This window comes from Gorilla gorilla, chromosome 15 (assembly GCF_029281585.2).
Source record: "Gorilla gorilla gorilla isolate KB3781 chromosome 15, NHGRI_mGorGor1-v2.1_pri, whole genome shotgun sequence".
NCBI lineage: Eukaryota > Metazoa > Chordata > Mammalia > Primates > Hominidae > Gorilla > Gorilla gorilla.
The window spans coordinates 101,965,881-102,037,969 of record NC_073239.2 but is presented as its reverse complement, the minus strand read 5'-3'; positions in this window follow the sequence as shown (position 1 = coordinate 102,037,969).

The window sequence follows — 72,089 nt, the reverse complement described above, 5'->3', positions numbered from 1 at the left end:
ATATTCTCAATAGTCTTTCATATTGAAGGTGGATTCTTGCCAGAATGAACAACTGGAAAACTGTGAAAGTGGCTAAAAATATTGTACTGAATAGGATCTCACAGTGTCTTTTGTGAGTTTGTTGGACTAGCAAGTTTCTATACTTACTGACCTTTAAATTTGTGCTGGCTCCTGTCTACTCACTATCTGGAATAAAATGAATTCTGATAAAACGATTCTGTGGATGTGAAAAGTAAAGCAGAGGCACTAAAGAACTTTGCGTGGTTTAACGTAACTTTTCTTACCTTATTAATTGTGACTTCAAAGTAAAGATATTTAGGAAGAGAATATAAACAAATACTATTCATAATGTTGGAAAGGGAGAAAATTTTTATAAGCAGGACAGGAAAAACAGAAATCTAATAGAAAATATTGACAGGTTAATATACCTGAAGATGAAACTTCAAATTATATATATAATTATTCTATGTAATATATAAATAGTTCCTATACATATATTTATCATATATAATTACATATAAAATATATAATATATAGTAAAGATGAATTATATATATATAATTATATATATATTATTAAAGGAAGAAAAGACTAGTTTTACCTTACCTTGATCAAAATCTAAACCTAGTGTTTATGAAGATTCAGTTTGTGAAGGTTGCTGACTCTTATGCATGGGTATTTTGCTTTAATTATATTGATTATTTTTAGGTCACTCAGCCTGGAAAAGGAATCTCCAGGAACATGTTTATTATATGATATGTAATTATATAATTATAAATTATGTAATTTAAATGTAAATCATATATTATACAACAAATATAAATATATAAATATATTTATAGGAATTATTTATTTATTACATGAAATAACCCTGGCTTTGAGATATATATATATATATGTATCTCAATACAGATATATGTGTGTATATATATATATATATATACATATATCTATGTTACACAAAAGAATCCTGGTTTTGAGATACATATATTTTATATGTCAGGATTATTTTATGTAAGTATAGTTTATAGTTTCTGTAAATGGGTAAAAAATACAAAAATGAACTATAGGTAATTCATAGAAAAAATTCGAAATGATTAATCAGCATAAGAAAAGATATTTAATGTTACTAATAACAAAAACTCAAAATATTATGAGATACATTGCTTTTTAAATTTGTAAGACTTAAAAAGAATAACACAATCCAGTACTATAGGAAATGGCCTTTGGCAATCTTGTCTGTTTTCCTCTATTCTTTCCTGGGCTAAAGGTCTTGCATTTGCTACAGTGTAAAGGTAGGAATGGCACAATATAAAATAAACAAATTGTGTTATTTTTTAAAAGTAATATCTTATTGAGGATTTTTTTAAGCCTGAAAAAGATGTTACCTCACAATGCTCTGAAGTCATAGACTGAGTAAAGGGATAATGGAAGTTACTAAAAAATCTTTCTAATAAAAATTCTAAAAAAGCATACTTTTTTTTTTGCAAATTGAACATTATTTTTTTCTCATTAAAAGTTTTTTTTTTTTTTTAGATAGAGTCTCCCTCTGTCACCCAGGCTATTGTTTAACAAACAAAAATCAAACACTACAGAAAAATTTGGAGAAAAAAATCATCGTCACTCCCAACATCCAGAGATAAACTTCAATCTTTCTCACATTTTATCTTTTCAAATATAATGTACTTATATCTCTAAATAAATAAAACTAACTTGGCCGGGTGCAGTGGTTCCCACCTGTAATCCCAGCGCTTTGGGAGGCCGAGGTGGGAGGATCAAGAGGTTAGGAGATCGAGACCATCTTGGCCAACATGGTGAAACCCAGTCACTACTAAAATACAAAAAATTAGCTGGGCATGGTGGCACATGCCTGTAATCCCAGCTACTTGGGAGGCTGAGGCAAGGGAATCACTTGAACCCAGGAGGCAGAGGTTGTGGTGAGCTGAGATCGTGCCACTGCACTCCAGCCTGGCAACAGAGCACGACTCTGTCTCAAAAAAATAAATAAATAAAAATAAAAAATAAAATTAACTTGTTTCATATTATTATTACCAGTCTCTTATTTAACAATTCATTGTGATAGTTTTATATGTCAATATCTATGGGTCTTCATAATTTTTGATAGTTGAATATTATCCCATTATATGATCATAGCTCAAATTATTTACCTAAACTCCTATTGATGGATATTTGAGTATATTCTCTAAAAATTGGACCTGACACCCTTTCAAGGAAGTGAGCACTCCTTTAATGAAAGATATTCAAGAGAGAACAAATGAAAGTAATGGTATGATAGCAGTGTCACTTGTTCAACTCTGAGATTATTTTTGACCACAAGATTCTATATTCTAAGTGTACCGGGTTAAAATAGTGTCCCACCCACCACCACCACCACAAAAAAAAAAAAGAAAAAAAGAAAAAAATCATGCCCTAGAATCTGAGAATGTAACTATATTTGGAAATAGGAGCTTTGCAAAAGTAAATAGTTAAGATTTGATCATACTGGCATAGGGGGAGTTCTTAATGCATTATGACAGGTGTCCTTACAAGAAGAAGATAATATACTCCCACACACAGACACCTGAGGGCAGAACACCATGTAAGAACAGAGGCAAACGGTAGAGAAATTCATCTGCAATCCACGGAAAATCGTATTACCAGGAACACCAGAAATCAGGAGAAAGGCTTGGGACTGATTCTACCCCAGAGCCTTTGGAGAGAGCGCGGCCTTGCCAAAACCTGGATTCAGGTGTCTATCCTCCAGAACTGAGTGAACAGATTCCTGTCGTCTTAAGTCGTCTGGTTTGTGGTAAGCTATTACAGCAGCCTTAAGAAACCAGAACACTAGGTAAATTTTTTGTAGATTGACTATGAAATGTGTGTGTACAGATATCTCCCAGAATGATAAGCTTGAGAAATTCATGTCCAGGTGGCAACTGAATTCTAAGCAGAAAGGAATAAAATAAGGTTTTAGCTATACAATTCTTTTTTTTTTTTAGACGGAGTCTCACTCTGTCGCCACCCAGGCTGGAGTGCAGTGGTGCTATCTCAGCTCACCACAACCTCCGCCTCCTGGGTTCAAGCGATTCTCCTACTTCAGCCTCCCAAGTAGCTGAGACTACAGGCACCTGCCACCACGCCCGGCTAATTTTTTGTATTTTTAGTAGAGATGGGGTTTCACCGTGTTAGGCAGGATGGTCTCGATCTCCTGACCTCGTGATCCGCCCACCTAGGCCTCCTAAAGTGCTGCGATTACAGGCGTGAGCCACCGTGCCTGGCCTTAGCTATGAAATTCTATTTGTTTGCGGACATTGAAAATCTGGAGAAGAGTGGGTGATGGAAAAGAGAAGTGCAAAACCGGGATAAGAAATACAGCATAGTCAATTCATGGGCATCCTTGACTTGAAGCATCTTGGGAGGTATTTCATAAACCTTTCCTTCAGGTGGAACACTGAACCAGGTAAACACAATGTGGGATTACTCTTGTTTAAACTCTTAAAAAGTTATATTTTTCTCTTCTTTAAGTTAATTAGGTTGGACCTCAATTAGGTTATCATTCTAGTCGCTAGTTTCTTGGAACTGCTTGCTGTAGGGCGGTGGAACTATAAAAGCCAATAAGCCATGCCATTAGATGAAGTAGGGTCAAGTAAAACACTTTAATCTAATCACACTAACTCTTAAAAAGATATACTTTATTGAAATATGATTGTCATGTAAAAAGTTGTACATATTTAATGTATACAGCTCGAATTTGGGGATAAGTATGCACCTGTGAAACCATCACCCTCATTAAGGCCATAGACCTATCCATCACCTCCCAAAGTTTTCCTTTACTCCGTTAATTACAATTATTATTATTATCATTGGTAAGAACGCTTAACATAAGATCTACCTTCTTGGCAAATTTTAAGTATACAATACATTATTGCCTTCCATAATTGAAACTTTGTACTCCTTGACAACCATCTCTCCATTTCCTCATGTCCCTGGAGCCTGGTTACCGCCATTCTACTCTCTGCTTCTAAGAGTTAGAATATCTTAGATTTCATATATAAGTGAGATTATACAGTATTTGTCTTTCTGTATCTGATTTATTTCATTTAGAGTAATATCCTTCAAGTACATCTATGTAGTTGCAAATGGAAAGACTTCCTTCTTTTAGAGACAGAATAATATTTCATTGTGTGTATATACTACATTTCCTTTACCCATTCATCCACTGATAAACATTTAGGTTTTTTTCATATCTTGACTATTTGTATCGTGCTGCAATGAACATGGGAGTACAGGTATCTCTTTGAGATTCTGACTTCAATTCCTGTGGATAAATACCTAGAAGTGGGGTCACTGGATTGTAGTTCTGATGGTAGTTCTATTTTTTACTCTTTTTCTTTTAAAAAAAAAAGCTTAAAAAAATCTTTCCACACTTCCACACTATTTTTAATTTTTTGAGAAGCCTTTGTACTGCTTTTCATAAAGACTATGCCAATTAAAATTATCACTAACAGTGTGCCAGGGTTTCCTTTTCTCCACATTGTCACCAACACTTGTTATCTTTTGTTTTTTCAATCTTAGCCATCCCAACAGATGTTAGGTGATAGGGCATAGTGGCTTTGATTTGCATTTTACTGATGATTAATGTTGTTGAGCACCTGTTTATAAATGTATTGTCCATTTGTATGTCTTCTATGCATTAACATCTATTCTGGTACTTGGTCCATTTTTTATTTAGATTTTTTTTTTTTTTTTTTTGCTATTGAGATATAGGATTTCTTCATATATTTTTGGATATATTAAAACTTTATCAGATACATAATTTGGAAATCTTTTCTCTCAGTATGTAGGTTGCCTTTTGATTTTGTTGATTGTTTCATTTTATGTTTAGAAGATTTTTATTTTAATATAATCCCACTTATTTATTTTTATTTTTATTGCCTGTGCTTTTGACATCATGTCCAAAAAACTCACTGGCAAAATCAAAGTCAAGGAGCTTTTTCTCTATGTTTTCTCCTAGGAGTTTTGTGGTTTCAGGTTTTACATTTAAGTCTTTAATCCATTTTAGGTTAATTTCTGTATTTGATGTAAGATAAGGGTCCATTTTCATTTTTTTACATGTAGATATCCAGTTCTCCCAGCATCATTTATTGTGGACTATATGAATCCATTTAGTATTTTTGGTGCTCTTGTTGAAGACTAATTGACTGTTTATGTGTAGGTTTATTTCTGGATAGGCCTTTCTATTCCATTGGTCTATGTGTCTGTTTTTATGTCAATACCACACAATTTTGATTATTACAGCTTTGTAATAAAATTTGAAATATAGAAGTGTGATGTCTCTAGCTAGCTTTGTTCCTTTTTCTCAAGATTGCTTTGACTATTTTGGTGCTTTTGTGGTCTCACACAAATTTTTTGTTTTCGTTTTCTATTTCTGTGGAAAATGCCATTGGACTTTTGATAGAGATTGTACTGACTGTGTAGATTACTTTGGTTAGTATGGCTATTTTAATAATATTAATCCTTTTAATTCATTATTGTAGGATATCTTTTAATATATTTATATTTTCAACTTCTTTAGTCAATGTTTTATAATTTTCAGTGAACAGATCTTAAATCTCATTGGTTAAATTTATTCCTAAGCATTTTATTCTTCTGGATGCATTATCAATGGAATTGCTTTCTTCTTTTTTTTTAGATACTTTGTTGTTTGTTAGTGTATAGAAAGGCAGCTGATTCTTCTGTGTTGATTTTGTATCTTACAACTTCCCTGAATTCATTTTTTAGTTCTAACGAGTTTTGTTCATGTGGAGTTTTTAGGGTTTTCTATATATAAGATGATGCCACCTGCAAACAGATATAATTTTACTTATTTTTTATTTTAATTTTGATGTTTTAATTTAAAATTTTTTTTTTCCTGACTAATTGACCTAAGTCTTTCAGTACTATGTTGAATAGAAGTGGCAAGGGTTGACATTCTTATCTTCTTCTTCTTCGTTTTTTTTTTTGTTGTTGTTGTTAGATGAAGTCTCCCTCTATCACCCTGGCTGGAGTGCAATGACAAAACCTCGGCTCACTGCAACCTCTGCCTCCTGGATTCAAGAGATTTTCCTGCCTCAGCCTCTCAAATAGCTGGAATTACAGGCACTTGCCACCTTGCCTGGCTAATTTTTTGTACTTTTAGTAGAGACTGGGTTTCTCTATGTTGGCCAGGCTGGTCTCAAACTCCTGACCTCAGGTGATCTGCCTGCCTCGGCCTCCAAAAGTGCTGGGTTTACAGGGGTGACCCACTGTGTCTGGCCTTATTCCTCATGTTAGAGGAAGAGCTTTCAGTTTTTTACCATTGAGTAAGATGTTAGCTGTAGGCCTTTGATATATGGTTTTTACTATATTGAGGTACATTTTCTCTATAAATACTTTGGTGAAAATTTTCATTAAGAATGTATGTTGACTTTTCCCACCTATTGGGATCATTATATAATTTTTATCCTTCATTCTGTTAATGGGGTACATCATAATGATTATGTATGTTGAACCATCCTTGAATTACAGGGATATGTCTCACTGATTATGTTGTGAGATCCTTTTATTGTGCTATTGAGTTCAGTTTACTAGAACAGTTGGCCATCCATATCCATGGGTTCGTCATCCATGGATTCAACCAACCACAGATGAAGAAAATTGGAAAAAAATTGCATTTGTGCTAAACATGTTCAGACTTTCATTTCTTATCATTATTACCTAAACAATATAGTATAACAACTACTTACATGACATTTACATTGTATTAGATATTATAAACAAGCTTCAGAGGACAAAACATACAGGCAGGTATATATATGCTTATATGCAAATGCTATGCAATTTTATATCAGGGACTTTAGCATCTGTGGATTATGATATTTGTGGAAGATCCTGGGAACAGTACCCCATGGATATTGATGAATGGCTGCATTTTGTTGAGGATTTTTGCATCTATGTTCATCAGGGACATTGGCCTGCAATATTCTTTCCTTATGGTGTCCTGTCCTGGCTTGTTATTAGGATAATGCTGGCTTCATGAAATTAGTTTGGAAGTATCCCCTCATCTTCAATTTTTTGGAATAGGTTAAGAAGAATTGACATTTATTCTTTTTAAAATGGTAGAATTCACCAGTGAAGCCATCTGACCTTGAGCTTTTCTTTGTTGGGAAATTTTTGGTGATTGATTAAATCTCCTTATTCATTATTAATTTGTTCATATATTTTATTATTTCATGGTTCAGTCTTGGTAGCTTGTATGTTTCTAGGACTGCATCCATTTCTTCTAGGTTATCCACGTTTGTGGCATACGATTGTTATAGTAGTTTCTGATAGTCCTTTGATCTACTGTGGTGTCACTTGTAATGTCCCCCTCTTTCATTTACAATTTTATTCATTTGAGTCTTCACTCTTTTTTTTCTTAATTAGTCTAACTAAGGTATTATTAATTTTATCTTTACAAAAACAATTCTCAGTTTTTTGGATCTTGTCTGTTTTTTTAAGTTTTTATTTCATTTATTTCTGTTTTAATTTTCATTATTTTTTTCTTCTAGTAACTTTGGGCTTTCTTTGCCTATTTCTCATTCTTTGTGATGTAATGTTAGGTTGTTTATTTGAGATCTTTCTTCTTTTTTAATGTAAGCTTTTATTGCTTTAAACTTTCCTCTTAAAACTGCTTTTGCTATATTCCAAAAGTTTTGGTATGATGTGTTTCCATTTTCATTTGTTTCAAAATTTTAAAAAACTATTTTTAAAATTTTTTCATTGACCCATAGGTTGTTTAGGACTATTTTATTTAATTTTCATATATTTGTAAATTACCTAAAATTCCTTCTGTTATTTATTTCTACATTGATATTATTTTTGGAGGAAAAATACTTGATATAATTTTAATCTTAAATTTGTTAAGGCTTGTTTTGTGCCCTAACACATGATCTATTCTATAGGATGTTTTGCACACACTAGAAAATAATGTGTATTCTATTGAGATTGTATGGAATGTTCCATATTTGTCCATTAGATCCATTTGGTCTAAAGTGTCCAAGTCCAATGTTTTCTTAATTTTCTGTATGAAATGATCTATTCATTTTTAAAAGTGAAGGACCAAATTCCTCTATTATTATTTTATTGCAATCTATCTCTCCTTGCAGATCTTTTAACATTTATTTTATATATGTAGATGCTCCAATATTGGGCACACATATATTTACAATTGTTATATCCTTTGATGAATTGGCCCCTTTATCATTACGTAATGTTCCTCTTAGTCTTTTTTATGGTTTTTGACTTAAAGTCTATTTTGTCTAATGTAAGTCTAGCCACGTCTGCTCCCTTTTGATCTCCATTTGCATAAAATATCTTTTTTCATCCCTTCATATTTCATGTATATGTGTATATGTATACACTTCTAGTGTAAAACTGAGGTTAGTCTCTTTTAGGCGCTTATAGTTGGGTCTTTTTTTTATCTGTTTAATTACTTTACTTCTTTTTTTATTGGACAATTTAATCCATTTATGTTCAAGGTAACTGTTGATATGTTATAACTTATTGCCATTTTGTTAGTTTTTTGCTAGTAGTTATGTAGAAACTTTGTTTCCTTCCTCTGCTCTTGCTGTCTTCTTTTGTGCTTTGATGGTTTTCTGCAGTCGTATGCTTTGAATCCTTTCTATTTTCATTTTGGTGATTCTACTAAAGATTTTTGCTTTGTGGTTATCATGAGGCTTACATAGACCATCTTGTAACAGCATATTTCAAGCTGATAACAATTTAACTTTGATTTCATTCAACAACTCTACACTTTTATTTCCTCCAACACACACTTTATGTTTTCGATGGCAGAATTACATCATTTTAAAAATATAATCCCTTAACAATTTATTTTAGCTATAGTTGTTATTAATAGTTTTGTCTTTTAACCCTTATACACCATCATTACAGTCCTAGAATCTTCTAAATATGGCTGTGTTTTACTTATACCACTGAGTTTTGTGCATTTGTATGTTTCATATTATTAATTAGGGACACATTTGAAGAAGTAGTCACCTCTTCCCAGTCTTCCCAAACTGGTTTTGCAGAGAAAGCCCTTTACCAATCAGCCCATCCGGAGATTCTGTATGGGCCAGCAGGTGGCAAGCATGACCAAGTCTGCGGCCAGGTTTCCCAGGTAGGCTAGCCAGGTGCATGGGTTCATAGTGGCTGTCTTGTCACTGGAGTCCCATGGGGCAAGACTTGACTTGGCTCACAGATTCTGGCCTAACCTGGGTCTGCAAGGACAGCCTTGTACTCTTGACTACTGTTGGCAGCTTGAAACCCCAATATGTGGGGCCTGGCATTATAACTGAGTCCACTGGATGGGCCTGAAACCTGCATATATAGTGAAATCAGATGCTGACTTTATTATCTTTTCCCCATGGGAGAACACTGAGTCAGAAGGAATTTTTCTTGACACTGTGCTGAAGACTTGAGGGAGGGGTGACTTGGGTAAATTGTCAGGGTTCTTCCTATTCTCTTCAATGCATATTTTTTCATTATTTGCTTTACCTAATGTGCTATAATCTCCTACAATGATTCTGGAATTGTAGTGAAGGTATTTTTGTGTGTGTATGGTTGTTAAATTAGTGTGCCTGTGAGAAGACCTGGACTGGAAGCTCCTATTTTGCTATTTGCTGACATCACTCTTGGATGAACCCTTCTGAGAAGCTGTGACTGACAGAGACAGGGAGTTGGGAGCTGAGACATATTAGTGTCCTTATAGAGAAAGCCCATTGACTTATCTGATCTAGTTAAGGTTGTGGCCTTGATACTTCCCTAGGTTCATTAATTCTCAGATTCTGTGACCCACTTTCTTATTCTTCCAATAAACATTCATTTTTGCTGAAGCTACCTTGAATTGGCCTCTTATCTATTATTATATCATAACTACAATGTCTCAGGAGTGAATCAGCATTTAATTACCTCGGAGTATGCAAGTTAGCCAAAGATGAGATAATCTAAGTTGGACTTGACTATGGGGAGTTCACGTGTTTTCTTGTTTCTTGGTCTCCTCCTGGGCTGAGCAAGCTAGCTGGGGCATATTCTTCTCATGAAAAGTGCAGAGGAACAAGAGAACAAATGGAATAAGCAAGGCTTCCCAAAGTTTAGGCTGTGAGCCTGCATGCTGGCACTTCCTAGTTTTATCAGCCAATGGAAGTCTCCGTGAGCAATGCAGAGGTAGGAAAGTACACCCCGTACATAGTAAGAGGGTGCTACATTATTATATGGCAGAGAACAGAGATACTGTGAAGAATGAAGAATTGTGGTCAGTAGCACAACTAATACAGTTAACTTCCTATTACTCCAATTAAAGGGTTTCTTAATTAATACAGACACAGGTCACATTCCATTGTAACTTTGGCCTATTTTATAGTTCTAGCTATCTGATATCTAAATAAATCTTGAAAAATTTGAGAAAAACTATGGTTTTTTTTACACCAGTATATCTGGGCTGAGTGATGATTTGCCTTTCTCTCTTCTCCACTGAAATGAGGAGCTGAATCTTGTTTTTCTACAAAATGTTTATTTTAATAAAAGAAAAAAGATTCTATTGCCAGTTAATCTTAGTTCTTCCCATAATTTCTTTTGAAACATTTGGAATTGGTTTGGCTAAAAGGAAAAATGAAGTTTTAAAATGTTAGCTGGCAGTGTTCTAACATATTGTAAAACAAACAAAACTAAAGTCCATGGCCACCCATGCTGGGAGTTACTGCTTTGGCCTACGTGATTAGTCAAAAGCCTCTCCCAGGCATTCTGTATATTTCATTGGAAAATCTGAGCAGGGGACAGTAAAGAAGCTGCATGTTGATATTTGGGCTTTGGACACAATCTGTATGGTCACTTCTTCTATCTACACAAGCTTTAACTTTAGGATACTTATTATTATTATTATTATTTATTATCATTATTATTTTGAGATGGAGTCTTGCTCTGTTGACCAGGCTGGAGTGCAGCAGCATGATCTTAGCTCACTGCAAACCTTCACCTCCTAGGTTCAAGCCTCCCAAGTAGCTGGGACAACAGGCATGTGCCACCTTGCCTGGCTGAGTTTTTCGTATTTTTTAGCAGAGACGGGGTTTCACCATGTTGTCCAGGCTGCTCTTGAACTCCTGACCTCAGGTGATCTGCCCTCCTAGGCCTCCCAAAGTGCTGGTATTACAGGCATGAGCCACTGTACCCAGCCAAGATACTTATTATTTTTTTAAAAATTAACATTAAATGTTAGGGGAAAAGACTAAGTGCTTATGTCTGAGAGTCAGATAACATTTGGATCAAATTTTGGTTCTGTAATTTTCTGGCTGTGTAGCTTTAGAAAACTTGACCTCCCTGAACTGAAGTTTCCTGGGAAATATAATTTATCATATCTACTTTATAGAGTTGTTGTGAAAATCAAGAAAATATTGTGAGCCCAACTCCTGGCACATGGGAAGCACTCAAGAAATGAACTTATTAGTAGGAAGTTTTATGTAGTCTATTAGTCAACTTTTGCTGACAACTATAAAGGTTTATTTCTTACTCACATTTCATGTTGTTCAAAGGCTAACATGGGCTGTGTTCCACACCTCTTTCATGCTGGCATCTAGGGACAAAGGAGAAGTACGCATATTTTTGCACATTGGCATTACTGTAGCCAGGGAAAAATGAGAGATGGTGAAACCACATCATAACCTTTAAAACTTGTGCTTGGAAATGACAAGAGTGACTTTCATCACTTCCATTCACATTACATTGTCCAAAGCTAGTCACGTGCCTGAACCTACCTCCAGTTAAATAGGAAGTACAAGAATCTACCATAGGGACAGACTCAGTAGGGAGAAACTGGATGTGAATATTTTATAAATATGCAACATGCATTTGTGGGTTTGTCTATTGGTGAGATATCCAACATTTATATGTGAGTGGGAAACTGCACAAGAAATGGAGATTGGAAATCTGCCTTCTGATTGTGCCACTGAACTAACATTGTGTTCTTTGGAAATTAGTGTCTTCATCTCAAACATCAAGTTGTTTACTGCTCTCAAATGCAAATGTTAATGTGAATTTATTTATTTTTGTGGATGGAGGATAGAATTAAGTTTAATATATGAATATAGGGCATAAATTTCATTTAAAACTACGTGTTATGGCAAGGCATTATCACTGAACGAGTTTGTGCATAAGGAGCAAACATAAAGAGTGTCTGCAATTGTTTACTTACTGAGCATACACTGGGTACTACTCTCTGCTCCCTTGATGCATCAAATAATAAAACTGGCCCAAATCCCTACCCTCCTAGAACTAACATTCTTGTTGGAAACATAGACAATAAACTCTAATAAGTAAATAGAGAGAATAACAAGCTTAGTGGTCTGGAGAAAAGAATTAGGGGCTCAGGAGTATAAGAATGGAGAGGCGAAGACAAAGAGCTTTCTATTTAACTAGAATGATCAGTCAGAGTGAAATTGTATTGTAAAAATAACTTTTGAGCAAAGATTTTAAGGAGATGAGGAGGGAGTATATTCCACATAACAGGAATAGACAAGAGAAAACACTGTGTGCCTATTGTATTTGAAGAACACCAAGAAGGCCAATATGGATTAAAGTAAATGCCCAACAGGACAAATATAGCCATGAACTACATAATACTATTTGATCAATGACAAACCAGTCTACCATGGTGGTCCCATGAGATATAATGAAGCTGAAAAATCCATATCTCCTGGTGACCTAGTAGCTGTTGTAACATCGTGGTGCAATTATGATTTTGTAAAACAAATTTAGTGTAGCTTACATATACAGTGTTTATAAAGTCTACAGTAGTGTACAATGATTTCCTAGGCATGCAAATTTACTCACTACTCTACTGACTGACTCACCCAGAGCAACTTCTTGTCTAGCAAACTCCATTCATGGAAAGGGCCCTATACAGGTGTACCATATACAATATTTTTACCATATCTTTTCTATACTTAGATACAAAAATACTTACCATTGTGTTACAATTGCCTACAGTATTCAGTACAATAACATGGTGTACAGGTTTTTACAGGTTTGTAGCCTTGGAGCAATAGGCTATAGCATATGGCCTGGGTGCATAGCAGGCTATGACATCTAGGATTGTGTAAGCAAAATGGCTCCTCAGTATTTGTGGGGGATTGGTTCCAGGACTTCCCATGTGTACCAAAATCCACAGAAGTTGAAGTTCCTGATATAAAATGGTGTAATATTTGCATATAATTGCATGTAACCTATGCACATTGTCCTGTACACTTTAAATCATCTCTAGATTACTTATAATGCCTAATACAATGTCAATGCTATGCAAATAGTTATACTGTATTGCTTAGAGAATAATTACAAGAAAAAAGTTAGTACATGTTCAGTACAGAGACAACGCTCTTTAAAAAAATTATGATACATGGTTTTTTGAATCCATGGGTGTGGAATCCATGTATACAGAGGGCTGACTGTATACACTGTGATGTTCGCACAAAGACAAAAACTCCTAAAGACACATTTCTCAGAATTATTCCCCCTTTGTTAAGCAATGCATGACTGTAGGAGGAGATGAGTTTTGATAGATAAGGGGAGGAGGTGGTGTAGGCAAAAGGCCCAAAGGACCATTAAAGACTTTTACTCTCAGTGAAGAAGTACCTTATTCTATGGAAGATTTTTGAAGAGACCAGTGATGTGATTTCACTTGCTGTTTAGATGGTCAGTTTAACTACTGTGATGGGAATATACTATAGGCGTGACAAGTGGGAGTAGAAATACCATTTATGACACTATTGTGTGTTCCATACAGTGGATAATGGGGGCTTGGACCAGGGTGCTAGCAGGGAAGGTGGTAAGAAATGGATGGAATCTGGAGGCATTTTCATGGTAAAGCCAACAGTATTTGCTTCCCAATTACTCTAGTAGGGTTGCTAGAAGACCAAAATTGGGGAGAAAGATGAAGAGTGAAATTATGGTCACCTAATATTTGAACTATTTATTGCACATGCAACTAGAAATTCTGAGTAGGCAGTTGGATTTCAGAAGAGAGTTCTGCCCTAAAGATACACATTTGGGAGTCACTGAAACAGCTTAAAATGATGAGACTGGTTATGTTACCAAGGGAGTGACTGATAGAAAAGAAGAACAGAGTCTTAGTCCTGGGGCCTGTACAGATGGTTTCCAACTTACGGTAGTTCAACTCATAATTTCTTGACTATATGAGTGTGTGAAAGCAATATACATTCAATAAAAACCACACATCGAGTACCTATACAATCATTCTTTATTCTTTACCTTCAGTACAGTATTCAATAAATTACATGAGATATTCAACATTTTATTATAAAATAGGCTTTGTATTAGATGATGTCCCTCAACCCTAGGCCAATATAAGTGCTCTGAGTGCATTTAAGATAGGCTAGGCTAAGCTATGTTGTTTTGTAGGTTAGGTGGATAAAACGCATTTTTTGTCTTAAGATACTTTCAACTTATAAGAGTTGTAGTGAGTGGTAATCCCATTGTCAGTCAAGACACATCTGCATTGATTTTTCAGGCTGCCATAACAATGTGCCACAAACTGGGTGACTTAAAACAACAGAAATTTGTTGCCACAGTTGTAGAAGCTGGAAATCTAAAATCAAGGTGTTGGCAGGGCCACACTCCCTCTAAAACCTGTAGTGGTCCGCATGGCATTCCTCCCTCTTGTGTCCCTCTGTGTCTTTTCTTTGCTTTAAGAGCACCAGTCATATTGGATTAAGGGACCTCCCTACCCCAGTATGACCTTATCTTAACTAATTACCTCTGCAGTGACCCTGTTTGCAAACGAGGTCACTTCACCATATCTTTTTAAAGGACATAATTTAACCTATAACAGGACTTTACATTTTAAGACAAATGAGGTGTGCACTATTTTAAAATTATAAAGATACAGACACCTTTACATAGTTCTTTATCAACATTTATTTTCTTTATTATTTTGACCAATACTAGAGTTTCATTGTGCTATACCTGGTATCATATGCATAGTCGGCACTCAGTACATATTTGTCATTTGACCTTTTAATATTTGTTTCATCTTCCAAAGGACTCCATAAATAGACCTTTGAATAGGAAGGGGAAAACAAAGTCCAAGTTTGTAATACTTGCAAGAAAAAAAAAAAGAGAGACAGAAAAGCCACATTTGAAGAACTGTTAGCCTGTGATTAGAAAACCACTGAACTCTCAAATAAGCCTTTAAACTGAAAAGATAAAGAAATGTCATCTTAACAATGGATGAGCAGCTTAAGGATATTACACATGGCCTCCATGCTCCTCCAGGAAGATAAAAGAAGCAATTGCTCAAGTTGCCTCAGATAACTTTTCTGCATCTAATGAGCATCCCTCCTCCTCTTGAGTCAGTCTAGACAGCTGATGTGGAGTAATAAGGTCAGTGCCGGGCCTTAGGGGGCACATGTTGTAGTAGATGCTACTTGCAGACCTGGCATGATCTGCCCCTTGACTGGGAGCCCAACACATGGCTGTTCTCACATTTACATATCCACTAGTCCCTACTGTCACTTCACCCTGTCAGGATGAAGAAAAAAAGGCATTATGCTTTTTTTTTTTCTGTTGCCTATGCTTGAATCAGGATTTTTCTTTTTAATAGAGAAAAAGAAAATTCTTAGAACATGAATATTTCTAGGTAGAGGTCACTTTTATTAACAGGCTTTATCTGTGATCTGTACTTTTCTTTTTCCCTCCTCCTCTGCCTAGCTGGCCACATTGCTCTTTGTAAGAAAGGAGAATAGCTGTGGTTTGGGCTCTGGTGTCATGGCTCTAGTCTACATGTTCAGCAATATAGGCATGAACCGGACTCTTTCTGCCTGAATTGGGATTTGTTGCCTTCTTTTTATTCCTCTTCCTCTGTGTGTGTGTGTGTGTGTGTGTGTGTGTGTGTGTGTGAATGTGTGTGGGCTTGTGTGTGTGTGTGTGCACGTTTGTATGTGTGCTTGCATGTGTGTGTGCACTGTTTAATGAGGTTTTGTCACCAAGGGAGGCATGTGATGTTTCCGTTCTGCAACGCTGGCAGTTCTAATATCTGGAGCTTCTCATTTAGAAGCCTTAATAAGTGATTTCAATTACCTTGTAAAGCTTAAGTCTGCAGCAAAGAGGGGAATTTTTTTTTTTCTTCTAAGGTGAGATTACATTTAAATGATAATAGTAAGTGCCAAAGTAATGTGAATGCACATGCCAAAAGGGGTGATGCCCTTCTTGGCTCACTGGGTTTCCAGTGGGTGCTTGTCATAATTTATCAGCTGTAATCCCCTTTGTGGATTAGAGCAAAAGGACTCCCAAGTTGATAAGAGAACTCAGGAGGCCTTCCTGAAGTAGGCTCTGGGTAATGAGCTGACCCACATGTATAGTTTGGGGGGTTTCGTTCTGTTAGTTACTACTGAGGTCCAGCTCAGGCCCATCAGGTTTTTTTGTAAATGGCATTAACTTCTGTCTATTTTTACCTTTCTTCTCTCTATGACCTCCCTTGTTTTCATTGTTTAAAGACTATTACCTCTTCAGGGCGGCTCCAAAGATGCTGAGATTCCTTTCCCTAAAAACAGGACGTCTGTTTTATATGAAATCCCTTTCCACGTAGCCTCACCCACGTTTGCTTGTTTTCTTTAGCAAAGGCCAGATCTTAAAATAATTAGTCTTGGATGAGAAAAAAGGGATGGCCAGGAATGTCAGGGAGACATTGTAGAAAAAAGAATCTTACCACTTGATGTTAATATTTCTTATGCTTTTAAATTATAAAATGAGCTAAGAGGCAAGGGTACTATACACATGATTCACTCCAATCTTATCTGCCTGCTATCTGCACATGCAGATACGTTTTTGAAATTCTTAGGTTATTTCATGTATGTACACATACTGAGATATATATCTGGATGTTTAAAATGATTGATGTGGAACGTCAGTTGTAAACACATTTTCTCCATTTCTGCGTATTGAAAAGGAACAGTGGAGATGTGTCTTGTGTATACTAGCTTTTAAAGAAGGTCAAAGGGTATTTATTATTTTACATGGCCAATGTGTTTACATTTTATTTTTAAAAACACTTTCCATTTACATCTTTATGAGCTTTAAAATTTTATTTTTTAATTGATCACTCTTAGTGAGTTCTAAAATTTCTCTCTTACATGAGGGTTCATCTTGATATATGATATTAGATACACCTCTTTGAATTGGACATCGAGGCAGCCTACAAACGGCAACATAGGGCTTCTCAAAAAAGGATGGGGCTGGGTGTGGTGGCTCATGCCTGTTTTTCCAACACTTTGGGAGGTTGAGGCAAGAGGGTTGCTTGATCCCAAGAGTTCAAGGCTGCAGTCAGCTATGATCATGGCATTGTATTCCAGCCTTGGCAGCAGAGCCAGACGCTGTCTCTAAAAAGAAAAAAAAGCAACTGGCAATAGGTAAGGGTCATGAAATGTGGGTACTTCATCTTCTTTGTTTTTGAATTTAAAAGTATCTTACTTTTAGAAAGGTTGTATATCTATATGATTCCAATAATGTCAGAGGAGTCAAATTTCTATTGGTCTAATTTGCAAGAGAAAATACAAAAATTAGTATTTTAGGTCATCTTTAAAATCCAATTTGAAACAAGACTGTCTATCATACAAAGTGATACAATGACTGCAAACTTCTCTGTGGTACAATTGTTTACGTTTTGTATCTTGAAGTGAAAAAAAAAAGCCTGTACAAAATTAGTTGAAACCTCATGATGAAAGCAATCAAAGTTCAAGATATATCTTTGGGAGTAATTTAAGACTATGGTATTTGAGTTCAGCAAACAAGATGAATCAGTCCACACTAGGAGTGTTTGCTTCCACCTTACTGATAAATAAACTCAGTCATAGAGCAAATAGATTCAATACTGGTTTTATGGAAATTGGATTAGTGATGAGCAAGCATTAAAATTGTTTATACTTCAAACTTGCTTCAGATCATCTGGCTTGTTTCCAGACCACATTTGAAACAAATGAGCAGGGTTATCCTATAAAATCACATAACTTCTGGAGGTTTTTCTTTTCAAAAGCAAATGATACTTCTCATTCAGACCACCAATTTTTTTTTTGTGGCATTTGATCTCTGTGGTTTTTGCCTTCAGAACCACATGAAAACCAGAAACTTTAGAGATAGTTCCAAATCCTCAAAGTTTCTGATCTTGTTGGCCAGGGAACAGGCTCAGAGCAAGAAATTTGTGTGTGGAAGATTTACTGGATACTGCTCTTAGGAAAAGCATCTGTGAAAGGAAGAGAGGAGAGGAGGATTGGACAGCAGACCTGAGGTGATCCTTCAAAATTGTCTAGAATTGAGGTAAGGAGTTTGGGTGTTTGTATTCCGACAAAGGGGATCCCCAGTCATTAGAAGCTGGTTGGTCCCCAAGGAAGAGTTCCCTTGGAATGAGACAAGTCCCAGGGAAAAAGGAAGGGTTCACCAGGTGAGCCATTAACAGCTTAAGGAATAAGTGACTCAGTCGTAATGGGTGATGTAAGGCATGTCGCATCATCCATTTCAGCCCTCTTTTCCAAAAAGAGTGAGGTTTCCTGAGATGTGAGATATTTAATTTAGAAAAGCCTAATATTAGAAATTGAGGTGAGGAGAAGTCAGGCAAAAAGGAAAACTTTAGGAGAAATTAAATTCTATTTTCACATTTTAGAAATAATATCTTCTTGCAAAAGCAAGAATCTCGGCTTGATAGAACTGGTATTCATAGGTAAGATAAGGCCTAGCCTAAAGAATATAGACCAAGGAATCCTAATGGCCAAACTGGAATTAAATTAGCCATCCTCTTCCCAAAATGCATCCATCCAAGTTGGCATCAATACAGGAAAAGTAAAATAGGTTTAAGGAAAAAGAGAAATAGTAGACACCAAGCCAAAGTAAGAGGAAGGAAATGAAGTGGAAAATTTTATTTGGAGAGATCTCCAAAGTCAAAAGAGATAATCATAATAATGATACTGACCTCTTATCTTATTTCCTTTCTTTTTCCTAAGGGCTTTTGTTTGTTGCTTAGTTTGGTTTTTAACTTTCTCCCTTCTACACTCAAATTCAGAAATAAGATAAAGTAGGGAGCACAGAGAGTTTTTGGATGATTAATGATATTGTGGACGCTGTATACACTGGGATTGAATCAAGAGACACAGGAATGTATTTTTTTAATGATCCTAATTTATAATCTTACAATCAGTTCACAAATGATAAAAAATTTTAGCTGAATAGGAAGTAAGAGGTGATCTAATTTAATTCTATCATTTTCAGATGAAGAAACACATTCTAGAGGGTTCACATAAATCAACCAATATTGAGGTGATAATTAGTAATGGGCTAGATTGAGCTAACACAGCTATAGTGCATTGTCTACTCTGTCAGCTGCTACACAAGGGCTTATGCCAGTTACAATCCTTGCGACTTTAAGCAGCTTTCATAAGTTAAGTTTCCCTCCCTGAGAAGTGAAGATTATAACAATATCTAACTCATAGGGTTGTTGTGAAGATTAGCTGAGTCCAGTGCAATTAATACACAGGAAAAAGCACATAGTGAGCACACAACAACCATCTTTTACCCTCATCCAGTGTCTACCTTTTAATTAACAGATACCTAGACTTTCCTTCCAAGAACAACTCTAAGTATTCTATGACATTTTCTGATCACTTATATAAAGTGAAAGCAACAAATTGACCATCTCATTCTCCCAGAGCTTTTTGGGTAACTAACTTTCTCCATCACATAACAATTGTAGGTTGGTGGCTACCACCTTTCTTCTCTCTTCACATTTTACACATTGTTCTCAGATGAATTTCTCTAACTTAAAGTGCTAATTATGAAATTTCCCTGCTAAGAAAACTTTCAGGGACACCTGTACTATCTATGGATAAAATCCGTACTCTGTAGTGTGGCATTCAGAGCTTTTTACAACTTGGTCCAATCTATTTTTCCCGTCTTATTATTCATATATTCTTCCTTCCTTCATTAAATGAATTATTCATAAGATACTAGATGGCCAGGCACAAAGATACAATGAAAACCAGAGTCTACTTTTCTAAAACTTTTCAAACTAGTGAAAGACCTAATCCTTCCCCAGAAACATATAATAATTGCTTACCTACCTTCTTTAAATGATGTGACTTTCTCTGTCTAGAATGCCCTGCCTTCTATATACACATGACTGAATCTTGTAATCTTGTCTACATTATCTCTTTCAATTGCGATTCTGTGATTCCTTGCAGCTAGTGGGCTACCTTTTTACTTTTTTGTATAGCATGTAAACATTATTTTTTAAAATTATAGTTAACCATGTGCATTTATTAGTCTTTGCTAAACCTTTGCTAAAGGTGTGTGTTTGAATGATCTTTATGTATTCCATGCCTGCCATCATTGCTCTGCAAATAGAAGAACAAAAAAAGAGAAAAAGAAAGAAAAGACTGTCGAATGAGTATTTGCATGAATTGCCTCCATCACTGGTACTACCATTCAAAGATATCTTACCAGAGAATTAACTTAATGGCATAAAGATAAAACAGGCCTGGGAAGTATTGGTGAGTGGGGAATGAAGTGAGAATTTTGAGAGTTTGTATAGGAGTACTTTGTATTGACAAAAATTCTCTCCTTGACCAAACTCTAGTCAGTCTTTCCTGATCTCTCTTCGCAACTAAACCCTGACTTGGACTTCTGTGTTCATCACTACATTATTCTGTTTTTGCAAGAATCCTGCAGAGACAGTTTAGTGAAAATCCCCCCCACCTTTGGTCAGACCACTCTTGATATCTGATCGCTCAGGCCTGCCTTCAGCAAAAGTTTTACTAAGTCAGTTTAACAAAGAATGACTCTACCTTTTAGTAATTTTCCATCTACTAACTCCTTGCCTTGCTCCTTGGCTATAAACTCTCTTTTCCTTACTGTACTTGGTGTTGAGCTCAACCTCTCTCCCTTACTATAAGACTCCATTGCAGCAGCTCTCTTTGAATAAACTCTTCCTTACCATTTTTGACAAGTGAGGTGAACAATTTTTCCTTTAACAGTAAATTAAACTTTGTATTTGATCTGATAAATGTTCTATTGCAGGAATCTGCATAAAATTTGATATCACCATTGACATACTAAATGTACTATTTATACATTTTATAAATATTATTTAATATTATCTGTTCTCTCATTCATTAACATCTCAAAAAATGACTTCCCATGCCTTTGCATTAGGGTAATATCTAGGAAGAATGACATGATTATGAGGTCAGAAAAAGAAAGTCTACATCATAAATATAGTGTAGCCACCACATCTTGGAAATTAAAGCTAAATCATAAATCCAAAAGCACAAGCGATAAAAACGTAAAGGCAGCTGAAAATTCAGCCTTGTCAACTCCTTATGAGATTATTTATGTCACCACATACAATAGCCAAAGCCCTTAGTTGGCAAATAATTAGTGAGAAAATCTTTTAGTTCAATAACAATCATGACCATAGACTTAAAAAGAATCAAGAGAAAAACCATGTTTATCTGATTTAACTGTAAACTCAATACCGTAAAATGGAATTTAGATAAAAACGTACGACTGAATGTGTAACCATAACTTTAGGTGCTGTATATGTAGATTTAAGATTGAAATGAGTTGTTTTGGTTTTTAATAGATCTTAATTATTTTGAAGTTATTTTCTTTAAGTCATTTCAAATAATTTTATTTTTAAATTCTGTACCTATTCTACCTTGTGTAGTTCCTGGGAACCATGTGAGACGCTCTTATAAGTTAATGGGAAAAACATTTGAGTTGCTTGAGTCTTTACTGTTTTTTTTTTTTCTTATCACTATTTAAGAATTCTGTAGTAAGTGCTTTTGCTTATCTTTAAAGCAAGAGACTTGTTGGTAGTACTACACAGCTGCAAAGGCAAACACTATCCGATACTTGTCAAAGCATCTCAGTCTTAAACACAGTAAGAAAATTGTAAAGACAAGCCATTCCAAACACTAAAAAATCAAACTTTTCCTTAAGAGTGGGGAAAAAAGAAACTCTACAGTGTTTATAATTAATTAGCTGATTGCTTAAAAGATAATTGGATTTTTTAACGCTAGGAAATAGTTGGGTTACATTTTAAATTCCTCCAATGTGCAACTTCACTAAAGGTAACTAGAAAAAAAAAGATGAGTTCGCCTAAATTCCAAGAACTATCTGAATTTGTGCAAAGAGAAGACTTGGCCATTTTTTTTTCTTTTTGTAAGGCCATGTGGTAATAACATTACAGCTTGCAAAGGCAGAGGTTGGGATGCTTGCAGAAAAAGAAAACATTTGCTGTATCATGACAGGAAACCATGCAATCTGCTGAGGACAGGAATGAGGCTAAGGGTCAAAAGGCTTCTCCAGAATTGTTTGACCTTTAGAACGTCAGTAAACTCCTCAGGATAAAAGGTGTACATAAACATAAGACTTAGTATCGTGACTTTCAATTCCCAGTCTTCTATAGCTCAGAAGATTATTTGTGAAAAGTGAAAGAACCAAGTGAAGGACAAAGCCTCTCCAAATTTCAAGACTCTGGAGAAGGGGTGAATTTATTGTCAGAGATTTCAACATAACAAAGATTGTGTCTAGCTACATTGAGGAAATTACACGAGAAAACAGTAAGGTGAACACAGAAGGGTCTCCTTTAGTAGACTTTTGTATTAAGTGAGTCTGTTGGATGTGCATTTTTTGACCCTCTAAACTTGGAGAAGTATGGTTTAGTTCCACACTGTGCAAGTTCCTTTTTTTTCAATCCATTAATGTAGAAATTGAACTAAGAGAATCAAGTGACATTATTTGAACACTGACTGTTTTTCCCCAACACCATAAGAGAGCTTAGTTCAATTTAGAGAAGATGAAATTGAAGAGCACTTAAGGAAACCGCTAATAAATGGAGGTAGCAGAATTCAAACCAAGTTCACTTGACTTCCGACAGGGTACTTTTCAAAGAGCATGCTGGAGAGTGGATCTAGAAAAATACACTTCACTATAGATAAACAACTGGCTGTGATAGAATATTTGTTGAAGTGTCAGAAACTCAACACAAACAAAGAAAAAATGGGAATGTGTAAGAATTTCAGGGGTAAATTTGGCTTTAGGTAAGTCTGGATCCAGGGGCTTCTATGATATTATTAAGGTGTTGCTTCTGTCTTTCTCACAGGGTCTGTAATTGTGCTGTTATTTTTTCAAGGAAGCTTTTACTGTATGGCAAGGAATATGTCATCTGGCATCCTAGATTCACATCCCCTAGTTACAGTACCATAAAGAAAAAAGAAATTTCTCTCCCCCAATGTCTATACATCAATACAATACATGATGCTTCAATTCCACCAGCTCACTGCTTTGGCTCTGGAAGGAATGTATAAGAAAATATCATGGACGGCCAGGCCAGTTATCAATTTATCCAAATCCAACATATTTCGTTACCTGCTCTTTGAAAATGGAGGTGGGCCCTTTCAATACATTTCCTTTGCCAGCTGGCTTTGTCAGTAGAGAGCATGGAATAAACAGTGCAGGTGAAGGAGGCTACCCTTTCTTGTTCTGTTTGCTAGCTCAGCAGGCTTCTGCAGTGTGCAGCTTTTCTGGCACCCAGATCTTGCAACACATGCAGTTCCACCAGTCCTCAGCTCTTTCAGCACAGATAACTTTTCCAGCACCCAGCTCTGCAGTGCTCAGTGGCTGGGCATTTCCATGAGTATTTTTCTTGGTAAATTTCACTTTATTTCTTTAGGCTTCAGATTCACTGTTTGTAAAATGGTATAATGCTATGACTCATCTTGTAGCTTTGAGAGGATCAACTTAATTTACACAGGCAAAGGGCTTAGGACACATGGAAACCCTATTTGTGTTTGCTACTTTTAGAAAGTATTTCTAATAGAAAAGAAAGGCTTGAACTAAAATAAGGATCAAAGTCATATTAATTTGATTATTAGAAGAGGTAACATTTTTGTCGTTCCTCAAAGTGGTAAAATGAAATATATCAGTTACCACTTTATCCAAGTAAAACATACTTCATTACCTGCTTATGTGTAAAAGAATTTAGCCACATGCTGACCCACACTGAGAGCCTCCATTTGACTAAGGAAACACAGCCAAGAATTCAAAATAAAAGCTAGAGGTAGTGGGAAATAAGTGAGAAAGGTGTCATTTCGCTCTTCTTCTGCCTATTGTGTCTAAGGTGATATTTGCTTGCTTTTTCTTTTGTGTGAAAAATGAATTCCAATATTTAAAACGAAAAGTCAATCAATATTTTATCATGTGTTTTACCAGAGAATATCTCTGTCTAAGTGTGTTTTAAATTTTGTCAGTGTTTGGTGTTTAGTTCAACTTCGAAGTAAATTTGTCATTCAACTTGTCATCTTGGAAAGAAGTAGCTCATTTATTTTCTGTAACTTAAGTCTTTTTTTATTTTAATATGAGAAATTACTGCTGCCTAAAGACAAAAATGACAGGCTAGAACGATGAAAACTTAACGCTATTTGAAAGAAATAACTTCTGTTTTCTGAAGGCAGGATAAGTTTTCTTCCACAGCTTTGGCTGGAGAAAGTATAAGAAGATTAAATCACCCTTTATGGACAGAAGGAAGCCTTGCTAGATACATAGCTGTACAGTAATGTAACTTCATACCTCATAAATCATAATCTAAAACATCCACTATTTTAAATTGCCCCATTAAATAATTAAGTTTGACTTAAGGAGCAAGTCACACCTCATTCTGGAGGAACTCCAGCACAGACAGGCTGAATGTTTGTTTAGTGAATACCTATCTTTACTGAGCTAATAGCTTTCAACAGTTAAGACTGTGTGCTAGTGAGTATTTTTATTCACTTGAAGTAGTTCAGACAACTATGATTTAAATAAAATTAATAAGGGGCTTATAATTTCCCTTCATTAATTATGACTTAAGAAAGCATTTTTCCATAGAACTGAAAATTTACAGAAAGATTGGTCAAATGTTTTGCTGCTTCTGTTTGCAGGTTCATCATCAAAATAACAGACTTAGATGATGATGAAAACTTAGAATCATCTAGGTTTGCAGACTTCATTTTTTTAAACTATAGAGATGTTTGTTTTTGCAAATGAAATCTTATTCACAGAAGATATTTGTATATGACATAAAACTGTGGCCCTGTTGCAGACTGCTGAGAAGTCCATTGTGGAAACCACTGACATACCACTACCTTATTCATTTTTAGTTCTGGACATCAGGGCTTGATGAGTTCCAGAGTTTTTCCCATTAATTTTCTTAAATATTTCATTTCATTTCATTTCATCCATCTTGACTGCTGATGTTGAAGCAAGGTAACTGCTTATCCACTGAGCTCTCTAAGAGCTAACAAAAGCGTGTTGAGAACAGGCTCTTCTTGCAATTGAGGTTCATTGTTGATGTTCATGACAAACATATATGTTACTCACTGAATCCTAAAATGTGCAAAAGCTCTTGACCTTTCTTAGTCAACCTTTGCATTATCCTTCAAGGGAGGGCCTGGATTTACCTTGGATGCACTTCCATGGGAATCACCACACCAATATTGATATCACCAAGTGAAGCAACCACTTCAAATAATGGAGAGCTTAATGCCTCCCTCTCTATTCCATTATTAGGAGGAGGACATTCCAGAGGGAGTGATTAAAATGACATAACTTTTTCACTCTTTCAGTACTTTAATTAGTATTTGTTTCACCACTTATTTTTCATTGATCCAGCAGGCATTTATAACATATCTTATTTGGTAGAGAATATTAAGCCAGCAGTTCTATGGATAAACTTTTATGCAAACTCCACAAGAAAGAGACCAGATCTATTTCTAACAACACTATTTTCTCAGGCACAGAGTCTGAAATGTGCTAAGCACTTAATAACTATTTATTGAACAAAGAAATGCATGTTTGAAGGAGGTAGAGCCTAGGGGAGCAGTAGCAGACACACACAAAAGTTTACATTTTTTTTTTTTGTCCCAAAGGAAAGTTTGTGCATTCAAATCTTATGTAATCACCCAGGAACCCTGAGAATTTGGAATTATTACCACTTTACCCATGAAGGAACTAAAGTTCTTTATGTTTATGTGACTTATCCACATTCACATACGAGGACAAGAACCCAAGTGGGTCTGAACAGCGAGATATGGTCCATCTTGCTTTAGCATAGTTGTTCCTCAAATACTTGGAAGGAAATATACCATTTATAATTGAAACAAACCAATATGTAATAGGACACAAATTAACTTACCATTTTTAGAATACAACAGAAGACCTTAAATATATTTGGTATGTGTTAGTTTCCTCCAGGCTATATTCATAGATCTCCACCACTTAGTTTCTTTCTGTGGAACAACCTGAGGAGCACTGACTATACTTCATTGTCTCTTGCTAAGGTAAAATGTGAAAACGTACCCTCTCAGGATTAAATCCAAGATATTCAGATCCTGGAGCCGAAGTGCTGCATAAATGCACAATTTGCACTTCCATCAATAGCTAGTCCTTCAGAGTCTGTTTAGGGAACACTTGGGGAAGACTAGCCAGAGATTGTGCTTTCTACTCTCCAGGATCTCACATATTCAGGTCAGGGCATGAAGAAAGACACTGAAATTAGATTATCCCAATTCCTTCCTTCTCAACCTACTTTGGATCTGGTAGTTCGGGTTATGTTGATGGCTTCTGCAACATTTTGTTTAACAGAGTTCCCAGGGACTAGAAGATGAGACATGTAAACAGAAACAAAAGGCCATTGATAAAAATTATGCATAATGGTATGCAACACATAGCTAGATGTTCCTATAACTACAATGATAGATTGAAGCAATTTCCAAACAGTGTTCCATGAGTCATTTTTCTGTGAGAAAATCAACAACACAATGAGAATGATATGGTTTGGCTATGTCCGCACCCAAATCTCATCTTGAATTGCACCTCTCATAATTCCCACATATGGTGGGAGGGACCCAGTGGGAGATAATTGAATCACGGGGGCAGTTTCCCTCATACTATTCTCATGGTAGTGAATAAGTCTCATGAGATCTGATGGTTTCATAAGGGGAATCCCCTTTCATTTTGTTCTCATTCTCTCTCTTGCTTGCTGCCAATGTAAGACATGCCTTTCAACTTCTGCCATGATCGTGAGGCCTCCTCAGTCATGTAGAACTGTGGGTCCATTAACCCTCTTTTTCTTTATAAATTCAGTTTCAGGTATGTCTTTATCAGCAGTGTGAAAACAAACTAATACAGTAAATTGGTACCAGTAGAGTGGGGTGCTGCTGTAAAGATGCCCGAAAATGTGGAAGTCACTTTGGAACTGGGTAACAGGCAGAGGTTGGAACAGTTTGGAGGGCTCAGAGGACAGGAAGGTGTGGGCAAGTTTAGAACTTCCTAGAGACTTGTTGAATGGCTTTGACAAAAATGGTGATAGTGATATGAGCAATAAGGTCCAGTATGAGGTGGTCTCAGATGGAGATAAGGAACTTTTTGGGAACTAGAGTAAAGGTCACTCTTGCTTTGCAAAGAGACTGGCAACATTTTGCCCCTGTCCTAAAGATCTGTGGAAGTTTGAACTTGAGAGAGATGCATTTACGTATCTGAGGGAAGAAATTTCTAAGCAGCAAAGCATTTAAGAGAAAGCAAAGCATAAAAGTTTGAAAACTTTGCAGCTTGATGATTCAGTAAAAAAGAAAAGCCCATTTTCTGGGGAGAAATTCAGGCCAGCTGCAGAAATTTGCCTAAGTAAAAAGGAGTCCAATGTTAATCGCCAAGACAATAAGAAAAATGTCTCCAGGGCATGTTAGAGGCCTTTATGGCAGCCGCTCCCATCACAGGCCCAGAGGGCTAGGAGGAAAAAATTGTTTCATGGGCTAGGTCCAGGACCCTCCCTGCTGTGTGCAGCCTAGGGACTACACTGCATCCCAGCTACTCCAGCCATGACTAAAAGGGGCCAAGGTACAGCTCAGGCTGTTGCTTCAGATGGTGCAAGCCCCAAGCCTTGGCAGCTTCCATGTGGTATCAAACCTGTGAGTGCAGAGAAGTCAAGAATGGAGGATTGGGAACTTCTGCCTAGAATTAAGAAGATGTAGGGAAACACCTGGATGTCCAGGCAGAAGTTCGTTGCAGTGATGGGGCCTTCATGGAGAACCTCTGCTAGGAGAGTGCAGAAGGGAAATGTGGGGTGCAAGTCCCCACACTGTGTCCCCACTGGAGCACTGCATAGTGCAGCTATGAGTAAAGGGCCACCATCCTCCAGATCTCAGAACAGTAGATCCACTGACTGCTTGCACTGTGCACCTAGGAAAGCTACAGACACTTAATAACAGCCCATGAAAGCAGCCAGGAGGGAGGGTGTACCCTGCAAAGCCACAGAGGCAGAGCTGGCCAAGACCATGAGAACCCACCTCTTGCATCAGCGTGACCTGGATGTGAGACATGGAGTCAAAGGAGATCATTTTGGAGCTTTAAGTTTTGACAGCCCTGCTGGATTTCACACTTGCATGGGGCCTTTAGCCCCTTTGTTTTGGCCAATTTCTCCCATTTGGAATGGGCATATTTATCCAATACCTGTACTCCCATTGTACCTAGGAAGTAACTAGGTGCTTTTGATTTTACAGGCAGATAGGCAGAAGGAACTTGCCTTGTCTCAGATGAGACTTTGGACTGTGGACTTTTGGGTTAATGCTGAAATGAGTTAAGACTTTGGGGGACTGTTGGGAAGGCATGATTGATTTTGAAATGTGAGACATGAGATTTGGGAGAGACCAGGGGCGAAATGATATGGCTTGTCTGTGTCCCCACCCAAATCTCTTCTTGAATTGTAGCTCCAATAATTCCCATGTGGGTGGGAGAAACCCAATGGGAGATAGGTGAATCATGGGGGCAGGTCCTACATACTGTTCTCATAGTAGTGAACAAGTCTCATGAGATCTGATGGTTTTATAAGGGGAAACCCCTTTCACTTGGCTCTCATTCTCTCTCTTGCTTGCCACCAATGTTAAGGTCTGCCTTTCACCTTCTGCCATGACTGTGAGGCCTCCCCAGCCACGTGGAACTATGAGTCCATTAAGCCTCTTTTTCTTGATGAATTACCCAGTCTCAGGTATGTATTTATCAGCAGCATGAAAACAGACTAATACAGAGAAGATCCATGACCACTACTCTCAGTTTGTGAACCTCCATCAACTCAGCAGACCATCAAAGTCTCATCTACTTCAATGGCAAACAATGTGTATCTCATGTTGAACAGGATGGAAGCCTGCTTCATTAAGGAAAGCACTACATTAGGATCTGGTTTGTGCTGTAGGAGCTTATGTAGAGCCTCAAAATGGAAACACACTGAACTCAGCCATGGAAAGCCTTGTGGAACAGGCTTTGCATCAGTTGAAGACAAGTGATAAGAGAAGACTAATGTTTCTACTCATGTACAAAGGTACTTTGATGTTGATACTGCTTATGTACAGGTTGATGCCATGGCAGGAAAGCAAAGATTTTGACCTGTGCTGCCCAATATGGCAACCACTAGCCACATATGTCTACTGAACACCTGAAATGTGATTAGTACAACATATTAAAAAGGTAAGTACATCAGATATACTGGGTTAAATACAATATATGATTGCAATTTATTTTACCTATTTCTTTCCACTTTTTAAACTGTGGTTTCTAGTGAATTTAAAATTGCACTTGTGACTCACAGTATATCTCTAGTGAACAGGGATGCTCTAAATTATAAAGTATGTGTATGCAACTGTGGCATTTGCTAAGTTAGAACTTTAAGCCATCACTGGAGGATTGAGCCTGCCACATAAAATATTTTCCAAATTTTGAGTGTAAAAAGGGGACTATTAGAAACTATGCCAGAACAATAGGCATAAATTAGGATCTGGGGTTCCATTCTGTTCCACATAAGATAAAAATTTTGACATTCTAATTTTTCAGACAGTCCCTAGCAATCTGGGGCATTTGCTTCCTGTCCATAAGTCAGGCTTACAATAAGTGTTAACTTTCCAAACCAAGAGAACTAATTAACAACAGTGTATGATCAATTCCATTTTTTTCACCATTGTAAACTTAGCACACTGCTGAATGAATATTTGTTAACTGAATGAGTGATTGAATGGACACAATTACTTCATTTTCCAGGCATTTGATGATGTGAGTTTGTATTGTTATGTTCTCATTATTTTTGCATTTAAAACATGTTATTCAAGGGTTTACTTCATTTTTAAAATTATTATGTGACTTAATATAGTGTTTTTTTTAAACAACAGGTCTTTCTAAAATGTTTATGTTCAGTTTAATTTTTTGTTTTGCATTTTATTTCTAAGCCTAACAAGTAATAGCAATTACTTGGAAAAAATCGAAACCTTACTAATTTGTAAATATGGTGATTCTTATGTGCTTTTAAATGTTTTAATATTGGGTATGAAATTAACATGATAATGTCAAGGCTGAATTAATTTTTTAACAAAAATCACAAGGCTGTGTTTGAACTCTCACAGGTGAAATTCTCTTGAATATTATACATACTTAAATTATCCAGTATGCAAGTTCCTTTACATTTTCATCATCTTAGCAATTTCTATACTTGTTTCTAAATCTTCCCAGGCCTGAAAGTTACTTACTGTTAGGGAAATTATTATGTCATTTTAAAGGATTTTGAGGAATACCTTTTCAAACTGATTTTGTAATGATGGAGATATCAACTGGGTTGCTGAGTGACTTCTTTCAACCAGCATTGATAGGACACATTGGCCTTATGAAGAGTCAATGCAGTGGATCCTTTAGTGCCAAAGGGTGTTGATATCATTGTCCTCAGAGTTGTGTAGTTCACTCTTAGGATTGGTTACAAAATTGCGAAACCCAGTCCAAAATAAAAATATAGGACCTCTTTTCAAAACTTCTTAAAAATGTCAAGACCATGACAGCGGGACGTTATGTTATTTTATATATGTATGTATGTATGTAGTATGTGTGTATGTATGTATGTATGTATGTATGTATGTATGTGAGATGGGGTCTTACACCCAGGCCTGAGTGTAGTGGCACTATATCAACTCCCTGCAACCTCCACCTCCCAGGCTCAAGCGATCCTCCCTCCTCACCCTCCCAAGTAGCTGGGACCACAAGCATATGCCACCACGCCTGGCTAAACTTTTGTATTTTTGGTAGAGATGGAGTTTTGCCATGTTCCCCAGGCTGGTCTTGAGCTGCTGAGCTCAAGCAGTCAACCTGCCTCGTTACAGGTGTGAGCCATGGTGCCTAGCCAACAGCAGAACTTTAAATCAATGCAATGCCCTACCAAGTATGGGGCACTGCCCTACGAAACAAGGGATCTTGTGTACGTGCATAGGTTGCAGGCCCTGTTCATGTTCTTGTCCAGATTAAAATTCTGCAGCCAACATGTTAGCACTTGATTAAGTTTCATATGTAATTGGCTCCTAAGTGACTCAAGTGTATTTTCACTGATCTTTAAAATCCTTTGATTATGAGAGAATATTGATTTTGTTTTGTTTGCTTGGGTAACATTTTCTCTGCTCAACCACACATAATTTCCAACTATAAAGCTATCTAACTGTTATGTGTTTTTCATATTTTTTTCCTCACTATATGGTCACAGTTTTAATGCCATTCTTTTCAGAGGACTGACATCTCTCATTGTTTCAGGCTGTCATTGTGGCAAAAGCTCTGAAGAGTCTGAGAAATGGTTGACCTAGTCCTAGCTTTAATGGCCTCTTTTCTTCACCTCCTTCCCTTATTGTCTCTGTTCTTTTCTTGTTTTCCTTGATGCCTTTCTGCAAATGTGCATTGAATATACCCTACCTTACAAGTACCATGCAAGGTACTAAAGGGAAATTCTTACTTTTGAGAGCTGATTCAAATATTTAGTATAAGAAATTTTAAGGCTATTTCTTTACATTTTAACTATAACATTTATACAAGTTCTCATAAAAAAAAAAAACACCTTTTCAATCCCCCAAAGTGGAATTTAGAATACATTCTATTCTCTCTTGATGAGTCGAACTTAATACAAAAACTTAGGCATGAAAAATATTTAAAAACATAAGTAAATATTTTAATGCTACCTCCTACATTTGCAAAACTAGTTTTGGGAGAAATGGGCTATCCTTTTTTAAAGAATGGAGTTGGATACTGTGGTATCTCTCAAGTCCAGGGAAAGAATAGCATCTCATGGTTGGAAAGAAGAAATGATAGAAGAGAATCATGAGTGTCTTACTGATAGTCTGCAGCAATTTGTGGAACTTTGCAACAGTCACATCAGGTAAGGAGACAGACAGTTACTTTACAAATACCAAGACAGTAAACTAGGGTCAAATCAAATTCTCCAGAGCAGGAGTCTTCAAGCAATCTTACAGGGCTGATAGGTGGTATCTGACCCAATTGGAGATTGTCTGCTTAAATACTTTGATGTGCATCAGGAAAAGGACTATCTTCCCAGGCAAAAATAATGCAAAGCTGTAAGCCAGACACATTCTTCCATTCCAAATACAGCACTGGGACCTACAGTATCATCAGATACTAGAATCACCTAGCTTTCACTGAAAAGCTTTAATTTCAAGTGGCCAAAGAAAGAAATTCTCATTTCAATGTGATATTTGTTAGGAGAGACCTAAGCCCTATCCTAAGTTGATTTTACAGGGATTTTTCCAGAGAACTTTTATTTTCTAAACACATTTTATGTACACATGGTATGTGATTTGGACATTGAACTTAAAACCAAGTAATGGAATTAGATCTGTTTGCCTGTCATTGTTATGTTTATTATTATTTATATGAAGATGAACTATTGGCATTAATTTTTTTTTCTTTGAAACAAGAGTCTCACTCTGTCACCTAGGCTGTAGTGCAGTGGCACAATCTCGGCTCACTGCAACCTCTCTCTCCTGGATTCATGCGATTCTCCTGCCTCAGCCTCCCTAGTAGCTGGGATTACAGATATGTGCCACCACACCTGACTAATTTTTGTATTTTTAGTGGAGACAGAGTTTTGCCATGTTGACCAGGCTGGTCTCGAACTCCTGACCTCATGTGATCCGCTGCCTCGGCCTCTCAAAGTGCTGGGATTACAGGCTTGAGTCACCACACCTGGCCAGTATTGATTTTTTTTAACTTTCAAATCCTACTACAATAGGATAACATCAGGCAAGTTTATGCAGCCTATCTAGGTTAATTCCTAATTCTTCTTAGTAATTAGTGAATAACTATTGTCACATGCATAATTATACAGAGATAAATGGCTTGTTATACTACACGAGAGGGTGAAGTAAATTGACAATCTCTATTCTTTATGTATAATCTTAATCCTCATTGGATTTTTTTATTTTGCTATTAAACTGAGAATACACCTATAATTACTTAAAGAACAGTTAATTAAATTAAAAACAAAACTAACATAATGATTACTTTTTAAAAGTCAATTTAAAAAATTGGACTCAAGCAACTCCAATGCTTTACCATTCTCACATTTAACTTGTGACAGAATTACTACCAGATGACTTATGGTATCAGGTGTTTTCTTCAGTAGAATCTCATCCTAGCACTGCTGTGATTTAAGGGATGGGATCAGATTTGATCTACAAGATCATTTTAGTAACCTCAGTAACCTAGAATAATGCACAAATTCATGTGCAAAATGTTGGTGGGAAATGGTGATGAGAGTTGTTGTAGTTATATGTGTTTACCAATATTTTGTCCCATATAGTCCCATTGATCTGCTCTCACATTGTTTTTAAAACATGAAATAATTTGGATTATTAGCTAAATAATGTAATTAATCATACTGTTCTGCATCATCCTGTAAGGTTGGAAGTAAAATTTATCATCTCTTTCACTAATTTGAAATTAAATATTTTTTTCTAACTCATATTTATGTTAAAAACCAATTTAGGGAAGACATGGTGCTTTTCAAATATGTCATCAGGCTGTATCATGGTAAGTTGAGTCCACCTGTCACAGCTTGTCTGGAATACAATTGGGTGAGATCTTCTAGCAAGAATGAAATTCATCTTGTCGCCATTGGAGAAGTCTATCAAAGTCTCCATTTGTTTCACTATATCCTCGTCTGATCAAATCCACTTAAATCTAAAATTTTCTAATTCCAAGGAATGACATGATGACAGGAAACAGCTGGTAAAAGGCCCCAAGACGCCTTATGCTCTTTCATGTAATTACAGGCAGTTTTCTAAGAATATTCAAAGGGATTACTTACAATTATAGTTCATTATGATATCATAGATTTTCCTCCCAGAGTGGATAGTCAAAATTTATAACATTCTTATTGTAGAGACATTAATACCAAGTTTTTCTGCAGAAACAAATTACAAAAAATGTCTAAAGCAGCATAAATGTAACTCTTAGACTCATTTTTTCACATATTCAGTAAAAAATTACTATAAAGCTGAGATTGCATGTATGAAAATTGAAAAACTCAGAGCCAACCACCATAACACACACCCAATCAGTCAAAAGTATTTTTCTTTTCTACAAATGGCCTTGCATGTTATATATTACCTCCTGTGATTTTTACATCATCCATATAAGGTGGCACTGATTGATACTTTATTTGATAAAACTCAAACATAGCCTTTTAAAGTTAGTTTCCCATGGTAACAGATATAGTCAGTAGAAATGAAGCCAGATTTTCTCAAATGAAATTCAATTTCTTATTTTCTTGTCTTTAATAAGGAATAGAAAAATAACATTTTTTAAAAAGTCATCTTTGTGGTAATAGAATGCCCTTTAGTGCTCTGCATGGAGTGCCTTAGTAGGTGTTTCTACTGATTGGATTTTGTAAGTAATTTTATTAAAATGTAGTCTTATTGTTATCTTTAGAAACCATGACAACCTTATATAAAATTCAATGAAGAAGAAAAGACATATCATCTTATCTTAATTCAATTTTATCTAAGACTAGATGTAGATGGACCAAATAGAATATACCTTTGCCTAATTGTTGTTAAGTATTTCATACTCTAATAAGATTCAGTGTTGCTTTTTGAAGGCAACACTATATCTTCTACTGATATACAAGTTGCATTTTGTAGTATCATAAACTCATTGAGCATTGACTGTCATTAAATGGATATATGTAGCATCTTGAGAAAAGATAGAAATGTATTATACTTCAGTACAATGTTCAATATTTGGGTGACAAGTATTCTAGAAGCTTAGTCCCCATTATCATGTAATACACCCGTGTAACAAATATGCATATGTACCCCTGAATCTAATAGTTAAAAAAATTAAATTTTGAGCTACCAAAAGGAATGAATTATGTATACCTGAATTAAGAAAAAAAATCACATGAAAAACAAATGGTGAGATTGTTTAATGCTTAAATTTTATCAATCACATTAGAAGAGAACATTGTGGTAATATGAGAAATAGCTCTCAATCAAAGGCATTTGGTTCAAAGTAACAAAGTGACTCCAAGTAGGTTATGCTAAAAAGGGAGAAACTATTAGAATGCACGGAGCTTGTCTTATACAATCATAGGTCAGGAAATACATACTGTCATTTTCGAAAAGGCAAAATTCCTGACTATCATCATCTTTTTATATTTGCTGGCTTTCCCTTATTGATGGCCAATTTTTCTCTGCTTCTCTGTAGCCATGACTACAAAAGAGCCACTGATATTAAGCAACCAGAAAAGCATAACTGGCATTTCTGATCCTCATTTTAAAAGTACTTGAAGAAATAATATTATTGGACAAATTTAGTAGTGTTTTCTTTTCCCCATTATCTAACAGGAAATTTCAGAATTGCATATAAAGAACATGATGAATGACCAGGTGGTGTTCCCATGGTACAGGGCAAAGGGAAGATTTCCAAAGGTACGGAATAGGCAGACATCTTCCAAAGTATCTATCATTACATAGTATTCTCCAAATTGCAAAATTACTCTGGGTCAATTGTTTCTCCTATTTTCAAGGAAAGTTTTTTTTTTTTTTTTCTCAAACTCAAATTTAATGCCACCCTAAAGAGAAAGTGTTTCATTTCTTTTTTTTTTTTTTTTTGAGACGGAGTCTCGCTGTGTCGCCCAGGCTGGAGTGCAGTGGCGCAATCTCGGCTCACTGCAAGCTCCGCCTCCCGGGTTCACGCCATTCTCCTGCCTCAGCCTCCCGCGTAGCTGGGACTACAGGCGCCCGCCACCACGCCCGGCTAATTTTTTGTATTTTTTAGTAGAGACGGGGTTTCACTGTGTTAGCCAGGATGGTCTCGATCTCCTGACCTCGTGATCCGCCCGCCTCGGCCTCCCAAAGTGCTGGGATTACAGGCGTGAGCCACCGCGCCCGGCCGAAAGTGTTTCATTTCTGATTTTTTGTTTCATTTATTTTTTTATTTAGTACCTTTCACTTGAGAATACTAATCCGTACTACATTTTAAAAACTGTATAAAAGTCAGTCAGCTTTTGGCTCATTTAGTAAAAAATAATATTTTAGTGCACATGTAAGGAATTATAGAGATTTTTTTTTAAAGATTCAGGCAAGGACTTTTGGTCCTCCAAATATTTGTTCATTCTAAGTGATGTTCTCTTATAAGTATACTAGACATGATTGATTCAGTGCTCGCTATCGTCATTTACACCCTCTGGATGGTAGGTCAATTGCACTGCAGACAGCTAGTTAGTTCTCCAATATTCAATCTTCCCTTCATCTTGAGGAACAGGATTTGATATTGTTGGAGGTGCCAATGAGTCTGCCTGAAATATTGCTTTCTGTGCCTTCTTTGCAGATAGGGATGGCCAATGATATAGGAGCACAAGTTGGGGGTGGTATTTCTGGGAAGACTCTTTTATAAGAGGCCTCGCTGAGGCTGCCATTCTGGCCACGCCTAACTAACTGATTCTGAACTTGCCCTCTCACTACCCAAGACTATGAAACACACTACCCCAAACAGCATTATAAAAATGTGTCCGGCAGGCAGCTCTTATAAAATATTGGACAATAGGGCAAGGAGGCCTGTAATTTTTGAGAGAGAAGACAAAGAAAGTGATTGCTGCATTTTCCCAAGATCTCTGAATGGGGACACCTATTTTTTTTTTTTTTTTTTTTTTTTTATGGAGTTTTGCTCTGTTGCCCAGCCTGGAGTGCAGTGGCATGATCTCAGCTCACTGCAACCTCTGCCTCGTGGGTTCGAGCAATTCTCTGCCTCAGCCTCACAAGTAGCTGGGATTACAGGCGCCTGCCACCATGCCTGGCTAATTTTTGTATTTTTCAGTAGAGACGGGGTTTTACTATCTTGGCCAGGCTGGTCTTGAACTCCTGACCTCGTGATCCACCAGCCTTGGCCTCTCAAAATGCTGCGATTACAGGTGTGAGCAACTGCGCCCAGCCATGGGGACACTTTTTTTACTGTGGTGCAGAGAGTTGGAGCTCAAGTAGCAATGTAGTGTCCCTGACTTGAGGAGGCAGAGAGAGAAATTTCAGCCTCATGTAGTGCTCAATTTGGGGGGCCAGGATATCAGAAAGGAGAGAGATACAGAGAGGAGAGGGCCTCCATGTCTTTATGGAAGTTCAATGAAGGTCCATGCCCCAGGTCTTGGTCTTACATCTACAAAGCCTAACAGAGAATAGGATCTATGGAACTGTGAGCAGATAAGAGATATTAGAGATGGCATAGGACGGAGAGGTTTTAGAATTCTGGCCCACCAGGGTCCAGAGGGCTTGCTGAGACCTTGGACATTCAAAGAGGACATGCATTTGAATTAAGAAACATTGTCTAGAGCCATGCCCTGGAATTAAGAACAAAACCAAGATGGGACAGACCAGCTTTACAGAATAAATCAGGCTTGACAGGACTAAAGATGCCCTAAAGTAATTTAACTGCCCGTGAAGAATAAATGAACAAACAAAAACAAAAACAAAGCCTTTCAAAGACTATCAGCATAATCCCAACTCCCTACAAACATATTATCCATAATGTTCAGTACAAAATAAAGAAGTTCTAAACCTATGAAGAAGCAGGAAAATGTGTCCCATAATGACAAAAAAAAATTGAGGATACAGAAAATAAATAATTAAGAAAAGACAAAATTTATTTTTTAAACAGTTAGTATAATTACTAAACTCCAGCAAGATAGATAAATGAGAAACATAGAACAAATTACCAACACTATGGATGAAAGATATGGTTACAGACTCTACAGACATTAAAATGGCAATAAAGAACTATGAACAACTTTGTGGCAATCAACAACATAGGTGAAATGAATAAAATTCTTGAAGATTAGAACCTACTCAAGTTGATAAAGACAAAAATAAAAAGCCTAACTGTACTTATATTAATACACATAATTATATATTATATAATATATAATTATGCTTATAGATTAATTATATAATTAATAAATATACTTGTAATTATTAAATACATTTAATTTGTAATTAAAAGTCTTCCAGCAAAATCCTCCAGGCTAATGGCTTCAGTGATAAATTTTAGCAAACATTTAAGGAAAAATAATACCAATCTTAAACACACTTGATATGGTTTGGCCCTGTGTCCCCACCCAAATCTCATCTTGAATTGTAATCCCATAATTCCCACGGGTTGTGGGAGGGACCTGGTGGGAGATAACTTGAATCATGGGAATGGTTTCCCCCATACTGTTCTTGTGGTAGTGAATAAGTTTCACGAGATCTGATGGTTTTATCAGGCGTTTCTGCTTTTGCATCTTCCTAATTTTCTCTTGCCGCTACCATGTAAGAAGTGCCTTTTTCCTCCCACCATGATTCTGAGGCCTCCCCAGCCATGCGGAAGTGTAAGTTCAATTAAACCTCTTCCTTCCCAGTCTCAGGTATGCGTTTACCACCAGTATGAAAACGGACTAATACAATACTCTTTAAGGAAATTAAGGCAGAAAAATATATTTCCAGCATTTCAACAAAACTACAAAACCAATATCCTTCATGAATATCCACACATTTGACAAAATATATACACAATTTCCCTACATGGAAAAACTACACATATTGCTGAGAGAAATTGTAAAAGCTTTAAAAAAACTGAGATATGTGCTATATTAGTAGATTGGAAAATTTAATTTTGTTAAGAGGTCAGCACCTCCCAAATTGATATCCAGATTCAGCTAAATCTCAATAAAATTCCAGCAGGCTTTTTTTTTAAAAATAGAACTTGACAAATTAATTTCAAAATAGAGAAATGCAAAGAGCCTAAAATTTTGATAGAAAACCTAGAATAATTTTGTGACTTCGTGATGAGCAAAGATTGCTAAAGAGAAACATACTAGCCTTAAAAACTTAACTTGAGGCTGGGTGCGGTGGCTCATGCCTGTAATCACAGCACTTTTGGAGGCCGAGGCGGGTGGATCACGAGGTTAGGAGATTGAGACCAGCCTGTCTAACATGGTGAAACCCTGTCTCTACTAAAAATACAAAAACAAAATTAGCCAGGCATAGTGGCAGCTGCCTGTAGTCCCAGCTACTCAGTAGGCTGAGGCGGGAGAATGGCATGAACCCAGGAGGCAGAGGTTTCTCAGTGAGCTGAGACCGCGCCACTGCACTCCAGCCTGGGTGACAGAGCGAGACTCCGTCTCAAAAAAAAAAAAAAAAATTATTAAGTTGAATATTATCAAAATTAAAAGATACCATTAAAAAATGAACAAATGAAATAAGGACTTGTGAAAATATTTGAAACACTCATATCTAAGACTTCTCTCTAGACTATATAAATAGCTAAGACAAATCCATACATAAATATACAATTGCCCAATTAGTAAAAAATGGGGAAAAAACTAAAAAGCACCTCACAAAAAGTATATGGCTGTTTAATTTCACTCATCATTAGAGAAAGACAAATTTAAATCACAATGTGATACACCAGAATAAATAAAATTTTAAAGTTGCCAAACCGAAGGTTAGCAAGGATGTGGCACAACTGGAATATTGTTGTTGGGAACACAAAATAATGCTGCCACTTTGGAAAACTGGCAGTTTTTATAAAGTTAAACATGCTGTACTTAGCAATTTCACTCTTAGATATTTACCCAAATGTCCAGAAAAAGATGCGTTGATGAATGCTTGTAACACCTTTATTCATAATATCCCCAAACAGGAAATAATCCAAATATCTATTATTATAATACATTAATAGATTAAGATTGTAATATGTTTATATAATGTAAAACTACTCAGTGACTTAAAAGCAATGTATTGATAATAAATGAGACCACATAAACAAATATCGAACACATTCGATATTGTATGATTTAATTTATATGAAGTTCAAAAAACAGATGAAATAAATTATAGCCTAAGAAGAAGAGTGTGGTCTATCTCATGTAAGGATTGATAGAGATCATGAGGGAACTTTCTGGAGTGAAAAAATAGTCTTTTTTTTATTGGAGGTCATGGTTTCACACGTGTATGCATGTTTCAAAATTCATAAAATTGTACACTTGAAATCTATGCATTTCATTTCAAGTAATTTTTATGTCTAATTAAAAAGAAATTAAGTGGTAGGAACTTTATTTTCTATTTTGTCTCCACTTTCTCCTTCTTTCTTCTTGGAATGCACACTTTCCTGGATTGCTGGAGGTCCAGCAGCTATCTTGGATCTTAAGGTAATGTTGGATATGTAAGCACTAAGGATAATTTAGTAGAAAAAGACATAGAGTTTAGGCCTCTATTAGGCATGCCTTAATATTTTTATGAGAGTGGTTATTTCAAACATTTTTTAAATAAAAAAGTCTTGTTTATTATTTGGATGTTTTCTTACAAGCAGCTGGACATATTCTTAACACTAGACAAAGAGAGAGGAAATAATATATACAGTTGACCTTTGAACAACACAGGTTTCAACAGTGTGGGTCCACTTCTGCATACATATTCTTCCACCTCTGCTACTCTTGAGACAGCAAGACCAACTTCCCTCTTCCTCCTCCTTAGCCTCCTTCAATGTAAAGACAAGGAGGATGAAGACCTTTATGGTGATCCACTCCACTTAATGAACAGTAAATATATTTTCTCTTTCTTATCATTTTCTTAACAAAATTTTCCTTTCTCTAGCTTATTTTATCGTAAGAATACAGTATATAATACATATAGCACCCAAAATATGTGTTAATGGACTGTTTATGTTACCAGTAAGGCTTCAGGTCAATAGCTGGTTATTTGTAGTTAAGTTTAGGGAGAGTCAAAAGTAATATGCAAATTTTTGGCTGCTCGGGGAATCAATGCCCCGAAACTTTGTGTTGTTTGAGGACCAACATACATATATATATATACACACACACACACACACACACCCACACACACATATACATATATATGTATATATATATATATCAGGATCAACATATATATATCTGAGATAGGATATATACATGTATATATATATATACATATATAGAGAGAGATATATACATCTCAAACATCAATCACACTATATCTATTTATAGACTGGACAAAAATATGCATGAGTTCATCTCATCTGTCCACCTCTATTTGGGCAAGACTACATATCAAATGTTGCAGAATGGCAATCTTCTTAAACCATCAATAAACATAAAAATCCACACTCAGTTATGGGTTTTAATATCTTCCATTAGAATCGTCGAGATCTCACCTGCTGTAATTTAAGGTCATATTGGGAGGTGGGGCATAGAGTTCTTGGTGGAAATACAGAACTCATATGAGTCCATATTTAGTATGAAAATTTCAAGTGGTATTTCCATTCCATAGGAAAAGCACCAAGAAATATTCAAAGTATGTTTAATAAACATTTTTCCCTTCCATTCTCTTCCTTTCTCTTTCCTTTCTTTCCCTTCCCCTGTTTTCCTTTTTCATTCTTCTTTTCACTCCCTTTCCATTCTCTTGTCCTCCATCTTTCTCCTCTCTTCTCTTTTCTTCTCCCTTCTCTTCTTCCTTAAGTTCCTTTTCTTATTCCTGTTTTGCCATAATGTCTATTTTACTGTAATACTAAATATTCTATTTTAAGTAGGTGATTTAACATAAATATTGAGAGCACATATAATTTAGCTATTCTGTGGGCTTGTATCCTGGTCCTCAAACAGTACAAGCCAGCGACCCCCGTATGTGGGGTTAGACTGCTGCAGAGGCCACCACTTGAATGTCCCTTCGCCTGCATAAGCAGCACAAGTTTAGGAAATATTATTTGATGTTTAGTCCAACATGATGCTGCCTGCAATTATTTATATTGAACTCCATTTAAATCGAAGGAATAACCACTGTGAAGATGTCACTGTTTGCATTCAGGATCCATGGTGAATTGTACGAAGAATTGGCTGTTTGTGATTACAGATCAGTATTTAATACTTGATTACAAAGAAAAAGTTGCCCACAAATACTTCAGCCTTCATATTTTGTCACTCTTTTGTGTACATTTACTTATTGATTATTCTATTTCTATTAAACACCCCCAAGGCCTTGGCTTGTGGCACAGAAGGTTCTTGAACTGTTTGAAATCCCTCATTGTGACTGGGTCTGACAGAGTAAAAGAAACGGAGGCAATAAATGCATGGCCTTCCCCTGGGGGTGATGGAAAGCCTGTTATAATAAATGGATACCATCTTTTATTTCTCCCTCTCATGTTCACCTATAGTGTAAAAATAAAGCAAAAGTATTGTAGTGTGCTCCATGACAAATATGTAAAAAATTGAAGAATTAAACCTTATAAATAAATAATCTATTTGATCCACTGAGTAACTTCTTCTTACTGAGTCCTTAATTTTATTAGGACATTTCATTTAGAGATTTTAAATTAAATTGAGCTTGCTAGTCAAGTAGAACTTAGTTTAAAAAGATTTATTATTTTTTTCTTGTGCTAAAATTATCTTCATCACTTAATATCAGTAGCTATAAGACATTATAAAAATAGAGAAAAATTCTTAAACATGTGAATAAGCGATAGAAATGTTTCAAATGGTGGCATGGAAGTTTCCATGAATACTTCAGAATTTCCCCATCAATTTAACCACAAATTTCACATCCATTTTTGAGGGATTTTTTTAAAGGAAATTTAAATCAGTTAATGTAATGAATTTATGTATTCATTCACTAAGTATATTTGGAGTGCATACTATTATGCTAAAGTAACTATTAGAAAGAATATATTAAAACAAAAACGTGTGTGGGGAAATTATTAAAGCCATCTAAATGCTCTTAATGAATTCAACTCACTGAGTACATTCAAACGATAATCTATAGTGTGGGGAAAATTTGCAGATATAACTTTGTATCCTTACTGATTCTTTAGACATCATGGAAAACTAGAGGGGCATTAGTAAGCTAAAAAGATGCAAATATATTAGTGGTATTTGTGATACAGAAACTAGGTAGATGTAAAACTATGTGCCAGAGACCCTCATATTGATCTCTTGAGAGATATATAAAAGATATATATGTATATTCTTAAAAGACTAATTATAAACACATAGTGAAGACAGCTATGGACATTAAGGACCAGCAGGAATTTACTGGGAGTAAAACAGTCCAAAATAAATTCATTTTTAAAAAGTGTGTTAGAACAGTACAGCAAAGGAATTCTGTAGTTATAAGGTACCTCCTTTTATAAAGTCATTTACTAATTTTTACAAAATACTCCCATGGATGTGTAAAAGAAGACAGGTCTGCAGAAAAACAACTAGAGAAATGTATAGGTTTGCCTAGACACGCCAAATAGTGTAACTAGTCAATATCAATTGGAAGGGAAAGTTAATTATATCATAAGTCTCTTTCATCACCGAGTCCGAGCCCTACTTACAATTTTGTCGTTTACTTTGATGAAGTTCATAAAACTGTATTGATGTCCTGAACATCAAAGTGAAAGGTAACATTGTGTGAAGATACAATAATTTAAAGAAGATATTGCAGGCTATAAATCAGAATCACATATAATAAAAAGCCCTGTCGGAATCCTTCACAATAGCTCACAAAGTACAGAAGAGCCTGAAGAAGAACCTGAAGAAGGTGTGAAGTTGTTATTTGATGGCAAGCTCAACTTGAACGTTTGACATCATGCATACTAATGTTTAACATGGAACTAGAGTAAACTGATGTAATGCAGCTCATATGACAACGTGGCTAATAATCCCCATATTCTTTCTGTTAGTCAATGTATGCTGTAAATATTCAGTTCAATTTGATATCTAAACTTACTTGTATATTTTAAAAATTCAAGCACTATCATATGACAAGATATGACAGGAATAGATGAAAGACAAAAGCCTACGTAATATAAAGAAAATTGAAAAAATCGGTATATTTGCCATAGAAAATGAGGGGGTTTAGAAGCGATATGAATGACAGTCTTTACTAATTCAAGTGCTGTAATATAAAATAAATTAGAATGTGTTTTATATATAGCATCAGTGGGGAGAAAAAAGTGAATGGGTATAAGAAATGCAGAATTATTGAATTAAATAATAATCACAACAAAAACAAGGACTTAAAGATGAATAGAGCTATGTAATAATTAGGTATATTGCTTCACATGCAAGAAAATTCTTGATATGTAATGGACTTATGCAAATTTATTTGTTTTATTATTCATTATTTAACTCCATATATTTCTAGCTCTTTTTCTACTAGGCACTGTGCTACATTGTGGAGATCCACAGATTCACCTAATATTAACATCTATGTCTTCCCTTAAATATAGATGCATTCATTTATTACTGTTTAACATTTATCCTAACCTTAGTGACTTAAAACAATGATAATAATTTATTATCTCTCATGGTTTGTGTGTGTCAGGAACTCAGCCAGAACACTGTAGGGATGCTTTTCTGTATTCAACATTGTCTGGGGTTTCAGCTCGAGGATTCAAAGGTCAAGGGCTGGGCTCATATGAAGCCTTACTTAATTTACATGTTTGGCTGTTAGCTGAGACTTAAGTTGGCGCTATCTGGATTATCCACACATATTCTGTCTGTATGCCCTGGGCTTTCTTACAAAAGTAACTGTTGTGTAAGGAAAGCATCATAAGAAGGAGAGAGAATCTTGAAGTTCTACTTTTTAAATTACTTAGAATTGGATGAAATTACATAGCTTCATTTATTCCTTTTTTCATTGGTTGGAGCAGTAACAAACACTAGCTGAAATATTCCAGAGGAGGTTAGTTAAATTGTAATAAGAGTATGTGGAATGATATAAGTACTGTATACTATATCACAGTAGACCTTGAAAAATTAATTTTTTCAATATCTATTTTTCTTCATTTTATAAAAATTACTCACTCATTAAAGATATATTTACCATGACTAACAATTATGTGGCAGTCTCTAAGTTGTGAAAATACAAAAATAAGTGAAAGCTAATTCTAATGAAGTTCCTCATTATGTAAAAGAATAAAAATATAGGTGAAAAATTAACTATAGTTTGATGTAATCACTGACATCTAAATGTGTTAATAAGGTAAAATAAAAATATAATGACAAAATAAAGATAGACATATAATAAGGTTTTACTAATGAGAACTTTCAGAACTAGTTTTACCAAATCATAACACTTTTTCTCTGAAAACTATCTGCATCACCAAAAGGAATTCTGAGTGTGGTGGTAAAATATATTATGTGGGTTTAGCACTTGACACCCTGTTAATATTATGAGATTCTGCTCCTTTAGCCAACACTGATTGGAGCAGAGATAAACCTTGACTAAGAAAGAAGAATCAATGGGTTGGTCAGTTGTGGATCAGAGCGTCTCTGGCTTATGAGAATTTGCACAAAGAGACAGAAGGAATTGCAAGGTGGGGCAAGATCCTAAAGAGAAATTTCACAAATTTTTGCTGAGAATGTACTCAGAGTTTCCCTGATTCCCATCTTTTCTGAAACCAAGGTATTTACATTTTCTTCAAGATACCCCAATTGTGTGTGTGTGTGTGTGTGTGTGAGAGAGAGAGATATGGCTGAATGGGTGTGTATGTATGTCTGCGAATGTGTGTATTTGCCTCTGTCAGTTTTGTGTTTCTTGAATGAAAACAAATTGCCTTCGATTATCACTAACAAAAGTTCTTTTAGCCCATTAAAAAAAAAACTGTCTTTAGTCCTTCAGCTCTTACATTTAAGCTAATTAATATTTAAATTTTAAAATATATGAACTATATTTTTCATTTATTATTATTGTAATGTTAAAAATACTTGCTTTAATATGTTTAAATGGCTGTTTACCAAATTCATTTTTTAAAATAAAAAGAGTTGTTTTATATGTAGAATTGTAGGATCATGGTTATTCCAGAAAGTGAAGTAGAGTTGTCTTTGACATTTACAGGAATAGCTCAGTGTTTGTATATTAAGATATATACTCAATTTCTTTGGATAGAATATTATGCAAGTATTTACTTTATTTAGAATGAAATTTCATTCATCAGTTTGTTAAATTGAGGATAGGAAGAGACAAGGAGGAAAAAAGATGATTCTTTTAATGTTTCCAATCTGCTACTTATAGTTTAAACTTTTATGCCTTCATCCCTTTAAAACTTAGAATTTTGAATGTCAAATACTGTCTCTTGAAAATCACAAGTTTTTCCTTATGAATAATATCTCTGCTTTGAGTATTTTGGAATGTAGACCTAAAAATATTATGGTTTTTTTTTTTTGGTCTTCTTAAAAGAAATTCCAAAGATGAAGTTCACATGAGTATAAATAGAGCAGGCAATAAGAAAGTGTTAAGGGAAAACCTGGTTAATTCTAAATTTTGATTCACTGCAATAATATGTACCTCCACATAGGCTATTTTTAAAAATATATTTCTTTTTTTTCCCGTGTCCATGAGATTAATTAACAATGACCTACTCCAAGTGATGAATTCACTCAGATTTTGCTTATAGGATGGAGGACAAGACTCATTAACACACATGATACTATGCTTCTTTGGCCTTATAACTATAGCACATATTAACTAAGACCAATTAAATTTGTTGAATTATTTGTAGTTTCTGCTAATAAAGTATGATTTCAGAGGTCCATGACCTGTAGCAATTTATAACCGAACTATGGCACACATTTAAACCAAGTATTTTGAAAGGCTGGTGAGTAATACAGCTAATGAATGAGCCTGGCCGACTACATTGCAACCACAACTCAAGGAGGTATTGCTATTCCCTATTTTACTTTATGTAATACCTTGTACAAAGTAAGAAAACAAAGCCTTATTTTTCTGAAAATGTCTTTTAAAAGAAAGCCAATGTTCGTGCTTGTTAAAGAAATGATGAGTAAGAAATGAAAGAAAATGATGGTTCTTAGCAAAAAAGGAGACATTTTGCATTAGGAATATTCCTCTGCCTTTGGGATTTCCTGTAAATTGGTTGATGAGTCTCGAGGCATGATCATACTGAGGTTTGATTTTTTTGGCAAGACTGTTTCATAGATGGCGTTGTGTCTTTCATCAAGTGGCACGTAATGTCTGGTTGTCTCTCCTGTGGAATGTTAGACCCACTGATATTCAAAACAAGGGATTGCAAATGGTATTATTTCTTCTTCCCATTTGTGACCAATTAGTAAATTTAGAACTAATTAGTACATGTGAGGAAGTTTCTATTTATAACTGACAGAAACTTCTTCACATTCATGAATTGGTCATGAATTGTGTAATTTGTATAGAAAAGATATGAAAAATGTTAGCTTCTTTTCCTTCACTTATCACTTTCAACATAAAGAGTGGGTTCCATAGTATCATCCAAAGGGATCCACTAGATTTTGTCAGGCAGGGGTGGGTATTATTATGAATAAATGGAATTTAAACAGAATTGATGAGTTCAAATATATTAAAATTATTATCTCTACTGATACTCATTTAATTCCATCTTGGACCAGAGGGAGCTCCTTTAAGATGACTCCAAAGTCATTCTGACATGACTTTAATAGTATCTGATAGCTTCCTTGTAATCTTGTAATGAAAGATGACCCAAGATCATCTTGCATATTTCATGACCCAGATCTAACGTTACTCATTATTCTAAAAATCCTGGCTTGTTTTAGTTTAAAATGATTTTCCAAGATAATCACTTGATTGCTGGTAAGGTTATCTATTGCTACTGGCTTGATCATTATTTCTAGGTCTTTTCTGGGACTGTGCTATAGTTCATTTTGGGAACACAATAAGCAAAATCCAAATCATGAAAACTCTATAGGATAAACAATATGATTTCTTTTCAACAAATAAATTGCAAGGTAAAAGAATACCATATGTAGTAAAAGAGATTTAAATTATATATTTAAAGAATAGGCAAAACCAAAACATAAAGATTCATAATTGGTGACAAAGCTGTGAAAAGAAGCAAAAAAATGATTGCTATAAAAGTCAGAAAAGTGATTTCTATTAGGAGAAAAGAATTTTTTGTTTGCAAGGCGTCATGAGGAAAGCATGCAGGATGGCTGCCGAGGTTCTATCTCCTGACAGGTAATGGTAGAAAGAAGATTTCTTCTATTTAAATTATTCATAAAGCTAAAAATTTATATCATGTGTGCATTAGTTAGGATTTTCCAACACAACCAATAGTATATATATATATATATATATATGCATGTATGTATGTGTATATATATATATGCATGTATGTATATATATATGCATGTATGTATATATATGTGCCTGTATGTATATATGCACATATATATGCACACACATATGTCTATATATATGATTTATTATAAGTTATTGGCTCACGTGATTATGGAGACCAAGAAATCCCACCATCTGCCATCTGCAAGCTGAAGACCCAGGAAAACTGGTGGTGTAATTACAAGGCCTGAGAGCCAAAAAGGCACTATGTAGATAACAGTTCTTGTCAGAAGCCCTGAGAACCAGGAACGTAGAAGCAAGAGATCAATGCCTCAGCTCAAGCAGTCAGGCAGAGAGGAAATTCAACCTCTCTCCAACTTTTTTTCCATTCAGACCCTCAACAAATAGAATGATGACAACTCACATTGGGAAGACCAATGTGCCTTACTCAGTCTACCAATTCAAATGCCAATCTCTTTCTGAATCACCATCATAGACACACCCATAAACAATGTTTAGCCAGATATCAGCATCCCATGGCCCAGTCAAATTGAGACATAAAATTAACTATCACAATGTAGTTTTTCTGTTTTGTGAAATATTTAACAAAATACCCAGATAATTTTAAAAGTGAAGAATGAGTCAGATTAAACAAGACTGGAAAAATATTGATATCTGTTAGAGCTAAATATACAAAGGGAAGTTATAGTATGCCAAAATACACTTTTATATATGATTTTAAAATTCCAAAACAAAAAGTTTAAAAATAATGGAAATTGTGACAGGGCTTAAAGCAAATATATGCCAGCTATTCAGAAATTTAAAATCTTGAAATTGGTTGAAACGTGGGTCTACAAACTGCTCAATATTCCTACATAGCATGTAGAAAACTAAGGAAAAAACACTTAGGAAATTGTTTCAGTGATGTTTCTACTAGTGGAAAAATTATAATTACAGGTAAATAACGTAATTAATAACATAGTTAATTTAGTTTTCTTATCTTGTTTTTCTCTATTTGGCATGACTGCTTCAAATTCCCATTTATAATTATAATTCTGAAAAAATATATACCTTTTCAGAGAACCTCAAGAGTGCACCATGCAACATGTTATATGGAAGATTTAATTATGTGATGTTATTATTTCTTTTAAAATTTCAACTCCACTTTTAACCCTATGTATGAAGAAGGAAATATTTGAGGGGGATCTTTTTATGTTCTTGTGCTAATTCTCCCTCTGGTTGACTCTTCCACAGGATATTTCATATCTTAATGATATAGTCAAGTTTTTTTAGTGTTAATGGGAGTTCTGCAATGGAGGATTCCCTCAATGAAGGTAATTATGATTACACACAAGCTTTAGACCAATCTTTAGAATCATGTAAAATTAAGAATTTTTCAGATTTGCCTATTTATTGTGATTCCATTTATTATTAAGACTTATTCTCTAACTTTTGTCTTTGCATTGACAAAACATCAGTCCACTTTTCTGACATATGACCTTTTATTTCATAGATTCTATTTGTAAAATGCTTGCAAAATATACCTTTTGTTTTTAACCATGTCTTTATGTCAAAATCCTCATTGTTGAACTGAGTGTTAGTCATTTGAGAATCAGCCTTTCTTCCCCTTACTTTCAAGACTTCATTTGATTCGGTATTTGTTTTTCCCTCTTAAGCATAATCTGAGACTAATTTTCAAATTTTATATCTCAGCCGTCCAGAGCAACCTGGGAAATATTTATGTAGTACATCTATAATGGAATGTCTGTGAAATGTGATTACTCAAGGTTTTCTGTCCATGGTATTCCACTGACATTATCTCACAGAGTAACTATGCGAAATTTCCATGTAATTAATCCAGAGCAAAACTGTATTCAATCAACAATACCAATAATTATAACCAGTGCACTTCTATGTTTTTCAACTATTAGCACTTTTTAGTCCTGCTTTTTACTTTAGATTTTAATGTTCTTTTTCAAGATTAAAATAAAAAGGATTAGTAAAATTATTCTGCCTCATTTTGATGCTTCTGTTTGAAATATTTTTCTCACTTTCCCTCTTGTTTCTAAAAAATAATTTTCCAGATTTCTTTTCAATTTAGCAAAATAAAATTCACTCACATGTGGAATGGCAAGTTAGTGTTTCTACTGTGGACTAACCTCTAGACATATACTTGACAAGCATGGTAAACTAATGTTTAGGATCTGTTCAAACTTAGTCCTCTCGATAGATGAAGCATTAGAATATACAGCCTGGAAGTGTATTTTGCCATACTTAATGCTTTAGAAAGCATACAGTAAAAGGTGTCATTAGCTAAAACTGAGATCTTATTATCCTGTCACTAATATTATTAAAGGATGGTTTTGTTCTGTTGTGTGTGTGGCAATCTGTTTAATGGTGACCAGGGCATAAGTTTAGATAGCACTGGCATTCCACAATTTTTGTTATCACTACAAAATAATTTCTCACCCTGAATTGGTACAATTTATTTTTACAAATTAGGCACTGAAGAGGAAATATAAAATGTAAGTATATAATTAAAAACTAAGTTGTTTTTACTCTTTTAGAATCATCTTTTAATACTACAGCAAATGCTATGGGTGCCCAGTCTAATTTGGACATAAAATGGGGAGAGTTACCATACATATCTGTGGATTCTGTATCTCTGTACCTCAGAATGTCTTCTTGTCTCCTTAGCCTGCAAGAGCAGGAAGAGAGACAGTCAATTTCCAGGGAGCTAATACCCTAGAAGCTGTCCTTCACCAATAAGAGATAGGAGCAGATACAAGTTTCTTTGCCTCTGGGTGGATAACCTATGCATTAAACTACTTTTTTTTCTTAACCATAGAGTGTGATTATTTTGCAAGTGAATTTTTAACTCTTTAGCCACAATTTCCTCACATTTTTACATTATTGAATTGTTTTTAAATGTTTTTTAAACATTAGATATAGAAATTGTTAGAAGTTAAAAGAGAAAAACATGTTCTTTCTGTCGTATAATATTGTATGATATTTAACTTAAGGATATTACCCTTCTGAATATCAAGAATTGAAACTACTAAGGGTCACATTTCTTTATAGGTCCCAAAATAGCCTTGAGGTTGGAATAGGAAAATATCTTTTGTAAACTGTAACAAAACTTTCACCTCAAAGTAAAACACTATGAAATTTACACAAGTATACATGTATTCAATATCCTTACAATATCCAGAAATCTACTGGAGTTTTAGAAATGGCAGTGAAAATAGGTTTACATTCAGAAAACTGAACTTATACCAAGACGACACAACTTGAAACCCAGTACCCTGTGCAGATGTCTGATGTCTGCTCAATCTTAGAGCATCATAAAATTGACACTGCTAAAAGCACACATCCTCGGACACTCAGTAAACGTAAGGCAGAAAAAAAATTCCAGTGAAATTAGCTTTCATTGTTCATGTAAATGGAGCGCAATATTCAAATTCCTTAGGGTACCCTAAAGGCTCTCAGGATTTCTGGTAACATTTCTGCATGTGTAGTATCCTTTTCTGTTTTCTATCAATTGTATCCATAGCTGTGCAGTTCTAAACCAGCTTCTAGAAATTCTGCTCAAAAACTGGTTTTAAGGTGCTCTATGATTGCTTCCCAAAACTTTATATAGTGTCAGATCAACAGGCCACTCCTCTACGTGACATGGTCAGCTTTATTTTTTTTCTTTTTAAATTTTAAAATGATACATTATGACAAAACTATTTCTCTCAAAGCCAAATTGGGTTAGCATGGATTAGTATATCTAATACTTAGGCAGACATGGAGAAATCTCAGAGCTTCCTAAGAGCAAGACATCGATTCTATGGTTAACTGGTGGCAGATTTCAGGGGATTCAGCTCCCTCCCTGTGGCCATGTTGTAACACCTGGTGGAGCTCTCTAAAGGGAGGATCCTCTTGAGTCTGATCCCCTCCATGAAGCCCCTGCATGTCAGAGGCAGAGAGATGGCCCACATCAGACAAAAGAGGTTCTGTATGAGTGTCCTGTGTAAGCACCTCCTTTCAGTGAAAAGACCTGAGTTATTACAACTCTAGCCATGTTACGTGCTACATTGAATACAATGCTCTCAATAGGTCCTCAGGCTGTGCGACCCTACTGAATACACATCACTGAAGCAGGTCACATCTGACATTCCCTAAAAGCCACAGCAAAGCCACAGCAGCAGTCACCTTTGTGAGCACAAAGCCTCATCTCCTTTCTGTCCATTTGTGCGGTTTTCCCTCTTTCTGTGGGAGAACCAAAACAACCACTCCCATTGGTTATGCAATTCTGGGAATTTAAAAATCACTCTTATGAGTTATGCAATTATCACAAAAGGTCTTGTGACTTGATTGCACATTCTTCTTTGCTCAGATCCTTGCTAGATTGCACTAGACTGTTCTGAAAAATTGATCAATATAAAATCTTATCTCCTTCTGATGTCACACACAAAAATCCTTCGAGTTCAACCCATAAAGTCATAAATATTGTACACTCATTTCCCTAATGATACCCCACTTCAAAGTTGTCTATGTAATGTTTTCTCTTGGTGCTGTAAGTAAATACAACTCTTTTTGTTTATGTTATATAGCTGGTTTCTTTTATTTCAGGAGGTATTTTACATGCCAATCTAAATTCTTCACGAAATCTTTGTTCCAAAATTCTTGCCTCAGTATCTGCTTTTGGGGAAACTAAAAGTAAGAAAAGTACATCGAAAAATATATCAATTAAATATTACGTGTCAATTACTCTTATACATTTTTTTTTTAGTTCTTGTGGAATATATTCTTATTTGACCATACCTGTGATAACATACATTTTTACAGTAGCTCGCTGAAGGAAGTTATAAAATCCATGACTTAATAATGGAGATACTATTTTTCTTGAACATAAACAATCTTCATGTTTGCCACTTGCAATGGACTGAATTATGTCTCTCCCAAATTGATGTATTGAAGCTCTAACTCTCAAAGTGATTCTATCTAAGGACAGGATCTTTAAAAGGTAATTAAGATTAAATGAGATCATAAGGATGGGCCCTAATCTGATAGAACTATGGCCTTATAAGAAAAGAAAGACATTTATTTTTTTTTCTCTCTCTCTCTCTCTCTGCCTCTTTCCACTAAGCGAGAACACAGTGAGTGAGAAGGTGGCCATCTGCAAACAAGGGAAAGAGCTCTCATCAGACCTCAACACACCGGCATTCTGATTTCGGACTTCCAGCCACCCAAACCATGAGAAAATAAATTTCTGTTATTTAAGACATCCAGGGTATGGTATTTTGTTATAGCTGACTAATACCAAGCTGAGTAATCCTGAGCTGAATAATACTCAACTTCTAGGCTAGTTCATAAAAGCATGAATAAATACTCAACTTCTAGGCCAACTTCTAGGCCTAGTTCATAAAAGCATGAATAAATACTCAGCTTCTAGGCCTAGTTCATAAAAGCATGCCATGCCTAATTGACTGTGTTCTTTCCTTGGAATGTGTGTGTGGAAGCTAATAGAATCCTGGAATCACTACCTGAAGGAGAAGCACATATTGTTCACAGTCACCTGTTTTGGAATTTACGAGATGCATTGACTTATACTTATTAATCCACTTAGATTTTGGCGTGTATCTATTATAGTACCTAGGGTACTTCACAGAGAAATTAGTACCTAGAAGTAGTGGAATATTGCCATAACTAAAAACTTGAAATTGTATCCCTGACTTAGTGGTTAGGTGACAGAAAGCAAGGACATTGGTTTTGGAGCCTGAAAAGATGAACAGCCATGGTATGTGGTGTCAAAACACAAGAAATTAACATCTATAAGAAAAATTACTTATCTATGAGTCTATGTTCTTAGACATGGGGTTGTAAGGTGTCTGTGTCATATTGTTTTTATTTTATTTTTGCTTATAGCAAGGTATTATTAGAAATGCTAATCCAAAAAAGAATTGACCATCTGGTAAGCACAGTTAAAGAGCATAGAATGACTCTAGAAGTTTAGGGCCTCGACTTCGGAAATACAAATCACTTCTAGATCCTAAACTGTAGGATATAAAGACAATGACAAATGCCTTCAATAACTTCTCATATTTTTTCCTTAGAAAAACTAAAATTAAATGCATAGGCCTCTTACCTATTATTTCAGGTAGTCTCCAGCTACCTATATTATACCAAAGATGATGTTCATAAAGATAAAAGAAAGAAAGAAAGGAAAGAAGGAGGGAAAGAAGAGAGGAAATAAGGAGTGAAGGAAAAAGGGAAGAAAGAAAGGAGGGGAAGAAATAAAGGGAGGGAAGAAATGAAGGAAGGAGGGAAGGAAGGAAGGAAGAAGGGAGGGAGAGAGGGAGAGAGGGAGGAAGGAAATAAGGGAGGGAAGGAGGGAACTTTCAGAAAAATGTGGGTTTAGTCACTGGCATAAGGTACCAAGTAGAAATAAATAGATACAAAGTCTGTTATTTAAAGGTATTTCCAAAAGCTCCATGAACTTGAGTTAAAGAATTACAGAAACTATTGACTGATTCATCGTTAACACAACTTTTACATTTCCAGACTTACAGTATCAAGAAGTCAACTGTGAAAGCTACAGATCACCAAAAGGAAAGACACTTATAAACCACCACCTCAGGTATGGGCATATAGAAGAATGGAGGAAAAAACTTTCTGGAGAGTGAGATCATGGGTCACAAAGAACAAAAGACAAGAGAGTTATTTCCAGAGAGCAGGATCAGGATCTAATCAGGACCTTCCTCCACCATTAGGGCACAGGCACCTCATGATGCCAGCCTGGAACAGGTTCATCTTGCTGTGGGCTAATGACCACTATGTGTCTCCCATAATTCTGTTTTTCAGATGTGCGTATCAATCATAGTTACCCTGTCTTTTTTCTACCATTTGCCGTCATAGAGTGGGAAGGTACAGATCATTTGCCTTCTTGTATACTGTGTCAGGAGGAGTCACATCTGAGCTTGATGAAGCAGTGTGTGGTTACTCAGAGGTTCTGGACTTTGAGTAGAAGGTAGTGACTAGATAGGAATTTGATTTATCTCATTTGGGAAAAAGGTGTGCATTCTATGCGTGGGAGAAGGGTAAAGATATATGGTGCCTAAAAGGGCAGACTATGCCAGTGATTGGGTTGATATTCACCAAATCCATTCCCTCATTCACCTGGGAACTCAGGCATACTACATTTTCAAGACATGCCTCTCAGACAGGATTCTGCATCATTTAATTTCATTTTCTGAACATCACTTTAACCCCTAACTAAAACCTGCTACAAGAATAATACAAGATTAAGCTATAACAAGCACTCAAAGTTCTATTTTTGCACATTTGAATTGTGGTATATGAATTTAATCCCACAGTATGTAAATGTTATGAGATACCTTGCATTAGAAAGATATGTTTAACCCATCAACTCATTTTCCTGACCATCAAATTCTGTTTTCATGCAATACTTACTAGCATCCCACAGAATTAGTTTGCTGTGTGAGTATAGTTCAGAAACTGCTCTGTGGGTTAAGAATACTTATGATTCCATTTGGAGAGGGTAACACCTCCTTCATTAGAAGACTCTCTTAGTAAGCATGAGTGTACCAAGTCTTCCCTGCATCATGCTATTCTTCTCTGAATTTGCGTTTAGCTCAGGTCCAAATGTTCCAAAGCATTCTTCTAATATGGAACCAAATTCTCAACTCTTAAAAATAGGAAGGATCGGCCAGGTGCAGTGGCTCTTACCTGTAATCCCAGCACTTTGGGAGGCCAAGGTGGGCGGGTCACGAGGTCAGGAGTTCCAGACCAGCCTGAATAACATAGTGTAACCCTGTCTCTACTAAAAATACAAAAATTAGCCAGGTGTGGTGGCACCTGCCTGCAATCCCAGCTACTCAGGAGGCTGAGGCAGGAGAATTGCTTGAACCCAGGAGGCGGAGGTTGCAGTGAGCTGAGATCACACCACTGCACTCCAGCCTGGGTGACAGAGTGAGACTTCCATCTCAAAAAAAAAAAAAAAAAATAGGAAGGATCTTATTTTCTCACTGCTATTAACTGAATGTTTGTATTGCCCCAAAATTCATATGTTGAAACCTAATCCCCAATGTGATGGTATTTGGAAATCAGTCCTTTGGGAAACAATTGTGCCATGAGGGTGGAGGCCTGTTGATGAGATTAGTGCCTTTATAAGAGACAGGAAAGAGCTTGCTTGCTCTCTCTCTCTGCTGTCTGCCATGGGAGGAGGCAAAGAAAGAGATGATCATTTGCAAACTATGATGAAAGCCCTCACCAGACATCAATCTGCTGACACCTTGATCTTGGATTTCCCCACCCCTAGAACTGAGAAATAGATGTTTGTTGCTTAAGCTGCCCAGTCTATTGTACTTTTTTTATTGCAGCCCAAACAGACTAAGACAGTTACCTACATCCCTTAAGCCCCTCCCTTCCTCAGTGTTCCACTTAACTTTCATGTCCCTTGCATTAACTCTGATAAAATCCAAATTGCTTGTCACAGGTAGACTATTTAATGCTGCTATCACATGAGTGTCTTCTCTTTGGGTATTTGAGAAAAACTCTAAGTTGCAAATGAGGAAATGTCTAGCTTGATTCTCAAGGAATCTGGAGGCTTCTTTGGGACAGGATTATGCTGGAGAGATTCAGAAGCGTTATCAAGAGTAGGGTCAAGTATGTATATATGTAGGTGTGGACACAAGACATAGGCAGGATAATGGTTTCTTCCACTTAAATGTGCAGCCTTCTCAGGGGAGTCATCCCTAGTACTTGCTCAAGATGATTTCGTTTATCACACTTCCTGGTGACACAGAGTGTCCCACAAAAGCAGCCCCTTTTTTTATTCAGTTCTCTGGGACATTTGTGGTTACAAGTTGACAGTAGGCTCACTCTGGGGCCCAGACACCTGAATCCTGACCCACCCCTTCAATTCTCCTTCTCCATCTCTATTTCAATTAATTCCCTCTATACCTTCACTAACAAAAAGTTTAATGTTCTCTTTTTCTCACACAAAAATACTTATAAAGAGGTTCAGAATCTCCCAGAAAGAATTTCTAGTATTTGTAACATGAACACTTATTCACACTGCCTCTGGGAAATAATATTTTACTCTTAAGAGAACTAGGAAAGTACTGTCTTTGGAAACTGTTTTAGTCAGGGCTCTCTAGAGTGACAGAGCTAATAAGATATATATATATATATATATATATATATATATATACACACACACACACACACACACACACACACATATAATAGCAGTTATATATATAAATATATATATATATATATATAAAGTAGTTTATTAAGTTTATTAAGTAGTATTAACTCACACAATCACAATGTGCCACAACAGGCCATCTGCAAGCTGAGGAACAAGGAAGTCAGTCCGAGTCTCGAAGCTGAAGAACTTGGAGTCTGATGTTTGAGGGCAGGAAGCAACCAGCATGGGAGAAAGATGTAGGCTGGGAGTCTAAGCCAGTCTAACCTTTTCATGTTTTTCTGCCTGCTTTTATATTCTGGCTGCACTGGCAGCTGATTAGATGGTGCCTACCCAGATTAAGGTTGGATCTGCGTTTCCAGGCCCACTGACTCAAATGTTAATCTCCTTTGGCAACACTCTCACAGACACACCCAGGATCAATACTTTGCATCTGTCAATCTAATCAATTTGACACTCAGTATTAATCATCACAGAAACGAAGAGAAGAAAGAGCTCTTCTATTTGGAAACCAAGAGAAGCAAGTAGAAGAAACACTTTCATTCCCACTTGCTGGCTCATTCTGTTTTGGGTTGAATTGCACCCCCTCCTCCCACCACCAATTCCTATGTTGAAGTCTTAGCTCCCAGCCCTCCAGAAGGTGACTATATTTGGAGATAGAGTCTTTATGGGGTAGTCAAATTAAAATATTAGGGTGGGCCTTCATTCATTCAATATGACTGGTGTGCTTGTAAAAAGGGGAAAACTACAGATAGAAAAGCACACAGAGAGAACATCATGTGATGATAAAGGCAGAACTTGGGGTAATGTTTCTACAAGGCAAGGACCACCAATGACTGCCAGCAACCACCAGAAGCTAGAGGAGAGGCATGACACAGATTCTTTCTCACAGCTCTCGGGAGACATCTTGATCTGACACTTCCAGCCTTCAGAAATGTGAGACAATACATGTTTGTTGTTCAGACCACTCAGTTTGTATTTGTTATGACAGTCCTAGGAAACAAATAAATGCTCCTTCAAGGACAGACTAAAGAACTTCTTGTTGACCCGAAATCATCAATACCCACACGGCACACACTGAGTTGTCATGTTCTGCTGCTCAGAGCTCCTGCTCTTGCATCCTACCAACCCTTCTTTCTGGGTTTATTAGTTCTCTCTCACCTTTTCTTTTGATCAACATGGCTTCTTGCTCCATAACTGTGATGGTGGGGAGCTACAGGTGGTGGGGAGGGTGGGTGGTGGGGGAGGTCAGGGAAAGGTGGAAAATTTGGGGTAGAGGGAACATTGTCCCAGGCCTGCAGGGAGACTTCCTTTCCCTGTCTGCACATTAGCTCATACTGAACACTTACAAAGGCCACAGTATTTCGGAGACAAAGAAAATGAGTTTCACTTAGAGATGTCAGTTTGCAGCTTTAGTGCAGGTCTGGAAACAGAAGACAGGAAGTAAGATAGAGCTATTGACCTGAGAATCAGTGAAATCCTGAAAGGGGGTGAGAATTTATAGGTATTCTCTGTATTCAATAAAGAAGACAGCTGAGGGAAGAACTCAATAAACAAAGAGAGAACAAGAGGGAGAAGAAAATGCAAATATAAGCTGACATTTATTACCCTCTTATTAAGTGGCAGGCACTATAACAATAATAAGATCTAACACATTCAGTGCTTACTAGATATCGGGTACCATTTAAATACTTTTGAAATATTATCTAACCATCTAGCAAAAACTATAATTGTACAAGTGCTATTATTATCCCCATTTCTCCAATGAAGATACTGAGGGTCTTAGAGTTTACCAATTAGGCAGCAGAGAGCTCATATGCTCTTCCTGACCACAGAACACTACTGGTAAGTCAATAGCTATAGGCTACAACCAACAATAGGTTAAGTATACATGAATTTATGTTTGGAGCCTCCTATAATCTTCAGGGATACAATATGAGTTGGGTGCTGATAAATGATTTCTATTTTGAAGACTGAGGCTCAGACAGGTTAAATATATTGTTTATAGGTACCAAAGCAGTTAATGGCAGTGTTTGGAATGCATGTAAAAACTGGTGGAATACCAATGAGGTGTGTAGTTGTGTTGATGTCAATTTCCTGGTTTTGAGTATTGTATTATGGTTTTTTAAGATATCATCTTCGGAGAAAGTTGGATAAAGAGTAGATGGGACTTCTTTGTATTCTTTTTGCAACTTCTTGGGAGTCTTCAATTATTTCAAAAAGGACGTTAAAATAATCTTCAAAAAGTAGTGCTTTATTGGAAACCAGTTGTTTCTGGTTCTGAAGTGCACACACTTGTCCTGGATGACACACTTATTTTTCAAGATACTCAGGAATAAGCAAAAGAGCAGGACAATAAAAAGTGAAGAGAGAGAGAGACAGAGGATAAATAATAAATAAAACTCATGCAAACTTATAAACAATGTCACTATGCAATTAGTCATTTTAAATGCATTCTCAGTGCATTCACAGTGACTCTCCAAAGGCGGTATCAAAAATGTTTTCATACTTTGTGAAAATTCAGGCTTAGCGAAGTTAAGTCACACCACAGGTCATTAGTGTCAGTACCAAGAATAACCTTCAGGGCTCTTAAAACTCTGACTCAGCAGCTTCTGCCATTCCTATTACACAAAGCTGCCTGGCAGAATCTAAAGACAGAACTAGCTCAGGGGTCATGGAAGTAGATATTTCAGGGTTAAAATAGATACGTAACATAGGCAGGCAAATGGTGCCCTTGGCTGGAAGTTAACAGCTCTCATAGGCAAAACACTTTCATAGCACGACAGAGGCCAAAGGAAATTCTGCAGTTTGAAAGGTCAAAACGTGGTGAGGGTATGGGGACAGCCATTGTACTCCCCTTTTCAATAAATTTGAAAGGCAAAAACTAGTGGATAGAGTTGAAGGAAGGGTCAAGGAAGATTAGTAAGGTAGGAGACAGCAGAAAAGACTTGAACATGCATCTGTCCTGTAAAAGGGAGCTTATGGTTGTTCAGAGTTGCAGCACCCTAGACTCTAAGCTGCTTACAGGCATGATTGCTGTTCAATTTCCCTTTGCATGGAGAGCCTAACCCAGTACCAGGCACATAGACATACCAGGGACAAATACATGAAGTTGGGTTGACTCTTTTAACTGCTCTAAATGTCATCACCCGAACCCAATTAATACACCCTCACCATAACCTTAAATCTTGCACAAAAAGAACTCTGCCTTGAAGAAGCCTGTAGAAATTCAGCAGGGAGGGCTTCAATTTGAGTGCTGATCAGACTCAGCTTTGCGAGCTCTGGCAGGACCTGAAGAGATAGCTGCACACAGCCATTGAAGCTTTAGGTTGCCTGCTGTTTCTTCTAGACAGCTGTCAAGGCTGATAAAACCTGTCATGCTTTCCCTGGCTGTGCAGCCATTTAATAGCAAAAAGACATCACCATAGGAAGCACAGTCAAGAGGCATAACGTTTTTGGAGATGGATGGATGGATGCTTTGTTTTGTGTCTCCTTACAACAACTTAAATGTTGATCCATTCCTTGGAGGCGTCCTCATCTACCACCCAGGAGTTACCTTGGAGCTTACTTCCTACAATAAGTCCAGAGTGTTTGATGGGCATTGTGCCCTTAGCACACAGAGAGATTAAAAAAACCAGGAGGTCAGGTGTGGAAATGTAAGGCAGTATATTAGGTAAGATTTAACAGCAGGGCAGTTCAGAATGCTCAAATGTACTTAAGTTTCTGGACTTGTCACAAAAAGCATTTTATTTCCTTTCAGATGTCAAAAAGAATAATAATTTTAAAAACAGCTTGAACTACAGAGCCAATGGCTGGTTTGATTAAGGTGCCTGGAACAGGATGGAGTAATATCAGACAATGTTGTGTTGCCAGTTAGTTCATATGGCTTTGGAATGAGAAAAATCTTGTTTATCAAAAAAGTTGTGCAATTGTATGTTCTTCAAGTTTTTATTTTTCAAAGAGGACAAGGCATAAGAAATAAATTAATTTAATGAGCTCTCATGGAAAACATCTAATATGAAAGAAGACATCTAACTAACCTTTAATTATCTTTAAGCTTACTCCACTTATGAAACATCTAATACATTTCAGAAATGGGATAAGCTAATTAAAGTTTTCAAAGTTATAAAAATAGATGTTTGGAGAAATAGTTTTGTAGCCAGACACCTATTGCCACACTGCTCTTCTACTATTTAACATGTTCATACAGTCTTTCTCTCTCTCAGTTGATCTGTGTATATACATTTATGCTTCCCCAACTCTTTAACTCTTCCTCAGTTTTACCATTATATAAATAGATGTAGAATCATTGCCTTTTATTTATATTGCTTAGGATTTATTGTGCTTCTTGAATCTAAGGATTCATGATTTTTGTCAATTCTGAGAAATCATCAGCCATTATCTTATGAAATGTTATGTTGTCTATGTTCCTGCTCTTCTCTCCATGTGGAATTGATTAGATATGCATAGTTTTTCCTATCTCTTCACTTTCATCTTTTTTATTTCTTTAACCCCTTCTAAAGCATACCACATTATTTTTTCCAAGCTTGATCTTACAGTTTGCTAACTTTTTCTTTAACTGTTTAATCTCAACTCCACAAAATTTATTTTCCTATTTGTATTGTAATTTAGCAATATGAACTCATGTTTGGTGGGGCTTAACATGGGAATCTTGTGAGATAAACACTGAAATTTCTTCCTCTAGGTAGAATTTGCCTTTGCTTTTCCAAGAGTGCCTTAAATTTTGTTATTCTGAGATTTTGAAAATTCAGGAAGTTTTTTTTTTCTGTCATCCAGATCACAGGTTGTGGCAGAAACACTCATTTCCTTCAGTGGCTCATTTTGCATATAGAAGAATGTTTTTTTAGTCTACTCTTTTACTCATGGTTTAGTATTTCAAGGACCCTGGCTTTTTGTGTGTGTTTTGTGGAGAATTGGGATATACTAACTCTAATTATATATTTCATTTAGATCCAAGGCTTCTATTATATCCTTTATATGAACATTAAAACCCAATCCCAATTTGCCAAAATTGACAGGTACCCTCAGAAAACTCATAACTTCAGCCTTTGCTTGTTGTGTGTGTGTGTATTCTTAACTTTTGACAACCTGAGGGTTTTCTTTTTTTCATCAGAGCTCCTGTATGATTTAATGAAAAAACATGTTTACTTGTGAACCAAAAAGTGCTTTAAAAATAAAGTCTATTAAAAAATGTTTGTCCACTGTGGTACTGGTACAAAAATAGACACATAGACTAATGGAACAGAATATAATATTTAATAAATATTTAACAGAATATTTAATAAATGGTCCTGGGAGAACTGGCTAGCCACATGCAGAAAATTGAAACTGGACCCCTTCCTTACACTTTATACAAAAACTAACTCAGGATGGATTGAAGACTTAATTGTAAAACTGAAAACTGTTAGAAAAAAACCCTATAAGAAAATTTAGGCAATAGCATGCAGGACATACTCATAGGCAAAGATTTCATGATGCAAATGTCAAAAACAATTGCAACAAAAGCAAAAATTGACAAATGGGATCAAATTAAACTAAACAGCTTCTACACAGCAAAAGAAACTATCATCAGAGTGAACAGACAACCTACAGAATGGGAGAAAATTTGTGCAATCTACCCATCTGACAAAGGTCTAATATCCAGGATCTACCAGGAACTTAAACATACTTACAAGAAAAAAAAAAACAAACAACTCCATTAAAAAGTGGGCAAAGGACATGAACAGACCCTTCTCAAAATAAAACATTCATGAGGCCAAAAACATGTGAAAAAAAGCTCAAGATCACTTATCATTACAGAAATGCAAATCAAAACCACAACAAGATACCAACTCATGCCAGTCAGAATGGTGATTATTAAAAAGTCAAGAAACAGTTGCTGGTGAGGTTGTGGAGAAAAAGGAACACTTTTACACTGTTGGTGGGAGTGTAAGTTAGTTCAACCACTGTGGAAGCCAGTGTGGTGCTTTCTCTGAGACCTAGAAGCAGACATACCATTTGACTGAGCAATCCCATTACTGGGTATATATCCAGAGAAATATAAATCATTCTAATATAAAGATACATGCACGTGTATGTTCATTGCAGCGCTATTCACAATAGCAAAGACATGGAATCAACCCAAATCCCCATCAACTGGATAAAGAAAACGTGGTACATATATATCATGGAATACTATGCCCCCATAAAAAGAAACAAGATCATGCCCTTTGCAGGGACATGGATGGAGCTGGAAGCTATTATCCTCAGCAAACTAACACGGGAACAGAAAACCAAACATCGCATGTTCTCATTTATAAATGGGAGCTGAACGATGAGAACACATGTACACATGGAGGGAAACAACACACACTGGGGCCTGTTGGGGGGATGGGGAGAGGGAGAGGATCAGGAAGAATAGCTAATGCATTTGGAGCTTAATACCTAGGTGATGGGTTGATCTGTGCAGCAAACCACCATGGCACACGTTTACCTACGAAACAAACCTGCATATCCTGCACATGTACCCTTGTACTTAAAATAAAAGTTGAAGAAAAAATGTTTGTCTACCTTTTATCCAGAATATTTGAATTATGTGTATATGTGTGAAATAGAATTTGTTGTAGAATGCTATTTCTCACAATAATAAGTTAGAGATATTACTGGAAATAGAATTCCTTCAAATGTTTTGAAGGAAAAACAAATAGAAATTTCCAAACAAGATATAAAAGGAAAACTAGAATGGCTGGGCAAGGTAGCTCATGCCTGTAATCTCAGCATTTTGGGAGGCCAAGGCAGGCAGATCACCTGAGGTCAGGAGTTCAAGACCAGCCTGGCCAACATGGTGAAACTCTGTCTCTGCAAAAATACAAAAATTAGCCAGGTGTGTTAGTGCACACCTGTAATCTCAGCTACTTGGGAGGCTGAGGCAGGAGAGTTACTTGAACCCAGGAGGCAGAGGTTACAGTGGGCCGAGACTGAGCCACTGCACTCCAGCCTGGGCAGCGAGGGTGAAACTCTGTCTCAAAAAAAAAAAAAAAAACAAAAAACCTAGAATGAATAAGAAGTCCATTAATTTTTGTTTATCAAGAATTGACAATTGCTGCAGTAGATTTTAAACCAAAAGAATGCATGGATATTTTAATTATTGGATGATTTGTTGACATCAGAATGATGATCACAAATTTATCTAAATTATCGACATTTTGACATTTAACTTGCTGTTTTAATTTAAATGTTAAAATGGCCTGTGAGATACGTGAACTACTTTTGACCATCTTAGTGTTTCTAGTAGAAACCTGTCCTAGTTTTTATCTTTCCTTAGTATAAAACATCCCATTTTGAGTTCAGGAAAGTGTTGTTTTTTTCCCCCCTCGAATAAGATTTCAGGGGGAAAAAAAACATAAAAACAAGCCTAAAGCCTTGTTAGGTTCTACATATATCTTTCCTTCAAATATCTTCTTTGTTAAAAAATAAAACAATTAAACCAGAAATAATAATTATCTATCCAATATCCATTTTGTAAACTGTGACTAATCTTGGATAAACTGTGTTGTAACAGATATAGTATGAGAGAAATTTCCCTTGAGGCATTGAGTTAATTGCCATAATTCATTGGTTGGGTGTGACTTCTACCACTTCAAAAAAGACTTTTGAACCAAGGGCATGTTGAGGAATTACCTTATTTTAATTTCTTTTCACCATATTGTAACATCTGTGTTTAGTATGTTTAATGGTGGAACAGCAGCTCTTTTGTAAATCATTCTCCGCCAAATCCAGGAGTGTATGGTATTCTAGAGATTATTTGATTCTAATAATAATGAGTGAAAATTTTAGGATAGACTACATTACCCTTAACATTCCCCTTTTATCTAACTACTCATTTATGTATTCATCTAAAAACTTTGTAATACTTTCTATAGATCAGCAACTGTTCAAAAACAGAAGAAACAGTGTAAGAACTTCACTCATGGGAGTGAATGAATTTTGAATTCACAGTGGAATGTTTCATACAACATATGGGAGCATTTATATATGTCTGGGTGTTGCACTGGCACTTTACATAATTAGCCTATGATTTTGAGTTCAGAATAGGTTTTTTTCCCCCCCTTATAAGAAGATGTTATTTTCTGTGTATTAATTAAATTGGGGTAGGCTAAGTCATGGAAAATCACCCAACTAGCCTAAACTTTGCATGATCATTAATATAACTTACTGTGTTAAGGCAGTGAGTTTGGGGGGGCAGTTTAGAAAGGGCTTGTGCTTGTTCTTCAGTAGCCACAGTGCCTACCTCACTTTCCTACTTCACAGTGTTATGTACTCTAGTGATTAAGCATGGGGATCCTGGAGGAGTCCTCTCTGGGTTCAAATCCTGCCTCTTTCACTTCAGCAAATTACTGAACCTCTCTGTGCTTCAGTTTATTTTTAAATGGCATAAAAATATTCTCCAGCACATAGAATTGGGGTGAGGCTAAAAGAGTTAATCGATTCCAGTATCTGGAATGCATTAAAAGTTAAACAAATGTTAACTATTATAACACCACCCTGTTCCATTTTATTTTCATGATTTTCTGACCCATTTGGCATTCAAATATGGGATACATATCTTTAGAATTATGAAATTTAAAAAGACACAAAATAGTGGGAACAGGGAATATGGTAAATACAGAAGTGACAATAAAATTTGTAAACAGAACATTATCAGCACACAAAAGAGGCCGTTTCACTTCCTGCTGAGAAATCATGGTGTGTTTGACACCAGAAGTGACAAGAAGACACACTTTAAAGTCTGGAGGGAATATTCCAGATCTGGGAAACACTTAAAATAAAAAGAACATGGCCTAATAATATAATTCTTCGTTTCTTTTCTCTGGAAAACGATTCTTAAATACCTTTAAGATGCTGCACATTTGGGAATATAAAGTTGAATTAGAAAGTCTCTCCACCATTCTGCAGTTCACAGCACAGGGGTGGGGGGAGAGATGGATTATACATTATACATAAATGAAGAATTACAAGTAATATGGTAAAGGAGAACCAGGAAAAGACCACTGAAGTCGGGCTAAGAGAAGAGAAGTCCAGTCTTAGAGGTTTCTCAAATGGAGTTAGTTAACAGGAGACCTGGGTCTTTGGAGGTAAGTAAGAATTACATAGGTAAAAAACATGGAGAAAGGTTGAGTAAGAATAATCCAAACAGAGAAATGAGCATTCAAAACAGTTTTAGATTTATGACAACAGTGGTAAATTCTGCAATGAAAGAAGTTATGTAAATTATGTGAATCAGAGATAATTCCTTACATTTGTATGTGGTAAATTTAGACTTTATACATTATTTTACTGTTTATTGTTTTTTATTTTTTTAAGTCTTTATAGCAGCCTAATGTGGTAGTAGAAATATTATCCTATTGTTCAGATGAGGACAATGAGGTTCAGAGAGTTACAAATAATGGTTTACATTATTCATAAATAATAGAAAGATTCAGATTTATTGTAAAAAATACAGGAAGTATACACAATATGAAGAGGCTGATTTGGTCTAGATTAAATGTCATGTTAACAAAGTTGGATAAGAATACGAAAGAAATTTCCCCTGGGTGAGATCAATGTAAATGAAATAGGAAGAGAGGCCATTTGCTTAAGGTACCAGAGATGCTTTGAACAGCTGATCAATTTCACTGCCTCAGGTATCTTTTGAACCTATATTCTCAATATTTTCCAAAAGTCTGTGAACTTTGGTAGAATACTCATTCTGTCCAAGGCTCAATGATAAGTGAAAGAGGTAGAATTCACTACAAATGCATATTTTTTATAAATTCCTTCTAATGAAAACTAATCAAAGTGCAGAATATCTTCAAAAGGCTAACGAGATCCTTTCCTTTCAATCTTCTCTCCCCTATATATCTTAATATAAATATTTATTTTAATTTTTCCTTAAAGTTAAAAATATGCTTAAAAGTTAAAACAGTTCCATTGCAGAAAAATTATCCACTCTGACTTTAACTTATTTGAGGATGGTTTTCAAAGCAGATTAAATATGCTTTATAAAATTTAGTTACAATATATTAAAAACATTTTGAAACATTTGGAAAGATAGTTGGATTTGGATAAGCATCTGTCGCCCCCCCATATCTAGTAAAACAGAACTCCGTCTTAATTCTTTTCCTCACGTATCACTTTATGTACTTAGAAGAAATCTCTGTTAACTTACATGAATTTGACAAATGGATTTAGCAGATGAACAGATGCATTTAAAATATAACAGATGGGCCTCCATTTTCTTAGGTGAGGTGATCTATATCCATTTTATCAAATTACAAGGATGCAAGAATATGAGGCTCAAATGATACACAAATAATTAGAAAATATTGATGGCATCATGCCATATATTAAACAGACCTTAACATTTTATTAAATTTGAAATATACATTGGGGGTATCTGAAAAGCTTTTTTATTAATAAGAATCATATTAAATAGGAAAGAATAAGCAAGCTCCAACACACCTGGCACTTTCCAAAAATTTCTTAAATTATGAGCAGAAAAATGTAGATTCTATAGCCTTTTTTAAGGATGTGTGACCTTTGCAGGGTTAGGAGAGAATTATTTTAGAAACATAAGATTATGAAGTTCTTATTAGAAAATTGAGGTCAAAATGATGAAGTAATTTGCTGAAAAGAAAACAATGGCAGAGCTAGGACTACAACCAACATCTTGTGAATTACTTTTGAATGTTAACCCTTTCTTTACTTCATTCTTTCTACAGAATTACTTCCAGTAAAAAGGACGGCTCATAGCTTAAGTAGGAATGAACAGCAGATATGGAACTTTACTTACGGTACCTATGGTACTGAAAATCCAGTTCTCCATACACCTTCCTTCTTTCAAGATTGCTTGTCAAATCATGAAATTAATACTTTTTTACTTTTTATTTTTATTTTTATATTATTTTGAGAGTTTTTAAGTATCTTTAAGTAATAATGTCACTATCTAAAATATAATATTAATCTGAGTTCTTGAAACTCAGTTCCAAAAGTATGCCAAGCACTGATCAATATATGAGACTTGAAGATTTGCCACAGTAACATTTTTTCTGTTTAATTTAAAATTAAGATATTTGAAGTATCTTGGGATTATAGTGTAGTTTTTGTTTTTTTTTTTTCTTTTTTTTTCTTTTTTTTTTTTTTCCAACACAGAGTCTCACTCTGTTGCCCAGGCTGGATTGCAATGGTGCAATCTCAGGTCACTGCAACCTCCGCCTCCGGGGTTCAAGCGATTCTCTGGCCTCAGCCTCCCAAGTAGTTGAGATTACAGGTGCCTGCTACCACGCCCAGCTAATATTTGTATTTTTAGTAGAAATGGGGTTTCACCATGTTGGTCAGGCTAGTCTCAAACCATCCTGATCTCAGGTGATCCACCCTCCTCTGCCTCCCAAAGTACTGGGATTACAGGCATGAGCCACCACACTCAGCCCTGAAAGTGTAGTTTTTACCATCACCATAAATAAAATGAAAATGTTCCTTGGATTATAATGGGACTATATGATAATAAACCCATCATAAGTCAAAAATATCATAAGTCAAAAATGCATTAGCACCCCAATAAACCCGTCAAAAAGTCAAAAAATATAAGTTGAATCATGGTGAGTTGGGAACCATTTGTATTTAAAATTTGTAAAATATGTCCGCTGGGCACAGTGTCTCATCCCTGTAATCTCAGCACTCTATGAGGTTGAGACAGGTGGATCACGTGAGGTCAGGAGTTCAAGACCAGCTTGGCCAACGTGGTGAAACCCTGTCTCTACTAAAAATACAGAAATTAGCTGGCTGTGGTGGTGCATCCCTGTAATCCCAGCTACTCGGGGGGCTGAGGCAGGAGCATTGCTTGAACCCAGGAGGCAAATGTTGCAGTGAGCCGAGATCATGCCACCACACTCCAGCCTGAGCAACAGAGTGAGACTCTGTCTCAAAAAATAAAAAATGAAATGAATAAAATATATGAATATTACTATCTATATTACATAATTATCTTATCTATTAAAAAAAACTTCACTTTGGAGGATTTCTTGACTGACCTTTCCACGAGTTAGGAAAATGTTCGACACTAAGAAACAAACCACAAATCTCAGTAGTTTAACAAGTAAAAATGTTCTGGTTATCTATTACTGAGTAAAAAACAACTCAGTGACTTTGTGGCTTAAGATAACAACCATTGAATTGCTCACTATCGTTTGGGTCAAGAATTCTGGCAGGTTCCAGATGGTAAGCCTCGCTTCTGCTCTACATGGTGTTGCCTGGGATAGCTTGGCTGCAGCTCGAGGATGTAAATTGTTGACTTAGTCCATTTGGGTTGCCATGACAAATGCCGTAAACTAAGAATAAACAACAAGCATTTATTTCTCACAATTTCGGGGTCTAGGAAGTCCAAGAACAAGTGCTGACAAATTTGGTGTCTGGTGAGCTTCAGCTTCCTAGTTCAGAAACAACTATCTTTGTGCTATGTCCTCACATGACAGAAAGGGCAAGAGAGATGTCTGGGATTTCTTTTACAAAGGGTGCTAATCCCATTCATAAGGCCTCTGCCCTCATGATATAATTAATTCTCAAAGCCTCACCTCCTAAGATAGGTTTTAATATATAAATTTTGGGGTGACACAAACAGATGGCTGACTCATATTTTGGGTTCCTGGTTTTAGCTACCACTTGGGGTACCCCATTTCTCCCCCAGTGGCTTTTCTCTCCACTTGGTCTCTCATTATTCTGTGGTCTGGCTCACATTTATTTGTATGGTGCCTGGCTTCTATGACAGTAAAAACAAAGCTGATAGTCTTTATAATAAGGCTTAGTGCCAAAAGGCACGGAACATCACCTCTGCTGCTTTCCATTGGCCCAAGAAAGTCACAGAATCAGTTGAGAGTTGAGGCTTATGTGGAGAGAAACTAGACTCCTATTCTTGATGGCAGAAATGATAAAACTACATTACAAAAGGACATAATGGGGCATTAGAAATGAAGAAATGTCTCAATTCAACTTTTTATGTTCCTATGAGAAACTAGAAAAAAGAAGAGCACAACACAAGCAGAAGGAAGGAAATGGTAAAGATCAGAGAAGAGAGAATGAAATGGAATTTTAAAAAGCAATAGAGAGTTTCAGTAAAACAAATAGGGCGTTATTTGAAAACATCAGTAAAATTAACAAACATCTAGTAAGACTGAATAAAAAAAGAAACAAATAATCAATATTATAAAAAGAAAGGGGAAAGCACTACATTCCATAGCCATTAAAAAGGTAAAAAGGTAATATAGTAAATAATTTTACGATTATAAATTTGACAACTTAGAGTAAAATAAACCAATTCACTGAAAGCCACAAAGTACTAGTACTTAATCAAGTTGAATTACATAATTAGAATAGCCCTAGAATTAGTAAAACATTGAAAATAATTTAAAAGCTCATAAAAATTAATCTCTAGGACCAGATTTTTTTCATGGCAATTCTACCAAATATTTTTACAGAATTATCACAAATTTTACACAATCTCTTTCAGAAAATATAAGAGTAGGGAACACTCCCCAACTTGTTTTACGAGGGCATTATTACTCTAAAAAAATAAACAAAAAATAAACAGAGAAAATACAGAAAAAAAATGAAAAATATGGATCAATATCTCCCATAAGTTTAGAGACAAAAATCCTTTAAAAAATTAACAAACCAAATCTAACAATGTATAAGAATTATACATTATGACCAAGTGGGATTTATTCTAGGTATACAAAGCCAGTTGGACCTCTAAAACCTAATCAATGCAATTGATCATATCAATGAGCTAAAGGAGAAAACTCATGAAGTCTTAACCATCAACAATTTCCAACACCCAAACACACACAAAAAAAACACTTAGCAAGTTAGTAATGGAAGGGTATTTCTTCAGCTTGATGAAGAACATGTACAAAAAATCTAGAGCTAACATAATGGTGAGATAGATGCTGAAAGTTTTTTTCTAAGATAAGGCACGAATGTTTTTTTCTAAGATAAGGCACAAATGTTTTTTTTCCTAAGATAAGGCACCACTCTTATCCAACATAGTACTGAAAGTTCCAACCACTTTCATAATGTAGAGTAAATAAATAAATAAATAAATGGTGAATATATTGAAAAGAAAGAAAACTGTCTCTATTTGCACAATGAAATTATTATCTCTGTAGAAATTCCTAAGGAATCAACAAAAATACTTCCAAGAACAAATACATGAGCTCAGCAAGGTTGTCAGATACAAGATCCATGTGCAAATATCAATCACATTTATGTATACCAGCAATGTACATATAAGAACCAAAATTGAAAAC